The sequence below is a fragment of the Euwallacea fornicatus genome, chromosome 32 (assembly GCF_040115645.1).
Source record: "Euwallacea fornicatus isolate EFF26 chromosome 32, ASM4011564v1, whole genome shotgun sequence".
NCBI classification, from domain to species: Eukaryota; Metazoa; Arthropoda; class Insecta; order Coleoptera; family Curculionidae; genus Euwallacea; species Euwallacea fornicatus.
The window spans coordinates 8846-80372 of NC_089572.1; the positions used below are offsets into that span (position 1 = coordinate 8846).

General features: G+C 39.2%; 5 protein-coding genes and 2 non-coding genes across 7 annotated transcripts; 1 reads left to right on the plus strand and 6 right to left on the minus strand.

Moving 5' to 3' along the window:
* Positions 1-22166: 22166 nt before the first annotated feature.
* Positions 22167-28182, minus strand: LOC136348157 (leukocyte elastase inhibitor-like). The gene is made up of 5 exons (XM_066298772.1): positions 26531-28182; positions 26348-26480; positions 25968-26299; positions 25776-25914; positions 22167-22294 (listed from the first exon to the last, which is right to left on the minus strand). The coding sequence occupies exons 3-5, from the start codon at positions 26220-26222 to the stop codon at positions 22167-22169; spliced, it is 522 nt and encodes a 173-aa protein (XP_066154869.1). The 5' UTR covers positions 26223-26299; positions 26348-26480; positions 26531-28182.
* On the minus strand, positions 26229-28817 carry LOC136348409 (serine protease inhibitor 3/4-like). The gene is made up of 5 exons (XM_066299202.1): positions 28776-28817; positions 26735-26895; positions 26531-26687; positions 26348-26480; positions 26229-26299 (listed from the first exon to the last, which is right to left on the minus strand). Exons 1-5 carry the CDS (start codon positions 28815-28817, stop codon positions 26229-26231), a joined length of 564 nt encoding a protein of 187 aa, XP_066155299.1.
* A 15766-nt stretch (positions 28818-44583) lies between these two features.
* On the plus strand, positions 44584-44937 carry LOC136348410 (DNA-binding protein HEXBP-like). The gene has a single exon (XM_066299203.1). It carries the CDS (start codon positions 44584-44586, stop codon positions 44935-44937), a length of 354 nt encoding a protein of 117 aa, XP_066155300.1.
* A 1002-nt stretch (positions 44938-45939) lies between these two features.
* LOC136348427 (5S ribosomal RNA) lies at positions 45940-46057 on the minus strand. The gene has a single exon (XR_010733660.1). It is a non-coding gene; the product is annotated as a 5S ribosomal RNA (ribosomal RNA).
* A 5737-nt stretch (positions 46058-51794) lies between these two features.
* LOC136348428 (5S ribosomal RNA) lies at positions 51795-51912 on the minus strand. The gene has a single exon (XR_010733661.1). It is a non-coding gene; the product is annotated as a 5S ribosomal RNA (ribosomal RNA).
* Positions 51913-58708: 6796 nt separating this feature from the next.
* Positions 58709-59176, minus strand: LOC136348411 (uncharacterized). Its single transcript, XM_066299205.1, has one exon. It carries the CDS (start codon positions 59174-59176, stop codon positions 58709-58711), a length of 468 nt encoding a protein of 155 aa, XP_066155302.1.
* Positions 59177-62779: 3603 nt separating this feature from the next.
* On the minus strand, positions 62780-66041 carry LOC136348343 (uncharacterized). Its single transcript, XM_066299079.1, has 5 exons — positions 65650-66041; positions 65244-65542; positions 63644-63875; positions 63325-63469; positions 62780-63273 (listed from the first exon to the last, which is right to left on the minus strand). The coding sequence occupies exons 1-5, from the start codon at positions 65738-65740 to the stop codon at positions 63111-63113; spliced, it is 930 nt and encodes a 309-aa protein (XP_066155176.1). The 5' UTR covers positions 65741-66041; the 3' UTR covers positions 62780-63110.
* Between the last annotated feature and the right edge of the window lie 5486 nt (positions 66042-71527).

The window sequence follows — 71527 nt, forward strand, 5'->3', positions numbered from 1 at the left end:
CCTCATTTGCCGAAGTTATCGAGCTTCAAAGTTTGAAAAGTCACAAAAGTTGTGTGTTTGAGCACTTAAAGTACTATTTTTCTTGGAAATTCAACAAGATGCAATCATGATGTGTTGTGTCATCTTAAAGATCTCGTGGAGGTGATTAATTTGACACTTTGTTTAAGAAATTTGGTCCTCATTTGCCGAAGTTATCGAGCTCAAAGTTTGAAAAGTCTCAAAAGTTGTGTGTTTGAGCACTTAAAGTACTATTTTTCCTGGAAATCCAACAAGATGCAATCATGATGTGTTGTGTCATCTTAAAGATCTCGTGGAGCTGATTAATTTGACACTTTGTTTAAGAAATTTGGTCCTCATGTGCCGAAGTTATCGAGCTTCAAAGTTTGAAAAGTCACAAAAGTTGTGTGTTTGAGCACTTAAAGTACTATTTTTCTTCGAAATCCAACAAGATGCAATCATGATGTGTTGTGTCATCTTAAAGATCTCGTGGAGCTGATTAATTTGACACTTTGTTTAAGAAATTTGGTCCTCATGTGCCGAAGTTATCGAGCTTCAAAGTTTGAAAAGTCACGAAAGTTGTGTGTTTGTGCACTTAAAGTACTATTTTTCTTGGAAATTCAACAAGATGCAATCATGATGTGTTGTGTCATCTTAAAGATCTCGTGGAGCTGATTAATTTGACACTTTGTTTAAGAAATTTGGTCCTCATTTGCCGAAGTTATCGAGCTTCAAAGTTTGAAAAGTCACAAAAGTAGTGTGTTTGAGCACATAAAGTACTATTTTTCTTGGAAATTCAACAAGATGCAATCATGATGTGTTGTGTCATCTTAAAGATCTCGTGGAGCTGATTAATTTGACACTTTGTTTAAGAAATTTGGTCCTCATTTGCCGAAGTTATCGAGCTTCAAAGTTTGAAAAGTCACAAAAGTAGTGTGTTTGAGCACATAAAGTACTATTTTTCTTGGAAATTCAACAAGATGCAATTATGATGTGTTGTGTCATCTTAAAGATCTCGTCGAGCTGATTAATTTGACACTTCGTTTATGAAATTTGGTCCTCATTTGCCGAAGTTATCGAGCTTCAAAATTTGAAAAGTCACAAAAGTAGTGTGTTTGAGCACATAAAGTACTATTTTTCTTGGAACTTCAACAAGATGCAATCATGATGTGTTGTGTCATCTTAAAGATCTCGTCGAGCTGATTAATTTGACACTTCGTTTATGAAATTTGGTCCTCATTTGCCGAAGTTATCGAGCTTCAAAATTTGAAAAGTCACAAAAGTAGTGTGTTTGAGCACATAAAGTACTATTTTTCGTGGAAATTCAACAAGATGCAATCATGATATGTTGTGTCATCTTAAAGATCTCGTGGAGCTGATTAATTTGACACTTTGTTTAAGAAATTTGGTCCACAATTCCCGAAGTTATCGAGCTTCAAAGTTTGAAAAGTCACAAAACTTGCGTGTTTGAGCACATAAAGTACTATTTTTCTTGGAAATTCAACAAGATGCAATCATGATGTGTTCTGACATCTTAAAGATCCCGTGGAGCTGAGTAATTTGACACTTTGTTTAAGAAATTTGGTCCACAATTCCCGAAGTTATCGAGCTTCAAAGTTTGAAAAGTCACAAAACTTGCGTGTTTGAACACATAAAGTACTATTTTTCTTGGAAATTCAACAAGATGCAATCATGATGTGTTGTGTCATCTTAAAGATCTCGTCGAGCTGATTAATTTGACACTTCGTTTATGAAATTTGGTCCTCATTTGCCGAAGTTATCGAGCTTCAAAATTTGAAAAGTCACAAAAGTAGTGTGTTTGAGCACATAAAGTACTCTTTTTCTTGGAAATTCAACAAGATTGCAATCATGATGTGTTGTGTCATCTTAAAGATCTCGTGGAGCTGATTAATTTGACACTTCGTTTATGAAATTTGGTCCTCATTTGCCGAAGTTATCGAGCTTCAAAATTTGAAAAGTCACAAAAGTAGTGTGTTTGAGCACATAAAGTACTATTTTTCTTGGAAATACAACAAGATGCAATCATGATGTGTTGTGTCATCTTAAAGATGTCGTGGAGCTAATTAATTTGACACTTTGTTCAAGAAATTTGGTCCACAATTCCCGAAGTTATCGAGCTTCAAAATTTGAAAAGTCACAAAAGTAGTGTGTTTGAGCACTTAAAGTATTATTTTTCTTGGAAATCCAAAAAGATGCAATCACGATGTGTTCTGACATCTTAAAGATCCCGTGGAGCTGAGTAATTTGACACTTTGTTCAAGAAATTTGGTCCACAATTCCCGAAGTTATCGAGCTTCAAAATTTGAAAAGTCTCAAAAGTTGTGTGTTTGAGCACTTAAAGTACTATTTTTCCTGGAAATTCAAAGAGATACAATTATGATTTGTTCTGACATGCTAAAGATCTCGTGGAGGTGATTAATTTGACACTTTGTTTAAGAAATTTGGTCCTCATTTGCCGAAGTTATCGAGCTTCAAAGTTTGAAAAGTCACAAAAGTTGTGTGTTTGAGCACATAAAGTACTATTTTTCTTGGAAATTCAACAAGATGCAATCATGATGTGTTGTGTCATCTTAAAGATCTCGTGGAGGTGATTAATTTGACACTTTGTTTAAGAAATTTGGTCCTCATTTGCCGAAGTTATCGAGCTTCAAAGTTTGAAAAGTCTCAAAAGTTGTGTGTTTGAGCACTTAAAGTACTATTTTTCCTGGAAATTCAACAAGATACAATTATGATTTGTTCTGACATGCTAAAGATCTCGTGGAGGTGATTAATTTGACACTTTGTTTAAGAAATTTGGTCCTCATTTGCCGAAGTTATCGAGCTTCAAAGTTTGAAAAGTCACAAAAGTTGTGTGTTTGAGCACTTAAAGTACTATTTTTCCTGGAAATTCAACAAGATACAATTATGATTTGTTCTGACATGCTAAAGATCTCGTGGAGGTGATTAATTTGACACTTTGTTTAAGAAATTTGGTCCTCATTTGCCGAAGTTATCGAGCTTCAAAGTTTGAAAAGTCACAAAAGTTGTGTGTTTGAGCACTTAAAGTACTATTTTTCCTGGAAATTCAACAAGATACAATTATGATTTGTTCTGACATGCTAAAGATCTCGTGGAGGTGATTAATTTGACACTTTGTTTAAGAAATTTGGTCCTCATTTGCCGAAGTTATCGAGCTTCAAAGTTTGAAAAGTCACAAAAGTTGTGTGTTTGAGTACTTAAAGTACTATTTTTCTTGGAAATTCAACAAGATGCAATCATGATGTGTTGTGTCATCTTAAAGATCTCGTCGAGCTGATTAATTTGACACTTCGTTTATGAAATTTGGTCCTCATTTGCCGAAGTTATCGAGCTTCAAAATTTGAAAAGTCACAAAAGTAGTGTGTTTGAGCACATAAAGTACTATTTTTCTTGGAACTTCAACAAGATGCAATCATGATGTGTTGTGTCATCTTAAAGATCTCGTCGAGCTGATTAATTTGACACTTCGTTTATGAAATTTGGTCCTCATTTGCCGAAGTTATCGAGCTTCAAAATTTGAAAAGTCACAAAAGTAGTGTGTTTGAGCACATAAAGTACTATTTTTCGTGGAAATTCAACAAGATGCAATCATGATGTGTTGTGTCATCTTAAAGATCTCGTGGAGCTGATTAATTTGACACTTTGTTTAAGAAATTTGGTCCACAATTCCCGAAGTTATCGAGCTTCAAAGTTTGAAAAGTCACAAAACTTGCGTGTTTGAGCACATAAAGTACCATTTTTCTTGGAAATTCAACAAGATGCAATCATGATGTGTTCTGACATCTTAAAGATCCCGTGGAGCTGAGTAATTTGACACTTTGTTTAAGAAATTTGGTCCACAATTCCCGAAGTTATCGAGCTTCAAAGTTTGAAAAGTCACAAAACTTGCGTGTTTGAACACATAAAGTACTATTTTTCTTGGAAATTCAACAAGATGCAATCATGATGTGTTGTGTCATCTTAAAGATCTCGTCGAGCTGATTAATTTGACACTTCGTTTATGAAATTTGGTCCTCATTTGCCGAAGTTATCGAGCTTCAAAATTTGAAAAGTCACAAAAGTAGTGTGTTTGAGCACATAAAGTACTATTTTTCGTGGAAATTCAACAAGATGCAATCATGATGTGTTGTGTCATCTTAAAGATCTCGTGGAGCTGATTAATTTGACACTTTGTTTAAGAAATTTGGTCCACAATTCCCGAAGTTATCGAGCTTCAAAGTTTGAAAAGTCACAAAACTTGCGTGTTTGAGCACATAAAGTACCATTTTTCTTGGAAATTCAACAAGATGCAATCATGATGTGTTCTGACATCTTAAAGATCCCGTGGAGCTGAGTAATTTGACACTTTGTTTAAGAAATTTGGTCCACAATTCCCGAAGTTATCGAGCTTCAAAGTTTGAAAAGTCACAAAACTTGCGTGTTTGAACACATAAAGTACTATTTTTCTTGGAAATTCAACAAGATGCAATCATGATGTGTTGTGTCATCTTAAAGATCTCGTGGAGCTGATTAATTTGACACTTTATTTAAGAAATTTGGTCCACAATTCCCGAAGTTATCGAGCTTAAAAATTTGAAAAGTCACAAAAGTTGTGTGTTTGAGCACTTAAAGTATTATTTTTCTTGGAAATCCAACAGGATGCAATCACGATGTGTTCTGACATCTTAAAGATCCCGTGGAGCTGAGTAATTTGACACTTTGTTTAAGAAATTTGGTCCACAATTCCCGAAGTTATCGAGCTTCAAAGTTTGAAAAGTCACAAAACTTGCGTGTTTGAGCACTTAAAGTACTATTTTTCTTGGAAATTCAACAAGATGCAATCATGATGTGTTGTGTCATCTTAAAGATCTCGTGGAGCTGATTAATTTGACACTTTGTTCAAGAAATTTGTCTCCACAATTCCCGAAGTTATCGAGCTTCAAAGTTTGAAAAGTCACAAAACTTGCGTGTTTGAGCACATAAAGTACTATTTTTCTTGGAAATTCAACAAGATGCAATCATGTTGTGTTGTGTCATCTTAAAGATCTCGTCGAGCTGATTAATTTGACACTTCGTTTATGAAATTTGGTCCTCATTTGCCGAAGTTATCGAGCTTCAAAATTTGAAAAGTCACAAAAGTAGTGTGTTTGAGCACATAAAGTACTATTTTTCTTGGAACTTCAACAAGATGCAATCATGATGTGTTGTGTCATCTTAAAGATCTCGTCGAGCTGATTAATTTGACACTTCGTTTATGAAATTTGGTCCTCATTTGCCGAAGTTATCGAGCTTCAAAATTTGAAAAGTCACAAAAGTAGTGTGTTTGAGCACATAAAGTACTATTTTTCGTGGAAATTCAACAAGATGCAATCATGATGTGTTGTGTCATCTTAAAGATCTCGTGGAGCTGATTAATTTGACACTTTGTTTAAGAAATTTGGTCCACAATTCCCGAAGTTATCGAGCTTCAAAGTTTGAAAAGTCACAAAACTTGCGTGTTTGAGCACATAAAGTACTATTTTTCTTGGAAATTCAACAAGATGCAATCATGATGTGTTCTGACATCTTAAAGATCCCGTGGAGCTGAGTAATTTGACACTTTGTTTAAGAAATTTGGTCCACAATTCCCGAAGTTATCGAGCTTCAAAGTTTGAAAAGTCACAAAAGTAGTGTGTTTGAGCACATAAAGTACTCTTTTTCTTGGAAATTCAACAAGATTGCAATCATGATGTGTTGTGTCATCTTAAAGATCTCGTGGAGCTGATTAATTTGACACTTCGTTTATGAAATTTGGTCCTCATTTGCCGAAGTTATCGAGCTTCAAAATTTGAAAAGTCACAAAAGTAGTGTGTTTGAGCACATAAAGTACTATTTTTCTTGGAAATACAACAAGATGCAATCATGATGTGTTGTGTCATCTTAAAGATGTCGTGGAGCTAATTAATTTGACACTTTGTTCAAGAAATTTGGTCCACAATTCCCGAAGTTATCGAGCTTCAAAATTTGAAAAGTCACAAAAGTAGTGTGTTTGAGCACTTAAAGTATTATTTTTCTTGGAAATCCAAAAAGATGCAATCACGATGTGTTCTGACATCTTAAAGATCCCGTGGAGCTGAGTAATTTGACACTTTGTTCAAGAAATTTGGTCCACAATTCCCGAAGTTATCGAGCTTCAAAATTTGAAAAGTCTCAAAAGTTGTGTGTTTGAGCACTTAAAGTACTATTTTTCCTGGAAATTCAAAGAGATACAATTATGATTTGTTCTGACATGCTAAAGATCTCGTGGAGGTGATTAATTTGACACTTTGTTTAAGAAATTTGGTCCTCATTTGCCGAAGTTATCGAGCTTCAAAGTTTGAAAAGTCTCAAAAGTTGTGTGTTTGAGCACTTAAAGTACTATTTTTCCTGGAAATTCAACAAGATACAATTATGATTTGTTCTGACATGCTAAAGATCTCGTGGAGGTGATTAATTTGACACTTTGTTTAAGAAATTTGGTCCTCATTTGCCGAAGTTATCGAGCTTCAAAGTTTGAAAAGTCACAAAAGTTGTGTGTTTGAGCATTTAAAGTACTATTTTTCCTGGAAATTCAACAAGATACAATTATGATTTGTTCTGACATGCTAAAGATCTCGTGGAGGTGATTAATTTGACACTTTGTTTAAGAAATTTGGTCCTCATTTGCCGAAGTTATCGAGCTTCAAAGTTTGAAAAGTCACAAAAGTTGTGTGTTTGAGTACTTAAAGTACTATTTTTCTTGGAAATTCAACAAGATGCAATCATGATGTGTTGTGTCATCTTAAAGATCTCGTGGAGCTGATTAATTTGACACTTTGTTTAAGAAATTTGGTCCTCATTTGCCGAAGTTATCGAGCTTCAAAGTTTGAAAAGTCACAAAAGTTGTGTGTTTGAGTACTTAAAGTACTATTTTTCTTGGAAATTCAACAAGATGCAATCATGATGTGTTGTGTCATCTTAAAGATCTCGTGGAGCTGATTAATTTGACACTTTATTTAAGAAATTTGGTCCACAATTCCCGAAGTTATCGAGCTTAAAAATTTGAAAAGTCACAAAAGTTGTGTGTTTGAGCACTTAAAGTATTATTTTTCTTGGAAATCCAACAAGATGCAATCACGATGTGTTCTGACATCTTAAAGATCCCGTGGAGCTGAGTAATTTGACACTTTGTTTAAGAAATTTGGTCCACAATTCCCGAAGTTATCGAGCTTCAAAGTTTGAAAAGTCACAAAACTTGCGTGTTTGAGCACTTAAAGTACTATTTTTCTTGGAAATTCAACAAGATGCAATCATGATGTGTTGTGTCATCTTAAAGATCTCGTGGAGCTGATTAATTTGACACTTTGTTCAAGAAATTTGTCTCCACAATTCCCGAAGTTATCGAGCTTCAAAGTTTGAAAAGTCACAAAACTTGCGTGTTTGAGCACATAAAGTACTATTTTTCTTGGAAATTCAACAAGATGCAATCATGTTGTGTTGTGTCATCTTAAAGATCTCGTCGAGCTGATTAATTTGACACTTCGTTTATGAAATTTGGTCCTCATTTGCCGAAGTTATCGAGCTTCAAAATTTGAAAAGTCACAAAAGTAGTGTGTTTGAGCACATAAAGTACTATTTTTCTTGGAAATACAACAAGATGCAATCATGATGTGTTGTGTCATCTTAAAGATGTCGTGGAGGTGATTAATTTGACACTTTGTTTAAGAAATTTGGTCCTCATTTGCCGAAGTTATCGAGCTCAAAGTTTGAAAAGTCACAAAAGTTGTGTGTTTGAGCACTTAAAGTACTATTTTTCTTCGAAATCCAACAAGATGCAATCACGATGTGTTGTGACATCTTAAAGATCTCGTGGAGCTGATTAATTTGACACTTTGTTCAAGAAATTTGGTCCACAATTCCCGAAGTTATCGAGCTTCAAAGTTTGAAAAGTCACAAAAATTCTGTGTTTGAGCACTTAAAGTACTATTTTTCTTGGAAATTCAACAAGATGCAATTATGATTTGTTCTGACATGCTAAAGATCTCGTCGAGCTGATTAATTTGACACTTTGTTTAAGAAATTTGGTCCTCATTTGCCGAAGTTATCGAGCTTCAAAGTTTGAAAAGTCACAAAAGTTGTGTGTTTGAGCACTTAAAGTACTATTTTTCTTGGAAATTCAACAAGATACAATTATGATTTGTTCTGACATGCTAAAGATCTCGTGGAGCTGATTAATTTGACACTTTGTTTAAGAAATTTGGTCCTCATTTGCCGAAGTTATCGAGCTTCAAAGTTTGAAAAGTCACAAAAGTTGTGTGTTTGAGCACTTAAAGTACTATTTTTCTTGGAAATTCAACAAGATACAATTATGATTTGTTCTGACATGCTAAAGATCTCGTGGAGCTGATTAATTTGACACTTTGTTTAAGAAATTTGGTCCTCATTTGCCGAAGTTATCGAGCTTCAAAGTTTGAAAAGTCACAAAAGTTGTGTGTTTGAGCACTTAAAGTACTATTTTTCTTGGAAATTCAACAAGATACAATTATGATTTGTTCTGACATGCTAAAGATCTCGTGGAGCTGATTAATTTGACACTTTGTTTAAGAAATTTGGTCCTCATTTGCCGAAGTTATCGAGCTTCAAAGTTTGAAAAGTCACAAAAGTTGTGTGTTTGAGCACTTAAAGTACTATTTTTCTTGGAAATTCAACAAGATGCAATTATGATTTGTTCTGACATGCTAAAGATCTCGTCGAGCTGATTAATTTGACACTTTGTTTAAGAAATTTGGTCCTCATTTGCCGAAGTTATCGAGCTTCAAAGTTTGAAAAGTCACAAAAGTTGTGTGTTTGAGCACTTAAAGTATTATTTTTCTTGGAAATCCAACAAGATGCAATCACGATGTGTTCTGACATCTTAAAGATCCCGTGGAGCTGAGTAATTTGACACTTTGTTTAAGAAATTTGGTTCTCATTTGTCGAAGTTATCGAGCTTCAAAGTTTGAAAAGTCACAAAAGTTGTGTTTGAGCACTTAAAGTATTATTTTTCTTGGAAATCCAACAAGATGCAATCACGATGTGTTGTGTCATCTTAAAGATCTCGTGGAGCTGATTAATTTGACACTTTGTTTAAGAAATTTGGTCCTCATGTGCCGAAGTTATCGAGCTTCAAAGTTTGAAAAGTCACAAAAGTTGTGTGTTTGAGCACTTAAAGTACTATTTTTCTTGGAAATTCAACAAGATACAATCATGATGTGTTGTGTCATCTTAAAGATCTCGTGGAGCTGATTAATTTGACACTTTGTTTAAGAAATTTGGTCCTCATGTGCCGAAGTTATCGAGCTTCAAAGTTTGAAAAGTCACAAAAGTTGTGTGTTTGAGCACTTAAAGTACTATTTTTCTTGGAAATTCAACAAGATGCAATCATGATGTGTTGTGTCATCTTAAAGATCTCGTGGAGGTGATTAATTTGACACTTTGTTTAAGAAATTTGGTCCTCATGTGCCGAAGTTATCGAGCTTCAAAGTTTGAAAAGTCACAAAAGTTGTGTGTTTGAGCACTTAAAGTACTATTTTTCCTGGAAATTCAACAAGATACAATTATGATTTGTTCTGACATGCTAAAGATCTCGTGGAGGTGATTAATTTGACACTTTGTTTAAGAAATTTGGTCCTCATTTGCCGAAGTTATCGAGCTTCAAAGTTTGAAAAGTCACAAAAGTTGTGTGTTTGAGTACTTAAAGTACTATTTTTCTTGGAAATTCAACAAGATGCAATCATGATGTGTTGTGTCATCTTAAAGATCTCGTGGAGCTGATTAATTTGACACTTTGTTTAAGAAATTTGGTCCTCATTTGCCGAAGTTATCGAGCTTCAAAGTTTGAAAAGTCACAAAAGTTGTGTGTTTGAGTACTTAAAGTACTATTTTTCTTGGAAATTCAACAAGATGCAATCATGATGTGTTGTGTCATCTTAAAGATCTCGTGGAGCTGATTAATTTGACACTTTATTTAAGAAATTTGGTCCACAATTCCCGAAGTTATCGAGCTTAAAAATTTGAAAAGTCACAAAAGTTGTGTGTTTGAGCACTTAAAGTATTATTTTTCTTGGAAATCCAACAAGATGCAATCACGATGTGTTCTGACATCTTAAAGATCCCGTGGAGCTGAGTAATTTGACACTTTGTTTAAGAAATTTGGTCCACAATTCCCGAAGTTATCGAGCTTCAAAGTTTGAAAAGTCACAAAACTTGCGTGTTTGAGCACTTAAAGTACTATTTTTCTTGGAAATTCAACAAGATGCAATCATGATGTGTTGTGTCATCTTAAAGATCTCGTGGAGCTGATTAATTTGACACTTTGTTCAAGAAATTTGTCTCCACAATTCCCGAAGTTATCGAGCTTCAAAGTTTGAAAAGTCACAAAACTTGCGTGTTTGAGCACATAAAGTACTATTTTTCTTGGAAATTCAACAAGATGCAATCATGTTGTGTTGTGTCATCTTAAAGATCTCGTCGAGCTGATTAATTTGACACTTCGTTTATGAAATTTGGTCCTCATTTGCCGAAGTTATCGAGCTTCAAAATTTGAAAAGTCACAAAAGTAGTGTGTTTGAGCACATAAAGTACTATTTTTCTTGGAAATACAACAAGATGCAATCATGATGTGTTGTGTCATCTTAAAGATGTCGTGGAGCTAATTAATTTGACACTTTGTTCAAGAAATTTGGTCCACAATTCCCGAAGTTATCGAGCTTCAAAATTTGAAAAGTCACAAAAGTAGTGTGTTTGAGCACTTAAAGTATTATTTTTCTTGGAAATCCAAAAAGATGCAATCACGATGTGTTCTGACATCTTAAAGATCCCGTGGAGCTGAGTAATTTGACACTTTGTTCAAGAAATTTGGTCCACAATTCCCGAAGTTATCGAGCTTCAAAATTTGAAAAGTCTCAAAAGTTGTGTGTTTGAGCACTTAAAGTACTATTTTTCCTGGAAATTCAAAGAGATACAATTATGATTTGTTCTGACATGCTAAAGATCTCGTGGAGGTGATTAATTTGACACTTTGTTTAAGAAATTTGGTCCTCATTTGCCGAAGTTATCGAGCTTCAAAGTTTGAAAAGTCACAAAAGTTGTGTGTTTGAGCACTTAAAGTATTATTTTTCTTGGAAATCCAACAAGATGCAATCACGATGTGTTCTGACATCTTAAAGATCCCGTGGAGCTGAGTAATTTGACACTTTGTTTAAGAAATTTGGTTCTCATTTGTCGAAGTTATCGAGCTTCAAAGTTTGAAAAGTCACAAAAGTTGTGTTTGAGCACTTAAAGTATTATTTTTCTTGGAAATCCAACAAGATGCAATCACGATGTGTTGTGTCATCTTAAAGATCTCGTGGAGCTGATTAATTTGACACTTTGTTTAAGAAATTTGGTCCTCATGTGCCGAAGTTATCGAGCTTCAAAGTTTGAAAAGTCACAAAAGTTGTGTGTTTGAGCACTTAAAGTACTATTTTTCTTGGAAATTCAACAAGATACAATCATGATGTGTTGTGTCATCTTAAAGATCTCGTGGAGCTGATTAATTTGACACTTTGTTTAAGAAATTTGGTCCTCATGTGCCGAAGTTATCGAGCTTCAAAGTTTGAAAAGTCACAAAAGTTGTGTGTTTGAGCACTTAAAGTACTATTTTTCTTGGAAATTCAACAAGATGCAATCATGATGTGTTGTGTCATCTTAAAGATCTCGTGGAGGTGATTAATTTGACACTTTGTTTAAGAAATTTGGTCCTCATGTGCCGAAGTTATCGAGCTTCAAAGTTTGAAAAGTCACAAAAGTTGTGTGTTTGAGCACTTAAAGTACTATTTTTCCTGGAAATTCAACAAGATACAATTATGATTTGTTCTGACATGCTAAAGATCTCGTGGAGGTGATTAATTTGACACTTTGTTTAAGAAATTTGGTCCTCATTTGCCGAAGTTATCGAGCTTCAAAGTTTGAAAAGTCACAAAAGTTGTGTGTTTGAGTACTTAAAGTACTATTTTTCTTGGAAATTCAACAAGATGCAATCATGATGTGTTGTGTCATCTTAAAGATCTCGTGGAGCTGATTAATTTGACACTTTGTTTAAGAAATTTGGTCCTCATTTGCCGAAGTTATCGAGCTTCAAAGTTTGAAAAGTCACAAAAGTTGTGTGTTTGAGTACTTAAAGTACTATTTTTCTTGGAAATTCAACAAGATGCAATCATGATGTGTTGTGTCATCTTAAAGATCTCGTGGAGCTGATTAATTTGACACTTTATTTAAGAAATTTGGTCCACAATTCCCGAAGTTATCGAGCTTAAAAATTTGAAAAGTCACAAAAGTTGTGTGTTTGAGCACTTAAAGTATTATTTTTCTTGGAAATCCAACAAGATGCAATCACGATGTGTTCTGACATCTTAAAGATCCCGTGGAGCTGAGTAATTTGACACTTTGTTTAAGAAATTTGGTCCACAATTCCCGAAGTTATCGAGCTTCAAAGTTTGAAAAGTCACAAAACTTGCGTGTTTGAGCACTTAAAGTACTATTTTTCTTGGAAATTCAACAAGATGCAATCATGATGTGTTGTGTCATCTTAAAGATCTCGTGGAGCTGATTAATTTGACACTTTGTTCAAGAAATTTGGTCCACAATTCCCGAAGTTATCGAGCTTCAAAATTTGAAAAGTCTCAAAAGTTGTGTGTTTGAGCACTTAAAGTACTATTTTTCCTGGAAATTCAAAGAGATACAATTATGATTTGTTCTGACATGCTAAAGATCTCGTGGAGCTGATTAATTTGACACTTTGTTTAAGAAATTTGGTCCTCATTTGCCGAAGTTATCGAGCTTCAAATTTTGAAAAATCACAAAAGTTGTGTGTTTGAGAACTTAAAGTACTATTTTTCTGGGAAATTCAACAAGATGCAATCATGATGTGTTGTGTCATCTTAAAGATCTCGTCGAGCTGATTAATTTGACACTTTGTTTAAGAAATTTGGTCCTCATTTGCCGAAGTTATCGAGCTTTAAAGTTTGAAAAGTCTCAAAAGTTGTGTGTTTGAGCACTTAAAGTACTATTTTTCTTGGAAATTCAACAAGATGCAATCATGATGTGTTGTGTCATCTTAAAGATCTCGTGGAGGTGATTAATTTGACACTTTGTTTAAGAAATTTGGTCCTCATTTGCCGAAGTTATCGAGCTTTAAAGTTTGAAAAGTCTCAAAAGTTGTGTGTTTGAGCACTTAAAGTACTATTTTTCCTGGAAATTCAACAAGATACAATTATGATTTGTTCTGACATGCTAAAGATCTCGTGGAGGTGATTAATTTGACACTTTGTTTAAGAAATTTGGTCCTCATTTGCCAAAGTTATCGAGCTCAAAGTTTGAAAAGTCACAAAAGTTGTGTGTTTGAGCACTTAAAGTACTATTTTTCTTCGAAATCCAACAAGATGCAATCACGATGTGTTGTGACATCTTAAAGATCTCGTGGAGCTGATTAATTTGACACTTTGTTCAAGAAATTTGGTCCACAATTCCCGAAGTTATCGAGCTTCAAAGTTTGAAAAGTCACAAAAATTCTGTGTTTGAGCACTTAAAGTACTATTTTTCTTGGAAATTCAACAAGATGCAATTATGATTTGTTCTGACATGCTAAAGATCTCGTCGAGCTGATTAATTTGACACTTTGTTTAAGAAATTTGGTCCTCATTTGTCGAAGTTATCGAGCTTCAAAGTTTGAAAAGTCACAAAAGTTGTGTGTTTGAGCACTTAAAGTATTATTTTTCTTGGAAATCCAACAAGATGCAATCACGATGTGTTCTGACATCTTAAAGATCTCGTGGAGCTGATTAATTTGACACTTTGTTTAAGAAATTTGGTCCACAATTCCCGAAGTTATCGAGCTTCAAAGTTTGAAAAGTCACAAAACTTGCGTGTTTGAGCACTTAAAGTACTATTTTTCTTGGAAATTCAACAAGATGCAATCATGATGTGTTGTGTCATCTTAAAGATCTCGTGGAGGTGATTAATTTGACACTTTGTTTAAGAAATTTGGTCCTCATTTGCCGAAGTTATCGAGCTCAAAGTTTGAAAAGTCACAAAAGTTGTGTGTTTGAGCACATAAAGTACTATTTTTCTTGGAAATTCAACAAGATGCTATCATGATGTGTTGTGTCATCTTAAAGATCTCGTGGAGGTGATTAATTTGACACTTTGTTTAAGAAATTTGGTCCTCATTTGCCGAAGTTATCGAGCTCAAAGTTTGAAAAGTCACAAAAGTTGTGTGTTTGAGCACTTAAAGTACTATTTTTCTTCGAAATCCAACAAGATGCAATCATGATGTGTTGTGTCATCTTAAAGATCTCGTGGAGCTGATTAATTTGACATTTTGTTTAAGAAATTTGGTCCTCATTTGCCGAAGTTATCGAGCTTCAAATTTTGAAAAGTCACAAAAGTTGTGTGTTTGAGCACTTAAAGTACTATTTTTCTTCGAAATCCAACAAGATGCAATCACGATGTGTTGTGACATCTTAAAGATCTCGTGGAGCTGATTAATTTGACACTTTGTTCAAGAAATTTGGTCCACAATTCCCAATGTTATCGAGCTTCAAAGTTTGAAAAGTCACAAAAGTTGTGTGTTTGAGCACTTAAAGAACTATTTTTCTTGGAAATTCAACAAGATGCAATGATGATGTGTTCTGACATCTTAAAGATCTCGTGGAGGTTATTAATTTGACACTTTGTTTAAGAAATTTGGTCCTCATTTGCCGAAGTTATCGAGCTCAAAGTTTGAAAAGTCACAAAAGTTGTGTGTTTGAGCACTTAAAGTATTACTTTTCTTGGAAATACAACAAGATGCAATCATGATGTGTTGTGACATCTTAAAGATCTCGTGGAGCTAATTAATTTGACACTTTGTTCAAGAAATTTGGTCCACAATTCCCGAAGTTATCGAGCTTCAAAATTTGAAAAGTCACAAAAGTAGTGTGTTTGAGCACTTAAAGTATTATTTTTCTTGGAAATCCAAAAAGATGCAATCACGATGTGTTCTGACATCTTAAAGATCCCGTGGAGCTGAGTAATTTGACACTTTGTTCAAGAAATTTGGTCCACAATTCCCGAAGTTATCGAGCTTCAAAATTTGAAAAGTCTCAAAAGTTGTGTGTTTGAGCACTTAAAGTACTATTTTTCCTGGAAATTCAAAGAGATACAATTATGATTTGTTCTGACATGCTAAAGATCTCGTGGAGGTGATTAATTTGACACTTTGTTTAAGAAATTTGGTCCTCATTTGCCGAAGTTATCGAGCTTCAAAGTTTGAAAAGTCACAAAAGTTGTGTGTTTGAGCACTTAAAGTATTATTTTTCTTGGAAATCCAACAAGATGCAATCACGATGTGTTCTGACATCTTAAAGATCCCGTGGAGCTGAGTAATTTGACACTTTGTTTAAGAAATTTGGTTCTCATTTGTCGAAGTTATCGAGCTTCAAAGTTTGAAAAGTCACAAAAGTTGTGTTTGAGCACTTAAAGTATTATTTTTCTTGGAAATCCAACAAGATGCAATCACGATGTGTTGTGTCATCTTAAAGATCTCGTGGAGCTGATTAATTTGACACTTTGTTTAAGAAATTTGGTCCTCATGTGCCGAAGTTATCGAGCTTCAAAGTTTGAAAAGTCACAAAAGTTGTGTGTTTGAGCACTTAAAGTACTATTTTTCTTGGAAATTCAACAAGATACAATCATGATGTGTTGTGTCATCTTAAAGATCTCGTGGAGCTGATTAATTTGACACTTTGTTTAAGAAATTTGGTCCTCATGTGCCGAAGTTATCGAGCTTCAAAGTTTGAAAAGTCACAAAAGTTGTGTGTTTGAGCACTTAAAGTACTATTTTTCTTGGAAATTCAACAAGATGCAATCATGATGTGTTGTGTCATCTTAAAGATCTCGTGGAGGTGATTAATTTGACACTTTGTTTAAGAAATTTGGTCCTCATGTGCCGAAGTTATCGAGCTTCAAAGTTTGAAAAGTCACAAAAGTTGTGTGTTTGAGCACTTAAAGTACTATTTTTCCTGGAAATTCAACAAGATACAATTATGATTTGTTCTGACATGCTAAAGATCTCGTGGAGGTGATTAATTTGACACTTTGTTTAAGAAATTTGGTCCTCATTTGCCGAAGTTATCGAGCTTCAAAGTTTGAAAAGTCACAAAAGTTGTGTGTTTGAGTACTTAAAGTACTATTTTTCTTGGAAATTCAACAAGATGCAATCATGATGTGTTGTGTCATCTTAAAGATCTCGTGGAGCTGATTAATTTGACACTTTGTTTAAGAAATTTGGTCCTCATTTGCCGAAGTTATCGAGCTTCAAAGTTTGAAAAGTCACAAAAGTTGTGTGTTTGAGTACTTAAAGTACTATTTTTCTTGGAAATTCAACAAGATGCAATCATGATGTGTTGTGTCATCTTAAAGATCTCGTGGAGCTGATTAATTTGACACTTTATTTAAGAAATTTGGTCCACAATTCCCGAAGTTATCGAGCTTAAAAATTTGAAAAGTCACAAAAGTTGTGTGTTTGAGCACTTAAAGTATTATTTTTCTTGGAAATCCAACAAGATGCAATCACGATGTGTTCTGACATCTTAAAGATCCCGTGGAGCTGAGTAATTTGACACTTTGTTTAAGAAATTTGGTCCACAATTCCCGAAGTTATCGAGCTTCAAAGTTTGAAAAGTCACAAAACTTGCGTGTTTGAGCACTTAAAGTACTATTTTTCTTGGAAATTCAACAAGATGCAATCATGATGTGTTGTGTCATCTTAAAGATCTCGTGGAGCTGATTAATTTGACACTTTGTTCAAGAAATTTGGTCCACAATTCCCGAAGTTATCGAGCTTCAAAATTTGAAAAGTCTCAAAAGTTGTGTGTTTGAGCACTTAAAGTACTATTTTTCCTGGAAATTCAAAGAGATACAATTATGATTTGTTCTGACATGCTAAAGATCTCGTGGAGCTGATTAATTTGACACTTTGTTTAAGAAATTTGGTCCTCATTTGCCGAAGTTATCGAGCTTCAAATTTTGAAAAATCACAAAAGTTGTGTGTTTGAGAACTTAAAGTACTATTTTTCTGGGAAATTCAACAAGATGCAATCATGATGTGTTGTGTCATCTTAAAGATCTCGTCGAGCTGATTAATTTGACACTTTGTTTAAGAAATTTGGTCCTCATTTGCCGAAGTTATCGAGCTTTAAAGTTTGAAAAGTCTCAAAAGTTGTGTGTTTGAGCACTTAAAGTACTATTTTTCTTGGAAATTCAACAAGATGCAATCATGATGTGTTGTGTCATCTTAAAGATCTCGTGGAGGTGATTAATTTGACACTTTGTTTAAGAAATTTGGTCCTCATTTGCCGAAGTTATCGAGCTTTAAAGTTTGAAAAGTCTCAAAAGTTGTGTGTTTGAGCACTTAAAGTACTATTTTTCCTGGAAATTCAACAAGATACAATTATGATTTGTTCTGACATGCTAAAGATCTCGTGGAGGTGATTAATTTGACACTTTGTTTAAGAAATTTGGTCCTCATTTGCCAAAGTTATCGAGCTCAAAGTTTGAAAAGTCACAAAAGTTGTGTGTTTGAGCACTTAAAGTACTATTTTTCTTCGAAATCCAACAAGATGCAATCACGATGTGTTGTGACATCTTAAAGATCTCGTGGAGCTGATTAATTTGACACTTTGTTCAAGAAATTTGGTCCACAATTCCCGAAGTTATCGAGCTTCAAAGTTTGAAAAGTCACAAAAATTCTGTGTTTGAGCACTTAAAGTACTATTTTTCTTGGAAATTCAACAAGATGCAATTATGATTTGTTCTGACATGCTAAAGATCTCGTCGAGCTGATTAATTTGACACTTTGTTTAAGAAATTTGGTCCTCATTTGTCGAAGTTATCGAGCTTCAAAGTTTGAAAAGTCACAAAAGTTGTGTGTTTGAGCACTTAAAGTATTATTTTTCTTGGAAATCCAACAAGATGCAATCACGATGTGTTCTGACATCTTAAAGATCTCGTGGAGCTGATTAATTTGACACTTTGTTTAAGAAATTTGGTCCACAATTCCCGAAGTTATCGAGCTTCAAAGTTTGAAAAGTCACAAAACTTGCGTGTTTGAGCACTTAAAGTACTATTTTTCTTGGAAATTCAACAAGATGCAATCATGATGTGTTGTGTCATCTTAAAGATCTCGTGGAGGTGATTAATTTGACACTTTGTTTAAGAAATTTGGTCCTCATTTGCCGAAGTTATCGAGCTCAAAGTTTGAAAAGTCACAAAAGTTGTGTGTTTGAGCACATAAAGTACTATTTTTCTTGGAAATTCAACAAGATGCTATCATGATGTGTTGTGTCATCTTAAAGATCTCGTGGAGGTGATTAATTTGACACTTTGTTTAAGAAATTTGGTCCTCATTTGCCGAAGTTATCGAGCTCAAAGTTTGAAAAGTCACAAAAGTTGTGTGTTTGAGCACTTAAAGTACTATTTTTCTTCGAAATCCAACAAGATGCAATCATGATGTGTTGTGTCATCTTAAAGATCTCGTGGAGCTGATTAATTTGACATTTTGTTTAAGAAATTTGGTCCTCATTTGCCGAAGTTATCGAGCTTCAAATTTTGAAAAGTCACAAAAGTTGTGTGTTTGAGCACTTAAAGTACTATTTTTCTTCGAAATCCAACAAGATGCAATCACGATGTGTTGTGACATCTTAAAGATCTCGTGGAGCTGATTAATTTGACACTTTGTTCAAGAAATTTGGTCCACAATTCCCAATGTTATCGAGCTTCAAAGTTTGAAAAGTCACAAAAGTTGTGTGTTTGAGCACTTAAAGTACTATTTTTCTTCGAAATCCAACAAGATGCAATCACGATGTGTTGTGACATCTTAAAGATCTCGTGGAGCTGATTAATTTGACACTTTGTTCAAGAAATTTGGTCCACAATTCCCAATGTTATCGAGCTTCAAAGTTTGAAAAGTCACAAAAGTTGTGTGTTTGAGCACTTAAAGAACTATTTTTCTTGGAAATTCAACAAGATGCAATGATGATGTGTTCTGACATCTTAAAGATCTCGTGGAGGTTATTAATTTGACACTTTGTTTAAGAAATTTGGTCCTCATTTGCCGAAGTTATCGAGCTCAAAGTTTGAAAAGTCACAAAAGTTGTGTGTTTGAGCACTTAAAGTATTACTTTTCTTGGAAATACAACAAGATGCAATCATGATGTGTTGTGACATCTTAAAGATCTCGTGGAGCTGATTAATTTGACACTTTGTTGAAGAAATTTGGTCCACAATTCCCAATGTTATCGAGCTTCAAAGTTTGAAAAGTCACAAAAGTTGTGTGTTTGAGCACTTAAAGTACTATTTTTCTTGGAAATTCAACAAGATACAATTATGATTTGTTCTGACATGCTAAAGATCTCGTGGAGGTGATTAATTTGACACTTTGTTTAAGAAATTTGGTCCTCATTTGCCGAAGTTATCGAGCTCAAAGTTTGAAAAGTCACAAAAGTTGTGTGTTTGAGCACTTAAAGTACTATTTTTCTTGGAAATTCAACAAGATGCAATCATGATGTGTTGCGACATCTTAAAGATCTCGTCGAACTGATCAATTTGACACTTTGTTTAACAAATTTGGTCCTCATTTGCCGAAGTTATCGAGCTTCAAAGTTTGAAAAGTAACAAAAGTTGTGTATTTGAGCTCATAATGTACTATTTTTCTTGGAAATTCAACATGATGCAATCATGATGTGATGTGACATCTTAAAGATCTCGTCGAGCTGATTAATTTGACACTTTGATTAACACATTTGGTTGTCATTTGCCGAAGTTATCGTGCTTCAAAAAATGAAAAGTCACAAAAATTGTATGTTTTAGCTCATAAAGTACCATTTTTCTTGGAAACTCAGGATGATAGAATCATGATGTTGTGGCGTATACAAATAATTCAGGTGTTAATTTTGAGTACCTGAATTATTTCATTTTTAGTGTTAATGTTGACTGGTGGATTGATTATTATAATTAGTTTTTTGTTTCTATAATTTTTGAATCAGACCACCATTTATTATTTTAAAAATGGTTTTTTAGAATAGTGATCGGGAAATTGAGGATACATATATATTAGATAGTTTACAAAAAGGAAGTTAGTTAGTTCTCAGTTCTTGTTGTATATTGACTATCATTATCAAATACAATAAAAGAATAATGTGTTACGTCATGTTAAAAATCTCGTCGAGATTGTTTATTTGAGTATTTGTTTAAGAAATTTCGTCCCCATTTGCTGAAGTTCTCGAGCTTCAAAATGTGAAAAGTCACGAAAGATGTGTGTTTGAGCTCATAAAGTACTATTTTTCTGGGAAACGGAAGAAGATATAATCATGACTTGTTGAGTCATCTTAAAGATCTCGTTGAGCTGATTATTTTGATGTCTTAGACAAAGTGTCAAATTGATCAGCTCGACGAGATCTTTAAGATGTCATAACACATCTTGATTGCATCTTGTTGAATTTTCAAGAAAAATAGTACTATATGTGCTCAAACACTCAAATTTTGCGACTTTTCTAACTTTGAAGCTCGATAACTTCTACTAATGAGGACCAAATTTGTCAATCGAAGACTCACAGTCATCAGATCGACAAGATTTCTAAGATGACGCAACAAGTCATGACTCTATATCGTTCAGTTTCCCAGAAAAATAGTACTTTATGAGCTTAAACTCGCAAGTTTTGTGACTTTTCAAACTTTGAAGCTCGATAACTTCGGCAAATGAGGACCAAATGCCTTCGAAAATGACTCAAAGATGACTTTTCATTACGAGGACAATACTTTACAATAGTCCTCATTATTGTTATTTGATATTCATCAAGTAATCTACAGTGAGTGTTAGTGAATATTCAAAGTGATTTAGTGGGTGTGTAGGCCGAAATGGTTCTCTCTCAGTGAATAGGCGAAATTGAAGGAACCATCATCCTCCTCTCCTCCGCTTTCCAGAGAAGAACTGACATTGAGAGATGTGTTTGCCATTGTCGGAGGGAACTATCCACATTCGCTGGTGTCTACTATTCTTCTGTGTATTGACCTTTTTTTGCTGGTAGACTCTCTCTGACGTATATGTGTTTTCGTCCGAGGTCGGGTCTGTGATGATGCAGAGAGGGTTGGTCGCCTTAACTGCGGTCACCCCCGTTTGTTTTCCTTACCAGGACCTGAACTGCCGCACTTTGGTGATCGGACAATACGCTACAGACCAACATGACACGCGGCTGTTATTATTAGGGAAATGCTACCAGTCATAATATAGCGAGCAATACATTAGCATCAAAGGATATTTTAATTAAATAATATATGTCGGATGGGGAGAGCATGTATACTGTTCGGCATCCATGTCCAAGAAATAAAACGCATTTGGGTGATGTAATAAGTGTTTTAAAAAAACAATAGTATGTTAAATGCTAATTAGCACAAAGCAATTTATATAATCTTGAATACAAGAAAAGAACAAAGGGGACCAAGAACTGGTGATCCGGAGCCAGTGTTCCTTAATTCGTTTTTCTCGCAAGACTGTTCTATTTCTCCTTCTTCATCTTTTCCCTTCTGGCCCCGTTCCATCCGACTTGGCGTAATTTCCCACACCAGGTCTGTTCTTTGTCCAAAAAAAAATACACAAATCAGTCAGCCGCCCATAATTTAAGGACAGACAGACTCCCTTAAAAACTCATCACCCAAAATTTAACTATTCCAAGGATCCTTTTTCATTATCACTAATTGTAAATAATTTCGAAGGCGCTGACATATAGTTAGTTTACATCATCATCTCCAAAAAAACAATATTACTTCATTCATCCGTATAAAATAAGTATATGGATGATTGGCAACAAAATATGTGGTCTCTTCTAGAAGGAATCCTTACCGAAATACCTCAGTTATTACATACAAAAAATTCATTAACACTACAATAAACGTTGGAGCCGGGTTAGTTCAAGCTAGATCTGGTAACATGTAATTTCCTATCAGCGTTAAGCACAAATTTTGGTACAAAATGAATGGAAAAAAAACACATATTCATTAAATACATTTATTTAAGAAACTGGCAATATGTTAGGGCACAGTTAAAATTGCGAAATTCTTCCAGAAAACAGCAAAATATCTTGAAATTTGATGTAATAAATGAAGGGATGATCCACTAAGAATCCTGTAGCAGGTGCAATCCTGATCCGTTTCCTTAATGGTTGCCCGACTGAAATAAACAAATCATGCATTATCAAAGATAAAATGAGGGTTTGATGTAATAAAAAAAAAACAATCAGTTCTTCTATGTTCCTTTAAGTCATGTTATTTTATGCAATATACTCATATACGTGCACAAATAGAATAAAAGTTAAAAACCAAACGAATCTCTACACATAATATAAATCGCGCTTTAAATGGATCAATTTGTCCAGCTAATAAAACGACATTCCACGTCTTAATGGCATAGATGAACGGATGATTGGCGATGAAGCTAAGTTTAGCTGGATATGACAGAGATTGTGCTACCTCATAGATTAAAACAAAAATTAACATAATTTTAACCTTCCTTAAACCTCTAAGATCTACTCGAACTTCTACTAAAACCCGTAAATGCAGTGGCAACACCAAACACCCAATGCAAACTACTTATTTCGCGATGATTTTAACTTTGATCGCAGATAAGTTAAAATAACCTTTACTTTGCATGTTCCTGCGGTTAAATTCCTAGAATTCGTCCTGCTAAAAGGACAATTCCATGGACACTCACGTAAAACTTAAACGGACAATCGGCTATGAAACGCTTTGGAATTTCCGCGTCTGATATTCTATATTCTGTAAATATTGAAAGAAACGCAAAGTGTGAGTGAACGTGGATCGGTACCAGTACCCCCTATCCGGTGCTACAAAACCATCCGGAAGAAACGTAGGAATAGAGACGCATGCGTAGGTAAACCACACACCTACCCTATAAACGATTCGCCCTATAAGTAGCATGACGTCGTTAGATCTAACATAACAGAGAAATCCGTTGTCTGTAACGAAACGTCCTGTAGGTGATGAGGACAAAGAAAATGGAACTATGTGAGTTGAACAAACAATTTGTAAGTAAAATGCGTATTTAATTAGAACTCCCAGGTACATTCAGATGTCCAGAGAACCACCACCGTAAAATTTTACTAACATATGGTCTTTATCGTATGCATTATACAGGGTGTCCCCCGAGAAGCATCATTAGACATTTTAGAAAAACTACGAACAGCAAAGTAACAACAATTTAGTGGTTTGATTAAGATTAAGAGCCTTGTGACGACCTCACTAAAAAAAACATTTTCAATGACGTCATTCTTCCGGTTGTATTGGAAGTCGATACTCGTTTATTTTAAATATTTATTTAAATTTGAATTCGACGTTCAATTTTAATACAACTTACTTGAAGGTACCAATGTAATCACATTGTGGTATAAAAACAAAAATCCTTTAGTAGGATATGCAGATGCAGATTGGGCCAATAAAGAGGTTAAGGGAAAGTCATATGGATATGTACGTGCAGGCTTTGTATTTAAATTTTGAGGTTAGTTTAGGTTAGGACCCATGCTTGCAACTTGAGCAACTTGCAATATTAAAAAATTCACAGTGCATGGAACCAGTCAACACCGATAGCTGAAAATTATTTGTTCTAGAAGCTAATATGAATGGTTTGTTAAGACGTAGGCCCATTGAGATAATAAGTAGATTAATTTGTATTTTAAGACCTTAAGTTACACCCCTGTCCCGCAAATTATTTCCCAGTATTCTTTGATAAACAAACCACCTCAAGAAGTGAAAGGGCCGTTTAGTGCGGGGGGAGATACGTTCGTTCCCTTTTGCCACACTAAAAATTGGGATATATCTACGATAAGTTAAGAAAGCATATCGTATATCCTAATAGAAGTGCGTCGTAAAAGTACCCGACTAATTGTCACATTTCTTGAAAATAGGTACCAGATGTGTGAAAGTTGGCTCGGGAAGGCAGCACACCTCTGCCTGGAGGTTCTGGCATTTTGGTACTTAAGATCTGGGAAGGAAGATTGTGGGGCTTTTTTTGACAAGTGATCCTATCTGAACGACTTAGGCATTTATTTTTCCGGGAAATATATTCAAAAAAGATCAATATATACTTTGAATGTACACGCAGGGACTTAACTGAACCACTAAATTGATATAGTGGCTCGTTGTCAGTTAGTCCTAACTCGTCTGGTGTAAAATTAGTTAGCAGTAAGTTCAATAAATCATTGTTATTGTTAAACGGGGTGTTAATTAATTGGAACCAGAAAAAAGTGTCCCTGATACTGTAAGTTCAGGGTGGTCCTTCAAACGTAACGATCCAGTCTACGTTCATCGTGAGTTTTACGTCAAGGATCAATAAACATGGTTTTCAGCAGTGAGTGTTAGTTGGTGTTGGTACTGATATTGTCGGTAAGTTGGTACGTGACAAATAAAGTTTCGATATTCTACTTTTAAAATGCTGTAAGAAACCATATCTTTGCTTGTTGTGACGGTATCCCTCCCCTATATTGCAGTTTTAGTGTTTTAATAAGGCTTTGAAGTCTGCATTGAAACAAGCATAAATGTGGTTTTCGTCCTAATTTTTGCGGCTTCACCAGATAGACTTATCGATTGCGCCACCTGTGTGTGCTTGGCTTAGTTACTACGGCTAACATCCATATTTTTACCTCCTACCGTCCTCATTAAACTGTATTGATCGTATTGCCACTTGTGCAGCATAAAATCTTAAGTGTAATTTCTCAGATGATCTTCAATATTTGAGACCAGATATTAAGATATTTAAGCAAAGAAATAATATTTGTCGGGTTTGAGCAATGTATTAAAGTTAGATTTCACTCAGTTCTTAATAGAGATGAAGGAAATATGATTTCATCTATCTGTGTATAATGCATAAAAATCTATATTTATTCAGAAATCCGAAGAAAGCTGAACTTTCTGGAATGGTTTTGCTTCTGTCTGCTGGAAAAATCTGAGTGTATTGTATAATAAGCATTGTTTCGTTGAGGATACCTAGTGTATTGTTAGTTCATTGTTAACAAGGACTCTTCAATGGATGCAGTGCAAGAAATGATGATTGACCTCTCCAACCAACAGCCGACATAACACTGGGTTACATTCATAGATATCGCTGTGTATGTTAGGTTGCCTACAGCTTTGTTTACATTCTCGGTTAGTTTCTTATACAATTGACTATGTTTGTGCCAGTAATGCTTCATCTTAAAGATTAAGGCTTTCAACAACACCTAACCAGATACAAATATTAATTGTGAATGTTTTAATTAATTTTCCCAGTAAACAAAATTACATTACCGTTTACGATAATGTAATGTAATATTGTAGTTTTGAAAATTATTTATAACAAAAATCAAAAGCGGATGGTCAGCTCGAAATATGGGCCTCGTTCCGATTATGGCTGATTTTCTTAATACAACAATTAAAACTAAAAAGAGAATAATTCTTTTCTATTCCCAACGATACGGTGTGAACTCTGCTACTTACCGGAAATAAACGTGTCTAGTGCAGTATCTGTTGCTACACTAATCGAATAAATACTGATCATAAAGTACTTAACATTTCGCGATATTTGAGGCTCTAAATCTATAGTGCAAAAGTTAATAATTGAAAGCAGCAAAAACATGAAAAACCCCAAAAAAATCACTTACCGGCAGTTGCAGCTGTAGCTTCAGTTCCTAACTTGGTTACATTGATAAAAGCCTTCTGGGTCACTGCAGACACCTTCAAAGGTCCAGTAGAAATCCCGCTAAGATCCGCACTATGGCTGAACACCTTTTTCAATCCCAACTAAAGAAAAACTATTTTCAAAAGCTAATTTCAATGATGAGACTTATTTTTACTCTTTCTAAGATGGGCTTCAAGTTAAACTCGCTCTCAACAACAAAAGAAGGCAGAGTTACAGACACATATTCATACCCCAAGTTTTGGGGTTTAAGAAGGGGATATATGTCTTTTTCTAGACCAGCAAGCCCCTCGATCTCATCGGGGAGAACGATGGTCATTGTAATATTGTTTTTAGAATATGGCAACTCTAAGAATTTGGCCTTAAGCGTTGGAGATTCGTAGTACCTAAATTCGTGTTCGTTATGCATCATATCAACTTATTTAGTGTCTGTTTTGGTTATATAGAAAGTCTCCTTGTTGGTATACGAAAACTTGTTCTCCCAAGTGCCTAAATACTTTTGGTAATTCAAATGGACAGAAAACGATTATTTCTTACCCTTGAAATATAAAGCGTTAACCAGGTACAATCTGGTAAAACGATTGATATCATTAGGATCGACTATGTTCCTGATTTTGTTGTTGGTGCGCTTTTCCACCCATCGGTTAATTTTTTTAGCTGCTTTAATCCTCTTAAAACTCAAATTAACAATGTTAATTATTGGAAAATTCAATAAAATACCTTAGCGAAGTCAATATTTTTGATATCGGCGTTATAATTTTTGATGGCTCGCTTTTTGAAACTGTCCAGAATTTGAAAATCATTATTCACGAATAATTTATTGGCTGCGGATAACTGGAAGTACTTGGATTTTTGATTTAACAAAATAAATAAATTTCTGCAAAAAAAGTGTTTAGCAAGGGCACAACGTTAAAAAAAACATACTTAAGGGCTTCTTCAGTCGTTTCTTGGGTGGGTAAATTAAGAGCGGGAGCGAACTCTAAGAGAGTGTCATTCTTGGCACCAGCCGCGGTCAAAGCCAAGATTGCTTCCAACGAAAAAGGACTGAATATGAAATTTTGGTTGGGTTTTTCCTTGAGAATTTCCTGCAATGGAAAGAATTTCCTGATTTATTTAATAAGACTAAACTTTTTCATTTGTTGCACTTTTTTTTTCTTACCTCATAACATTAATGGGAACTGCAGCTTTAGTTTTTAAAATGTCAACCGCTATTTTCGAATTGTTTTATGAAACCTACTCTTATTGGCGTATTCATATACAGGGTGATTCATTTAAAACTCATCAACATTCAAAAACATAAAAATTGTAATCTTTTTGATTTGATGTTCCATTTGACCACCGTCCCATTTAAGATTCTTGAAGGGTGTTAAGACTTGAGGTGCCAAGACTTGATATATTGGTAGTTGATGTAAACCCCAAAGCTACGCCTTTGCACATTTTGTATTTGCTTGCTTCCCAGATGTCACGACCCGTCATAGTTAAACAAATGGTTTATTAGTCAAAATTCCTCGGCTTTGTGTTCTTCCAAAGAAACTATATTGCGAGGTAATCAAGTTATAAATGTGCATCGGACGTAGTTCTTGGGTGTCGGAATTCCCCATCGTTACCTCTTGGCGGTGAGCGAAATTGGGGGACCGTCACGTTTCGTTCGGAACGACGGCAATATTCCGGTCACGGGATAATCTGCTCATTGGCCGTCGTTCTGGGCCTAACGGACCTTCTTCAAGGGAAAGTCATCCCGAGTAATAGTACGCCTATGTCGGTTGGTCATCATCTCTCAGTACTTAAGGGCTGGGAGAGGATGGGATTGATGACATTCATTCTTCTCGTTATCATACTCACGACTCTGACCAGTGCTGCTGACGGTTCAGCATCTCGAATACCCCAACAAATTATAACTCGTACTAATACTCGGCCTCGCAATCAATCAATCCCGTGTTTACTTCAATTAAGTTTAGTAATATATATTTACGAATAAGTTAATAAATAGTGCAATAATTTGACGGGTTGTCTTAATTCCAAGACTTTTGGGAGATCCTAACGTGTTTACCTTGCTAAGCAGGTATCTAGTCCATCCTGGACTCTCGTAACTAGAAGTGCAACGTCGGTACCTTGAACCGACAAGTACTACAAGTAGCGCTCGCGTGTAAAGCGCTCTCGTATAATAATTCGCGGGTGGTATCCGACCTTCAAAGAAGAAACCCCTGCATATCGTTCAACAAAGGGGTTACGACCCCCGAAAAAAATTCCACACAAGATATTTCAGGTGAACTGTTTTAAGTGGGCCACCCTGTATATCTGATTTTAATGGGGATAGATACGAAATCTTTCCGAGAAAAAATTTATTTTCTTTATGGTAGCCAAAGAAATTAAAATTGATAAAAACAAAAAAATAATATAAAGGTCTTCTGTATTTTTTGAAAGCGAAGAAAATGGCATTCCAGAAAGTGCAAGTTTTAATTAAAAAAGAGGCAGTGCCAACCTTTTGCGAAATGAAATAGAGAGGACAGCCCGGTTACCTGATTTAAATCTCTGTAACTTTTTCCTTCGGCGCCATTTAAAATGTCACGTTAATAACGATCGGTCAAATAACGTAGTTAACTTGGGGGCTCTTATCATCGGCGTAATGCAATCAATCAGGTGTAACGTACTTATTAAAATATATCATCTTTCTAATTAACCCTATTTGTATTGCTCACGAAGAATTGCTTAGTACTCTGTACTAACTTAACCTTAACCCAATAACCAAGCAATCAGCTGAGTCCGGAGTTCAACCAAAGGACATTATGTAGTAGTTAATGGTATAATCAACCTTCTATTTGATAAGATGCATATAAACACCGACTTAGGGTAGTAAAAAAAATTTGGTTAAAAACTAGTTTTAATAACAATCGATTACAATAGTTACATAGTAGAAGCAACATGTTTTTTTAATAATAATATCTGTTATCTTGCATCGAGTTACATTACACAGGCAAGACACCTGTGTTGAAGTGGGATCATTCATTATGAAGAATACCACTGTGTTGGAATAACAGCGGAACACACTTTGAGAAAATAGTTTAAACATTTAGTAACAATTAATTCTTGCAAGCTGTAAATTGTTATTTTGCTCTTGTGACCGAGTTGATATTGCATGAATAAAATAAGGGAAAAAAAGTTCTCAAAATGTTTCTTCTCTAACCCTAATAAAATTTGATACGTTTGTGTGAGTAAATAATTATAGATTCCATTAAAAAAAATTAATAAAAAGTGAAATTTAAAATACTCAAGTTGAACTTCATTGGAAGATTGTGGGCAGAAAAAAGTTTAAGATAATCAAAAAGTGACGACAAATTAGCCTTCTAACTTGGACTTGAAACAATTTTTGGTAAAAATATTATTTCTAAAGTTATTCTCATTATTCCAGAAATATGACGGAGTCTTTACGGGCAGAGAGGTAATACGAAGGGGAGTGTTCTGCCCTTTCTCTCGGGTGGTCGCTGCTCGTGAATGACCTGTCGGTGATCCCGGCTCCAAAGGAAGTGGAAGTATGAGTTTATTTGAACTACTTTTCAATCTTTGAGAGCCAGTTTTTGGGAACCCGAAGGGACTACAAAGGGGACAAGCCAATATACGTAATAAGTTGCAAACCGACAAACTGGAAATAGAAGAGAAAAGAAACACTCTCTCCGCTGCCCTACTTCCTCCCAGGAAGAATTGTAGCAGTATGAAGTTGATACAAATATATGAGAAATGAATAATCCGATGTTCTGAATGCTTGCGGTAAGCATGATCAAGTTGTGATGATGTTGTGGCGGCATCCTATGTGTTGCCGCCTTGGAAATCCCAGTCATAAAGACAGCTGGGAATCCGTTAAAAAGGTAGAACGAAATGGTCCGATAGTCACGTACGGTGGGGTATAAGAAGGCAGCCTCGAAGGCGGCTCTCTCTCTTTTCCGCCTCGACCACCCCAGCTACCAAAAACGCGATCTATCGGCCCGCAGCGCCCCGTTGTTAAATAAATAAATATTATTCGTTGACCCATATACCCGACGAGTATCATTTCGCAATCAGTCGTACCTCCGATCACTACCACAGTGGTGACCCCGACGTGATCAAATTCTAAAAAGGTAGGGTTAAAGGTATTCAACCTGCGAATTTTCGTTTTCGTGCGTGATGGGCAACAAAGTATAAAGCATGGACCAAATGGAGAGACCCGCGGAAACGGCATATCCTCGTGGGTCCCCCGCGGACGAAGCCGAAGCATTAGGAGAGGTCCATTCCGTCGCTCTGAAAATGCCCAGATTCCGGCCAAACCGAATCCTCCTGTGGTTTTCGCTGGTAGAAACACAATTCTCGTTATTCCGCATATCGAAAGAATCGACGAAAGTAGGACACGTGGTCGCGGCACTAGGGGAAGCAGAGTTGGATTTGATGGAGGACTTGATAACAGACTCATCCCAAAACAAGAGCTACTCGTTGCTCAAGTCAGAGCTCATCAAGAGGCTCTCCATGTCCGACACGACTCGGGTGCAGAAGCTGGTCGAAAACGAAGAGATGAGAGACCGAACGCCGTCGCAATTCCTGAGGGATCTCCGAAAAATTGCAAATTGCTCAGATGCAAACTTCGGCGACTTTATCGTCACGCTGTGGAAAACGCGCCTCCCAGTGGCGATACAACAAATATTGGCGGTATGCAAGGAGGACACGGCCGTGGAAAAGATTGCCGAAATCGCGGACCGAATTCACGAATCCCGGCCAGCAACAGGACAAATACAAGCAGTCAGGGCATCCTCAACTCAAAAATTCGCCGCGGACCCAGGAATTGGGGAACTGAGCCGCAGATTGGCGAAATTAGAGGCTAAAGTCGAGGCCCTCGAGAGCAGGGCCCCTGGAGCGAGACATTCCCGATCGCGACCAAGAAACCCGAGGTACGAGACCAGCAACAAGTCGCAAGTTCGCGATGGGGGCAATGACGGACCCCTGTGCTGGTACCATCAGACATACGGGGAAAAATCCACTAGGTGCAGAAAACCATGTTCTTGGTCGTCCGGAAACGAGTAAGACCGTCAGTGAAAGCGGCGCTCAGTGACGGCCTAAATTCCCGCCGCATCTTCGTGTTTGACAAAAATTCTAAAAGAAAATTTTTAGTGGACACGGGCGCAGACATTTGTGTCTACCCTCGCGATCGGTTACGTGGCCCCTTAAAGAGGTGTACGTACCAACTTTACGCCGCGAACGGGACGCCCATCGCAACGTACGGGAGTGTGGCTGTAACCTTAAATCTGGCTCTTCGTCGCGAGTTCAAGTGGAATTTTATCGTAGCTGACGTAAGTGCAGCTATTATCGGCATAGACTTCTTAAGTTTTTACGGCCTACTCGTCGACCCCCGAAACAAACGGCTACTCGACACTAACACCAGCTTAGCGGTAGCTGGAACTCAAGCTGGCCCAGGTTTGCCCTCGGTGAAGACAATCATCGGTAACTCAGCATACCACGAGTTGCTGGCCGAGTTCCGCGAAGTGACGCGTCCGACCACATTCGGAAAATCGGTGGTAAAACACAACGTCTCTCATCACATAAAAACCACGCCTGGACCGCCGGTGCACGCGAAACCACGACGACTCGCTCCGGATCGGTTAAAACAGGTCAAAACCGAATTCAAACTCATGCTGGAACGAGGGACAATCCGTCCGTCAAAGAGTCCATGGGCCTCGCCCCTACAGGTGGTTCCAAAGAAGGATGGCTCATTACGCCCCTGTGGAGACTACCGCGCCCTCAACGCGAGGACCGTACCAGACAGATACACGCCGCCGCACATAGAAGATTTCGCACAAACCCTATACGTGAAGAAAATCTTTTCAAAAGTCGACCTCGTGCGCGCGTACCATCAAATTCCGGTGGCCCCCGAAGACATCGAAAAGACGGCTATAATTACCCCCTTCGGGTTATTCGAGGCCAACGTCACAATGTTCGGTCTACGAAACGCGGGCCAAACCTGTCAAAGATTCGTAGACGAAATCACGAGAAACCTCGATTTCGTTTACGCATATATAGACGACTTTCTAATAGCGTCGGAGAATGAGGAGCAACATCTACAGCATTTACGCATGCTATTCGAAAGGCTCCGGGAATACGGGGTAGTGATCAATTCCGCCAAGTGCGTTTTCGGGGTTAACGAGATCACGTTCCTTGGGTATACAGTAAACAAACATGGCATCAGGCCACTGTCGGAACGGGTAAACGCTATTAACGAATTTCCGAAACCCGCAAACGTGAAACAGCTTCGAAGATACCTAGGTATGATTAATTTTTACCGGCGATTCATCGCGGATGCCGCGGGTATCTTACAGCCCCTTAACGACCTTCTAAAAGGCACCAAAAAGGGAAACACGCCTATAGTTTGGACGGAAAACGCCGAGAACGCTTTTACCAACTCAAAAAACGCTCTCGCAAACGCGACTTTACTCGCGCACCCCGTCCCCGGCGCGCCAATTAGCTTAGTGGCGGACGCATCTGACTACGCCATCGGAGCAGCCCTGCAGCAGCGGGTGAACAATGCGTGGCAACCTTTAGGTTTCTACACGAAATCCCTGTCCTCCGCCCAACGCAAATACAGTGCTTACGACAGGGAATTACTAGCAGTGTACGCGGCAGTCAAACAGTTTAGGCACGCAGTCGAAGGAAGAAATTTCACAATCTTCACCGACCACAAGCCTTTGACTTTCGCATTCAATCAAAACCTGGACAAGTGCTCGCCCCGTCAATTTCGGCATCTGGACTACATCAGCCAATTTACGACCGATATTCGGCACATAAAAGGGTCCGAGAATAACGTCGCCGATGCACTATCACGCATTGAAACAATAACAACCGCAGTGGATCACAAAACGATTGAGACCGCGCAAGCGAACGATCGTGAATTGCAAGACATACTTATGTCAGCTGAAACGACGTTGAAATTTAAAAAAATCTATTTTCCTGAGCAAGACGCATATATATATATATTGCGATTCAACTAACGACAGGATCCGGCCATTTGTTCCTAAAGAATTGCGACGCAGAATTTTCTCATCCCTACATGGACTAGCCCATCCAGGCATGAGATCCTCCCAGAAGCTGGTCACAGATCGTTTCGTGTGGCCGTCAATCAACAAAGACTGTCGAACATGGACACGCAAGTGCATCCCATGTCAACGCTGCAAAGTGACACGTCATGTCTCAGCCCCCATCCAGAATTTCGAAGAAATAGCAGGCCGCTTCGAACATGTCCACATCGACATAATCACGATGCCACACTCCCACGGGTATCGATATTGTTTAACATGTGTGGACCGTTTTTCTCGATGGCCCGAAGCCATTCCCTTCAGGGATATGGAAGCCACAACGGTGGCACACGCACTCATCAATACCTGGATCTCACGTTTTGGCGTTCCATTGAGGATAACTTCGGATCAAGGCCGCCAATTCGAGTCCAGACTATTTCAAGAGTTGTGCCGTTGGGCAGGGATAAAACACTTGCGAACAACCGCTTATCATCCGCAAGCGAATGGAATGGTAGAACGGATGCATCGACAACTTAAATCCGCCATAAAATGTCATGAAAACGAGGATTGGGTACACACCCTTCCCATCGTTCTACTAGGCATCCGCACCGCCATTAAAGAAGACCTCAAGGCCAGCGCAGCCGAACTCATCTACGGCACAGGCATCCGTTTGCCCGCAGAGTTGTTCCTTCCAAGCAACAACGAACCTGACACGGAATATGTTTCTAAATTAAAACACCGGGTGGAGAACATCAAACCAGTACCGGTAAAACGACACGGCACAAGCAAGGTGTTCATCTTCAAGGAACTGGAGAACACGTCCCACGTATTTATATGCAACGACGGATGTCCCATGACGGCATTGCGCGAAACATACCACGGTCCCTACGAGGTGATCAAAAGAGGCGACAAAAAGTTCCTAATCAAAATCAGGGGTAAACCAGAGCATGTTTCAATAGATAGACTAAAACCCGCTTTCCTTTGCCGCGACGACATCAACCAGGCAGGGGGACTCGAGAAAAAAGGCGAAAACGCAGAAGAGGCACCTACACCAGAAGCACCAAATGCAAGCGATACCAGTTGTACAAGGACGAGGTCGGGAAGACGCGTACGTTTCCCCGAACGGTTACAAGTAGGTCCCAAATAAAAAAACCCGATCAGTTTTCTTGTACATACCACACCTAAGGAAAGAGATATTGTATATGTCGGAGAAGCACAAGGGTTGTTCATCTTTTCCATTATTCTTTAATATTAATAACTAGACACTAACTAACAAAAGACACTAAGCACTAGACTATAATTATTTATATGATACCGACGAATTCACAAACCACTCTTGTCCCTTTTGTGGGTTTCTCGTGACTACGTCTGCAATCGAAGAATTATCCCGATTGCGGTATCTTCACCCCTTTTTATATAAACAAATGCCCTAAAGACTAAACATAAACATAGACATAGACATAAACACTATTATTCACCGACATATATTATAGTTAGGTAGGAAATAGCATAGTAGGAATGCATGGCAAAGAAAAAGGTTATAGATAAAATACACCACTCGTTACCACTGGTAAGGGGGTATGTGGCGGCATCCTATGTGTTGCCGCCTTGGAAATCCCAGTCATAAAGACAGCTGGGAATCCGTTAAAAAGGTAGAACCAAATGGTCCGATAGTCACGTACGGTGGGGTATAAGAAGGCAGCCTCGAAGGCGGCTCTCTCTCTTTTCCGCCTCGACCACCCCGGAAACCAAAACGCGATCTCTCGGCCCGCAGCGCCCCGTTGTAAAATAAATAAATATTATTCGTTGACCCATATACCCGACGAGTATCATTTCGCAATCAGTCGTACCTCCGATCGCTACCATAATACGGCTTAATTATATCTTGTTGAATTTTCCAGATAAAGGTATATTTATGGACTGTAACACACATCTTTTGTGACCTCAATTTTTGAACTTTAATGACTTCAACAAATGAGACTACCTGGGAACACCACATGCAATTGTTCTTTTTAACGCTTCAAATTACTGCTTTTTTTATAGGCCCATGATACATACATATATAACCAAGCAACTGCCATACCACGTTGGTCTACCGGTTCCCGTCCCAACAACACTTGCCAGAGGTGCAGAGACCTCTTGAACAAGGTAAAGAAAGCCCTTGACGACAACAGGTCTCTAAAACTCCGCACAGTAGTGAATCATATCCGTGCGGAACACTCAAAAAAGAGGAAACCGAGTAGCATCCTTGAAAACAGGAACAAGAAAACCCAAGTGATAGCGAACGTCCCTAGTCACTCCTCTCGGAATCCAGACCCCTCCAGGGACATGGAGAACTCAAGAGCGCGGATCCCCGAGAGCACGAGTCATAGTGCTGATAGATCAAAGCGACACGGTTTCCCAAAATAACGCTAACCATGATGAATTCAAAACCCTAATGAAAATTATCAAATGGGAAAATGTAATCCGCAATCCCGCGGTAGTCCAAACGACTAACCGATATAAACCTCTGACGGATAAGGCAGCAGCAGAGCATGAACGTACGGAAGAATTTGAGGTACCGCGGTTCCATCGACCAGTCAGCAAATTCACAACAAGGCGTCTACCACTATCCAGACAAAAAAGGGCACCGACAAAGCCCCTCCATTAGTAGTTCCGGGTAAACTCACCCGCCACAAAGATTTGACCACTAATACCAAACTCATAGTTGTAGGATCCGCTAGTCAGAACGCTTAATTTTCTAAACAATCAATACGGTCTGATCAAGTCGAGATGCACGCAGGGAAAATTTGTGTATTAGATTAGATAGTATTAGTTAGAGTAGAATAAGAAGAACGGGGGGAATAAAAGGTGACGTACCCTGATGTTACACCCATGCGTACCGTACCTGCGGTCGGAGTGATTCTCGCATGTTGCTGGGTTCTCCCAGCAACATCCTAGAATTCGGGTCACGGAAAAAACCCAAAAGGCGAACATCTCTTTGTTTGAACCAAGGAATAAGGGCTCAAACAAAGAATGGTTCGTGATGCTGGCTCGCAACAGCCAGATGTGGTAACGGTCGCAAGCCTCTACTTCGGGTACGACACTGTTTCATTACCCCCAAGGGGGGGGGGCACTTAAGATTGGGACAAGGAGGCTCTCTCTGGTGGAGAACGATGCCGAGTAAACAGAAAAAACTAAGTAACGCGAGTGTTTTCTTTCATCTAATTAAGTTACCATTTAAACCTTTAATTGTTACCTATCCGAATTGTAAATAAACACCCTAGACAACGAAAAGAAGAGCCTACATAGTCAAAAAGAAATTCACACTTAAATACGCAAAGAACTCCGTAATAGTCTACGTGGAAGACATCACAGACTGGACAAACCTGAAACGGAATTTTGAGGCGGAAAATGTGGAATTCCACACATATGCCATGTCGGAGAAAAGAACCCATGCGTTCGTCCTTATGGGGTTGCAGGGAGACATCTTTCCGGAGGAAGTGAAAGGTGAGCTGATTGAGGAAAACGGCCTCTCAGTTAAGGAAGTCCACCTTATGAAAACCATGTATCGCCCCCTGTATCTGGTAGTAATGGATAGCACCTATACATTAAAAATGCTCCAGAATCAGGTTAAGATAGTTTCCAACGTCCGAATCAACTGGGAGAACAGGAGGAACCAACGCGACATTACCCAGTGTCGTAGATGCCAAACGTGGAGACATGTTGCCAGAAACTGCCACCGGAAACCTCGTTGTTCCAAGTGTTCCCAGGAACACGAAATTACACAATGTAATGAGGGAGCCTCCATTAAATGCGCCAACTGCGGAGACCCACACAGGTCCTTTGACAAGAGCTGTCCTGTCTATCAGTTTAGGGTCAAAGCCCTGTCGAAGGACAAACCCGTGTATAAGGAAGCCTCCTTACCCGTAAATCCAGCCTGGACGGGACGTCAGATATCCACTCAACGCCCGACCAGTATCTCCCAACCTACGAGAGCCGAGTTTTCCCGAAAGCGACCAACGTCCCCAGGACCATATAATGCTCGAACGGAAGACTACGATGTAAACTTCCCCGATATTCTTGGGCGTAAAGGCAAAGGCAAATCGGTACCAACAATATCAGAGGTAAAAAGCATAGGTATGCAGGATAAATTCACCGCCTTGAAAGATAAATTTGCGGAATTAAATACTTTAATAAACATGGACGAGACGATGTTGGCTTTAGACCACTATATCTCCATGCTAAAAAATTGTAAAACACCCGAACAAAAATTTATTGCCAGTCGGCAATTTTTCACCTGCGGCATTCAAAGTTTTAGGATATAAACTCTTTTACATTCAATATTATCGAGTGGAACTGCAATGGACTAAAGGCCAAATTGGGCGAAATCATCCTCTATTTAAGTATTAAAAAAATCGACGTCGCTGTAATCTTGGAAACGAGATTACGTGACGTGGATAGAATTCGCATTAAACACTTCTCCATAGAGCGAAGCGACAGACGGGGCGCAAGGGGGAGCGGTGTGGCAATTGCCATAAGCACCCGCATCAACTACAAGCGACTTCCCCAATTCCTCACCAACATTGAGCACGTGTGCATCCGGCTGGAAACTGGAGCAATACTGGTCGGAGCATACGCACCCCCCACCCGTAACTTCACACCTGCTGACATCAACGCCTTCTTCCCTCCTAACCGAGGGGTGTTGTTGCTGGGGGACTTTATTGCACGTCACCGCTTATGGAATAACAGTCGTTTGAATACTCGCGGCACGGTGCTGGCCGACTTTATTTCAGACAGTGTGGACTTGCACCTGTTGTGCCCCAGCACACCCACCCACTTCCCGCTTAATGGAATGTCACCCACCACCATTGATCTGAGAATCAGCAGAGGCCTGAACGGTCTCTCAGATCTCACCACCGACAACGCTCTCAACTCGGACCATCTTCCGGTGCACGTTTCCTGGAACGAGTTCAGGGCACCACCAGGTGGCACAAAGTACTCCTATAAAGATTTCGACTGGAAACTTTATAGGTTAAACATTTCCAGGGCTTGTGCTGTCTCAAACCAAATTGAGACCCCCGAAGACTTGAACCGAGAAATCCGGAATTTGACGTGTATGATACAGAGTAAATAGAGAGCGTTGGCGAAGAGAGTACCGGATAGGCCTCCGCCCGACAATCTACCCTCCCAGATCGTCGAACTGATAAAGTTTAAAAACAAGATCCGGAAAAGGTGGCAAACTTATAGGCGGGACGTGGACCGCCTACGCTTCAATGCCCTCACGGCCACAATTAAATTACAAATAACCATTCACAGGAACGAATGCTGGCCCAGGACGCTTCACGACGTAAATCCTCGAGATAATTCCCTTTGGAAGATTGCCCGTAATCTCCGAAGAGAATATCAGAAATTACCCGCCATCCAGCACAACGGGGAGGAATTCGTGTCGGACTCGGAGAAGGCCGGGGTGTTTACCCGTTTTCTGAGTGCAATTCATGCCGAAACCCCAAACACCGACCCGGAACAGGTTGTAATCGACGAGATCGCCCGTAAATTCTCCGAAAGACCCTACCCCATCCCCCCCCCCATATTTTCTACTCCATCTTATGCTCCCCCTCTGAAGTCCGCAAATGTCTGCGTCGGTTCCCGAACAATAAGGCCCCGGGACCGGACGGCATAACTTATCCCCTCCTTAAAAACTTACCCAGGAAAGCCATCGTCCAAATCACCCACATAACCAACGCCATCCTCAAACTACAGCACTTTCCGGCGGACTGGAAACAGGCTGTAGTAATTCTAATCCCCAAACCAGGAAAAGACCTCTCCCTACCCTCGTCATACCGCCCGATTTCCTTTTTGAACACCTTGGCAAAGTTAACTGAAAAGTTGATTTTGACAAGACTAAACAAGATCGTGGCAAGAAAGGACCTTCTCCCTTCCGAACAGTTCGGCTTTAGGGCCGGACACAACACAACCCTCCTTGCGGCGAAGGTGGTCAACAACATCTTCACGGCCTATAACCGCCAGTTGAACACCGCGATGCTCTTTCTTGACATGGAAAGAGCATTTGACACGGTCTGGCACGAGGGCCTCATATACAAACTCGTCGTAGTCCTCAATCTCCCCCTCCACTTTGTCTCCCTTATTTCCTCATATCTAAGAGGGCGTTCCTTTAAGATAAATGTCGAACGGTCCCTGTCCCAGTCCTACCTGTTAACGTCGGTGGTTCCGCAGGGCACGGTAATGTCCCCATTGCTGTACTCCCTGTATATCTCCGATTTTCCCAAACTCCCCACCACCAAACTGGCCCTTTATGTGGACGACACTGTCGTTTACAACCACTGTTTCTATGCTCAGTGCGCGAAACAGAGACTGGCATATCACCTCGGTCTCATATTACCTTTCTTCCGGAAATGGAAGCTAAAGGTCAATCCGGCCAAAACCGAATTGGTGGTTTTTACGAAGAAGGTCACCAATCATCGCATCCTGAACCCTCTGCTGGTGGATGGGATTCCTGTACGACAACGGAGGACCGCGAGGTACCTGGGGATCGTGCTCGACGATCTGCTTACTTTCGGAGACCATGTCACGTATGCCATACAGAAAACCTTTGCGGGTCAACAAAAGCTGTATCCATTGATCAGCTCGAAGTCGGTCATGAGTCCTGCCAACAAACTACTAATTTACAAGGTACTCATAATACCGACAATGCTTTATGGCGCCCCAGTGTGATACTCAATTTCTGACTCGCAAAGGAGGAGACTCCAAACACTCCAAAATCGTATATTGAGAGGAGCTCTTTCTGCCAATAGATACACGCGCATACGTGACCTCCACGAGATGGGCGAGATTGAGTACGTCTCCGAGTACATCGACAGGACCTCCAACAACTTTTACCTGCACCAAATTTCTGGCTCCACCCTAACCAACGACCTAACCCGCCTACGGTTCGATCCGGAAAACATCCTCAAACACGGTCCGGCGTACAAGCGGCTTCCAATATTCCTGGAACCGTGGACACCTCCTTGACCAGCATTTGTAACTCCCCATCACATCCCATCCAACCCATAAATACCCTTGAAAAGGCCGCGTAGTGGCTGCGGGGCGGGGTGTCTTATCCGTTCCTCCCCCTGACAATGCGGACGCTGCGTTGGACGCTCTATGGTACAAGTATGGCTCAGACTTTGCAAGTCTGATTCGGAGATCTTGTATCCTAAAATTATTGAATGTTACATAGTACCTGAGGCCGCCTTTTTAAACTAGTTTTTTCCATCAATTTTTTCCAGTATGAAGTCTAATTCCAACAACATAAGATCGTGCATCTAAGAACTTATATAAACATGTGTTTTACTAATGTACCTGTTAGTTTCGCAAACGTTCACATTAGGGCCCAAGAGCCCGGGTGGTGAACTGTCCTGCACTCGCCTTTAACGCACCCTCTGATAGCGACTGGACATAACAACGTCCACTGTGCTTCACGCGCGGCCTATGTCGCACACTAATACATGTCCGACATGTTGAGTGCGAACTCTTTAATTTTTGTGTATATACATGTATATTTATGTATATACTTAGGTATTAAGGTGTAATATGTAATTATTAATATGTAAATAAAGTTGTTTTGAGTTGAGTTGAGTTGGTTCCCGTCCGATTACCGAAGTCAAGCGAATGTCATTCGTGGATAATACCTGGATGGGTGACCGCCTGGGAACACCACGTGCAGTTGCTTTTTTTTAATGTTTCAATTTAGTGCTGTTTTTTATCCATTCATGATACGTTTATAAGTAAGCAACTGCCATACCACGTTGGTCTACCGGTTCCCGTCCACCTAACAGGGCGTTCCTTCAGAGTAAGGATCGGACAGTCCCTCTCACAGTCCCATCTACTACAGTCAGGAGTTCCGCAGGGTGCAGTAATGTCCCCACTGCTGTACTCCCTGTACATCTCCGATATTCCGAAACTCCCAACCACAAAACTGGCCCTTTATGCGGACGACACTGCCATCTACAACCACAGTTTTTTCGCCCAAGGCACGAAACAGAGACTGGCACACCACCTCAGCCTTCTTCTACCTTTCTTCCAAAAATGGAAGCTAAAAGTCAACCCTGCAAAGACCGAATTGGTGGTTTTCACCAAGAAAATCACCAATCACCGAATCATAAACCCCTTGCTGGTTGACGGAGTCCCTATCCATCAACGGAGGACTGCGAAGTACCACGGGGTCGTGCTCGACGAACGGCTCACCTTCGGGGATCACGTCACGTATGCAATCCAAAAAACCTTTGCGGGTCAGCAAAAGCTATACCCACTAATCAGCCCCAAATCGGTCATGAGTCCTGCCAATAAACTCTTAATTTACAAAATGCTTATAAGACCGATTATGCTGTATGCTGCCCCCGTATGGTGCTCAATATCCGACACGCAAAGGAGAAAATTACAGAAATTTCAGAATCGCATACTGAGGGGTGCATTGTCTGCCAATAGCTACGCGCGCATACGTGATCTCCACGAGGTTGCCGGGATCGAATATGTCTCTGAGTACATCGACAGGACCTCCAACACCTTCTATGAACGCCAAATCTTCGGTTCCGTCCTGACCAGGGATATAACCCGCTTGCGGTTCGATCCCGAACAACCCGTTAAGCACGGACCGGCGTACAAGCGTCTCCCAATTTTCACCGAACCCTGGAGACCCCCTTGATCAGCATCCCTAACACCACCTCACATACCAGCCTTTCCCACCCCCCTCAAACACCATTTAAACCACCGCGTAGTGGTCGCGGGGACGGACCGGCGTACCCCTCCGCCCCCCTGACAACGCGGACACTGCGCTGAATGCTTTAAGGCCCAAGTTTGGTCTGAACCATGCAAACGCACTCCAAAGATCTTAGATCCAAAATTTTGAATGCTACATGATACCTGAAGCCGCCTTTGAAACTGGTTTTTTCCTCACTTTTCCAGTATAAAGTCCAATCCAGCAGCATAACGTCCCACATTAAACAGCTATTTTGGAAACTCGTATTACTCATGTAGGTTTTAGTTTCGCAAATGGTCACATAAGAGCCAAGAGCCCAGGTGGTGAACTGTCCTGCATACGTCCTTTAACGCACCCTCTGATAACGACTGGACATAACAACGTCCACCGTGCTTCACGTGCGGTCTATGTCGCACTCTTGTGCATGTCCGACATGTTGAGTGCGAACTCTCTAATTTTTGTGTATATATAATATATTTATGTATATACTTAGCTATTAAGGTGTAATATGTAACTATTAATATGTAAATAAAGTTGTTTTGAGTTTTTTTGGTTCCCGTCCGATCACCGAAGTCAAGCGACGTCGGGCGTGGTTAGTACCTGGATGGGTGACCGCCTGGGAACACCACGTGCAGTTGCTTTTTTTATATTTCAAGTTAGTGCTTTTTTTTATCGACCCATGATATATTTATAAGTAAGCAACTGCCATACCACGTTGGTCTACCGGTTCCAGTTCGGATAAATTCACCGCATTAAAAGATAAATTTACGGAGCTGAATACGCTGATAAATATGGACGAAATATTGTTGACTTTAAACCACTACATATTGATGATATATACTTTAAATTTACACTTTTATATAGTGGGAAGCGACAGACATAATACAAGGGGAGGCGGTGTGGCCATCGTCATAAGCAACAGCATCAATTATAAGCGGCTTCCTTAATTCCTCACGTGTATTGAGCACGCGTGCATCCTGATGGACAATGGCGCATTCCTGATCTGTGCATACGCTCCACCCACACGTAATTTTACTCATGCCGACCGGAATGCTTTCTGCCCTCCCAACCGTAGGGTATTGGTGCTGGGAGGCTTTAATGCACGTCACCGTTTGTGGAATAATTGGCGTCTTAACGCAAGAAGCACAGTGTTTGCCGACTTTGTTTCGGACAGCGTGGATGTAACCTTCTGTGTCCCGGCACACCCACCCACTTTCCGCCTAACGGTATGTCACCTATGACAATAGATCTGGAAATAAGCAAAGACCATGCATCCGGGTATTAACTATCCCCCCCGCGGTGTCTCCACCTTGTCGTCGTGGGGGGGCTTCACGTCTCCGGCTCTTCTGGCTTCTTCAACAGGATTCCTGCTGGAAAGATCAGAGGAGGGGGAGACCTACTAAGAGAGACACAAAAAAGGTATGCAATGAGTGAACTAGGAAAATGTGTACCCTAGGCGGGTGATAATCCCGCCGTTGGCTTCGACTGGGTGAGAGCCTCGGTGGCCGGCGCTGGTCCCACGGATTCTAGGGGCCGAGGTTACTCAAAGCTCTTTAGGGGGGTGTACATGGAGAGGCAGGTTTCAGAGCCCTCCATAAGGGGTCTTTGATGTACAATGGGAGGGGACAGACGAACGGACATGAGACATGACAAAACAAGACAGGACAAGACATGACAGAGAAGTGGGATCAAAGAAAAGAAAAGTTTTAGACACATCTACAGGGAAAAATTACGAAGGACTATACAAAAAAAGGAAAAGCGCGGAAGCCTTTATATTGATTGAAGCAATTGAGAGTACTACGGGGTTGATAAAAGAAGTAGAGGGAAAAATAGAAAAGAATACACAAAGGGACATTAAAGAAATAACAAAAAAACTGAAGAAACGGGATGCTTTAAATAGAGATATAGTAAAGAAATGGTTAGTGAAAAATAGGTACGAGATGACTGAAAAAATGACTTTTGACGCAGACGTACAAACAGACGGACACATTGGAACTAGAGAACAGGGAACACAGACAGGAATGGAGAGGATCATAATGGAAGTTATGGGGATTAATAATTATACGGAGTTTAAAGAAATACAATAGAAGGAATGGCATGAATCAGCATTTACAAAAACAGAAATTGAAACTGGAGTGGACTTTTTGGAGACAAAGAAAGAAAGGGTGAAAGTGGTAATAAGTGACAATGAAAGGGGAATACAAAATAAGATCAAGCAGAGGTATCCGGAATTAAACGAAGGTGCGGAGGGATATGAGGTAATCGAGCAACGGTGAGGTTTAAATATGGGACTGGGCAGAAGCAGAAAATTTGTAAAATAGTAAGAATGAACGGTGCGAGAAGGGATGATGATCTATGGAAGAATTTGGTTCGGCTCGGGAGGGAAACGGAGGGTGACAATTATGTGGCCATACACGGAGTGAAATGGGCAAATATCGAGAGGGTTAGAAAAATGGTACAAACGGTGTTTTGGATGGAGAGAACGAAGATTAAAATATACATGGATAAAATGAAACAGAAAAGTGAAGTAAACAACAAAAGGGAGACTTATGCATTGATAGTAGATAGAATACTGGGGGAAAAACTCGAGTAAACAGTGGGCAAAATTAAGGGGTCAATTGATAAAAAAGAGGGGGTGAAAGATATAAACAATGTACGAACAACGAAAAAAGGAAAAATCTTGGTGACTATGGGGAAAGAAGAAAAAAGTGTGAAAGAGATTAAAGAGGCAATACAAAAAGGGGTGGTGACTAGAGTGACAGTGACGGGACCAAATGAAAAGAGGGTACTGATTAATATTAGGGGAATGGAGATTACAACGACGAGTGAAGAAGTGAAGAGGGCTATTATGGGTAGGGTGAAAGGTCTCGGCGAGGAACATTTTACGCTGGAAAACATGAGAGGGAATATGGGAGACATGCAGGCGGTAACGCTGACCAATCGGTGAAAGATGGGCGGAGAAACTGATGGTGGAGCAGTATATCAGGGTGGGATTTGTCCGATGCAAGATGGAGAGAAGGGTGGATGTGGTGCGGTGCTACAGATGTTGGAGGTTAGAGCATCTGGCTAAAGACTGTACGGGTCGTCACAGAAAGGGATGTTGTTTTGTGTGTGGAGAGGAGGGACATAGGAGCGATGAGTGTAAGGGAGAGGAATGGTGCGCAATTTGCGACACAAAGACACAGAACGGGAACAGGAAGGTGCGGAGCCTTTCGGAAGGCCCTACGCAGAGCCAAGATAGTAGAGGTGAAGGGAGGTGCGGCTGCGCTATCTCCGGTACAAATCGGAGAAGCCTAGCCTATAAATACCCCCCCCCCCCTGAAGTAATGCCTAACGGCGGTTCCGGGGGGTATTCAGGGTGAAGAGAGGAGGATTTTAGTGGATAGGCGTCCCACTCTGGGGCAAATCCCACATAACCCGGTCGCTATAACATCAGACCGGGTACCTTTGGAAAGTTTCCCTCCTCTATAAAAAAAAAAGGTATTAACTATGCCCGACGTCATTTGACTTTGGTGAGTAGACACGGACGTCATGAGTCGTGCGTGAAACACGGTGGACGATGTTATGTCCAGTTTCCATCAGAGGGTGCGCTAACAAAAGTGTACAGGACTGTTTACCACCTGGGCTCTTAGCTCTTATGTGAACGTTTGCGGAACCGACACGTACCTGAGTAAGACGAGTCTTTATATATGCATTTAGATGCATGGCAGTTGATGTGGTTGCTTATGACGATTGTCACACCGCCTTCCCTCGGATTATGTCTGTCGCTTCGCTCTATAAAAAAACTGTTTTATTCGTATTTTGTTGATGTCACGTATGTGATTTTGTTTCCAAGATCACAGCCTTATACACCTCATGCAAGTTTTGTTAACCCTTAACAGAGTGCAACGTTTTGTGATGCGACTTTGCTTGGCTGCGCCAGTCAAACCAGCAAACACTTCAATGGTTGGATCACTGCTCGTTATGGATAATATTGATTCGTAGGAACCATTTATGTCAGTGACCTCTGTGTTCTCTAAACAATTTTCATTGTCCGATAGTTCACTATCCATTCGATAGATTCAATTGAGGGGGAAGGGGTCCCCTTCTCGGGGTACCTCTATAAAGCGATGGTGTAAACGCACTCACACAGACGCCTATCTAAACACACGAAATACAGAGAAGAGAAAAACTATACGAAATTCTCGTATTGTATTTGGGAATTCACTACTAACACGTGGAATTTCAAAAATTTTCGACTATACCCAACGAATGCTGGGCAAATACTGGACGGGAACCGGTAGACCAACGTGGTATGGCAGTTGCTTAGTTATGTATGTATCATGGGTCGATAAAAAAAGCAATATCTTGAAACGTTTAAAAAAAAGCAACTGCACGTGGTGTTCCCAGGCGGTCACCCATCCAGGTACTAACCACGCCCGACGTCGCTTGACTTCGGTGATCGGACGGGAACCGGTAGACCAACGTGGTATGGCAGTTGCTTACTTATAAACGTATCATGAGTGGATAAAAAACAGCACTAAATTGAAACATAAAAAAAGCAACTACACGTGCGTTCCCAAGCGGTCACCCATCCAAGTACTAACACCACGCCCGACATCGTTTGACTTAGGTGTACGGACGGGAACCTCAACTCAACTCAAAACAACTTTATTTACACATTATCGGTTACTACATTACACCTTAAAAGCCAGGTGCATACAGGATATATACGAAAAGTACGAGTGACTGCACCCTACATGTCAGACATGCATGGTGGTCCGTCATAGTTCGTGTTTAAAGCACGGTGGACGATGTTATGTCCAATTTCAATCAGAGGGTGCATTAACGGGAGCAGGCTGGACAGTTCACCACCTGGGCTCTTGGCTCTTATGTGAACATTTGCGAAACTAATACGTACGTGTTTGTAAAACGATGTTTTAAGATATGTGGTTTGATTCATAACTTAATGTTGCTGGACTAGACATTATACTGGAAAAATCGGTGAAAAAACCAGTTCAAAGGGCGGCTTCAGGTACTTCGTAGCATTCAAAAATGTTGGATCCTAAATCTCTGAAACAGACTTGTAAAGTTTTTGCCAAACTTGTGACATACACCGACCAGCGTAGTGCCCGCGTTGTCAGGGGGCGGGGGGATCTATCCACTCCGTCCCGCAGCCACTACGCAGCAATCTGGGAATTCATGGGATGTGATGAGATAGGATGGTATGGATTAGTACCATTGCTGGTCAAGGAGGTCTCCACGGCTCGAAGAAGATTGGAAGGCGCTTGTAGGCTGGTCCGTGTTTGATGCGGTTTTCTGGATCGAACCGCAAACGGGTGAGATCTCTGGTCAGGGCAGAGGCAGAAACTTGGTATTTGTAAAATATGTTGGATATTCAGTCGATGTACTCGGAAACATACTCGACCCCGACCATTTTTTGGAGGTCACGTATGCGAGTATATCTGCCTGCTGACAGAACTCTTCTTAATATTCGGTTTTGGAATACCTGCAACCTCTTCGTTTGCGAGTCAGATATTAGGCACCATACGGGTGCAGCATAAAGCATTGTTGGTCTGATGCGTGCCTTATACATGTCGGCGCCACCATAAATTTAGTGAATACCCCAAAGTAGACAGACTCTAAGATTGGTACGACCATATGTAATCGATCGGGGTTCTGGTTTTTCTCGCTATTCTGTCGAAACTAAAGCATTCATTTTTTTTATGATATGACTTCCAGGAATCCCAGGAATAAGGGACACACTTGTTTTTAACACGCAAGGGGGCAAAACGGGGCCAGGAGACGAAATGAATATTGGGTGAGGTAGGCCAGTAATTATCGAGAGTTGGGTTGGAAAGGTCTGGTCCCGGATTGTCATGTCTCTCATCCTTCGTTTCGATTATCATACGGTTTACCTTTTGTGAAAGAGATTATTGCTATAAGACATTTATCAGAATATAAGGTAGCCGATAGTTATTCGTTTACATATAAATTAGTGTAATCTCAGTGACATTTGTTATTAATGAAAAGGCGGTATTGAGTGACTATTCCTAGTGTTTAACTTGGGACTCATGGCTTCTGGAAGCAATTCGGCTTCTCCTTTTCTGACCTACATTAGTAGCTTATTGGTCGGGCTCATGACCGATTTCAGACTGATGAGCGGGTACAACTTCTGTTGGCTTGCAAAGGTTTTCTGAATGACATACGTGACGTGATCCCTGAAAGATAGCCGTTCGTCGAGCATGATTCCGAGGTACTTCGCAGTCCTCTGTTGCTGGATCGGCACCTCGCCCATCATCAGAGGATTTATGATCCGGTGATTGGTGATTTTCTTCGTGAAAACTACCAGTTTGGTCTTGGCTGGGTTCACTTTCAGCTTCCATTTCCGGAAGTATGGTAGAAGGAGAGTAAGGTGATGTGCCGGTCGTTGTTTCGCTCCTTGGGCGTAGAAGCTGTGGTTATAGATGACGGTGTCGTCCGCATAAAGGGCCAGTTTGGTGTTGGGAAATTTGGGAACGTCCGAAATATACAAGGAGTACAGCAGTGGGGACATAACTGTGCCCTGCGGCACTCCCGATATTAGCGGGTGGAAATGTGAGAGGGATTGTTCGATTTTAATTTTAAATAAACGTTGTGTTAGGTAGGAAAAAATGAGGGAAATGAAATGGAGAGGGAGGTTGAACATTACGGCGAGTTTGTACATTAGGCCTCAGTGCCAGACGATGTCGAATGCCCTTTCCATGTCTAGAAAGAGCATCGCCGTATTCATTTGGCGGTTATATACGGTAAAGATGTCGTTGACAACCTTCGCCGCAAGTAAGGTGGTGTTGTGGCCTGGCCTAAAGCCAAATTGTTTGGGGGGGAGGATGTCTCTATCGGTCACGATCCTGTTCAGCCTTGTCAAAATCAGTTTTCCAGTCAACTTCGCCACGGTGTTCAAGAGAGATATGGGACGATATGACGAGGGTAGGGAGAGGTCCTTGCCGGGTTTAGGAATGAGGATTATTACAGTCTTCTTCCAGTCTCTTGGGAAGTGTTGCAGTCTGAGGATGGAATTTACTATGTGGGTGATTTGGACGATGGCCTTTTTGGGTAAATTTTTGAAGAGGGAATAAGTTATGCCATCTGGTCCGGGTGCCTTGTTGTTCGGGAATCGGCGTAAACATTTACGGATTTCGGAGAGGGTGCATAGGATGGATTGGTAGAGGTGCGGGGGAATGGGGTAAGTTCTATCCGTGAATTTGCGGACGACCTCGTCAATCGCAACCTGTTCCCTGTCGACGTTCGGGGTTCCTGCATGGATCGTGCTCAGGAAACTGGCAAACACTTCGGCCTTCTCTGTATCTGAAACGAATTCTTCGCCGTTGTGCCGGATGAAGGGCAGTTATTCATAATTTCTGCGGAGGTTTCGAGCCATCCTCCATAATAAGTTGTCTCGTATATTTAAGCCATGCAGAGTCCTCGACCAGCACTCGTTTCTGTGGGTACTTATTTTTTGCTTGATGGTAACAGTAAGGGCGTTGAAACGTAGACGGTCCACTTCCCGTCTAAAAGTCTGCCACCTTTTTCGGACATTATTTTTTAATTTAATTAGATCGGTGATCTGGGAGGGCAAGTTATCTGAAGGAGGCCTGTCCGATACTTTTTTAGCCAACGCCCCTTGTTGACTCTGAATCATCTCCGTCAGGTTCCTAATTTCTCGGTCCAGAGCTTCAGGGGTCTCCATTTGATTGGAGATGATACAATTTTTGGAGATATTAATGCTACAAAGATTCCAATCGAAATCCGCATAGGAATATTTTGTACCGCCGGAACGCGCCCTGAGCTCGTTCCAAGAAACGTGCACCGGGAGATGATCCGAGTCGAGGGCGTTGTTGGTGGTAAGATCTGACAGGTCGTTCAGGCCTCTGCTGATTCCCAGATCTATTAAGGTCGGCGACATTCCGTTAGGCGGGAAATGGGTGGGTATGCCGGGATACAACAGATGCCAGTCCGCAGAATCGGAAATGAAATCCGCGAGTAGGGTGCCCCGACTATTCAGCCGATGGTTGTTCCACAATCGGTGAGGTGCATTGAAGTCTCCCAACACCAACACCCTTCGGTTCGAAGGGAAGAAGGTATTGAGGTCGGCAGTTGTGAAGTTACGGGTGGGAGGAGCGCATACCCCGGACAGGAGCACGTCATTTTCCAGCTGGATGCATACGTGCTCAATGTTTGTGAGGGATTGAGGAAGTCGCTTGTAGTTTATGCAGTTGCGTATAGCAATTGCAACACCCCCGCCCCTTGCGTTTTGTCTGTCGCTTCGCTCTATAGAAAATTTTTTTAAACGGATTTGGTCGACGTCCCGCAGTCTTGTCTCCAAGATCACGGTAACGTCGACTTTTTTCATGTTTAGGTAGTGAGTTAGTTCGCCTAATTTGGCTTTCAATCCGTTGTAATTCCATTCAACGATATTGAAAACCATTAGACTTAGATTCCAAAACTTTAAATGTCGATAGTGAAAAATTGCCGACTGGCAATGAATTTTTGCTCAGCCGTTTTACAATTTTTTAACATAGAAATATAATGATCTAAGGCCAACAACATTTCGTCCATGTTTATCAGGGTATTTAGTTCCGCAAATTTATCTTTTAATACGATAAATTTATCCTGCGTGCTTACATTTTGCACCTCTGGTAGATCCGATGTTTGTTTATTTTTGCAACCGAGCGTGTTGGGAAAGTTTACATCGTAGTCCTCGCAAAGGGGACTGGATGGTCTTGGGATGATTGGCCGCTTTCGTGGATGCTCTGTTCTCCCAGTTGATTCGGACGTTGGAAACTATCTTAACCTGATTCTGGAGCATTTTTAATGTATAGGTGCTATCCATTACTACCAGATACACGGGGCGGTACATGGTTTTCAAAAGGTGGACTTCCTTAACTGAGAGGCCGTTTTCCTCAATCAGCTCACCTTTCACTTCCTCCGGAGAGATGTCTCCCTGCAACCCCATAAGGACGAACGCATGGGTTCTTTTCTCCGACATGGCATATGTGTGGAATTCCACATTTTCCGCCTCGAAATTCCGTTTCAGGTTTGTCTAGTCTGTGATGTCTTCCACGTAGACTATTACGGAGTTCTTGGCGTATTTAAGTGTGAATTTTTTTTTGACTATGAGTTTGATATTGGCGGCAAATCTTTGTAGCGGGTGAGTTTACCCGGAACTACTAATGGAGGGGCTTTGTCGGTGCCCTTTTTTGTCTGGATAGTGGTAGACACCTTGTTGTGAATTTGCTGACTGGTCGATGGAACCGCGGTATCCTCAAATTCTTCCGTACGTTCATGCTCTGCTGCTGCCTTATCCGTCAGAGGTTTATATCGGTTAGTCGTTTGGACTACCGCAAGATTGCGGATTACATTTTCCCATTTGATAGTTTTCATTAGGGTTTTGAATTCATCATGGTTAGCGTTATTTTGGGAAACCGTGTCGCTTTGATCTATCAGCACTATGATTCGTACTCTCGGGGATCCGCGCTCATGAGTTCTCCATGTCCCTGGAGGGGTCTGGATTCCGAGAGGAGTGACTAGGGACGTTCGCTATCACTTGGGTTTTCTTGTTCCTGTTTTCAAGGATGCTACTCGGTTTCCTCTTTTTTGAGTGTTCCGCACGGATATGATTCACTACTGTGCGGAGTTTTAGAGACCTGTTGTCGTCAAGGGCTTTCTTTACCTTGTTCAAGAGGTCTCTGCACCTCTGGCAAGTGTTGTTGGCTTTCAACAGAGAGCAGAGTTTTCTATGGCGTTTGATTTTAGCCTCGTTCGTCTGTACAGAGAATACATCCGTCGTTGGATCGCTCGTCGCTATTGCTAGGATCGATTCATACGATCCATCCGAGTGGTGTTCCTCAGTGTTCAAAACACTATTTTCAGTATCTGAGATTTCACTGTCCATGCACTCTATTAGATGGGGGGGTAGGGGTCCCCTTGACGGGGTTCCCTAATAGCGCACTGGTGTAAACGCACTCCAAGGTGAATTTTATACAAAGAGATAAGAAAACGAAACTAAATTGGCGTATCGTATTCTTGAACTTTGGTGCTTGTTTTGGAATTTGGGAAAAACAAAATTTTCGACTATACCCAACGAATGCTGGACAAATACTGGAAGGGAACCGGTAGATCAACGTAGTACGGCAGTTGCTTGCGTGTAAATGTATCATGGGTCGAAAAAAAAAGCAATATTTTGAAACGTTTAAAAAAAAAGCAACTGCACGTGGTGTTCCCAGGCGGTCACCCATCCAGGTACTAACCACGCCCGACGTCGCTTGACTTCGGTGATCGGACGGGAACCGGTAGACCAACGTGGTATGGCAGTTGCTTGCTTATAAATGTATCATGGATCGATAAAAAACAGCATTAAATTGAAACATTAAAAAAAGCAACTGCATGTAGTGTTCCCAGGCAGTCACCCATCCAGGTACTAACCACGCCCAATGTAAAGGTTTGCAGAAATAGATCGGGAAACAATGAGAAATGGGCATATTCCCAGTTATTCTGTCGACAAATGAACTCATTTCGAAAAACCTTCTAAATAATTCGAAAAATCAGGGAGACAAAGAAATTATGTTGGTGCTTATACAGAAGGCGGTGCTCCTAGCAACTGCCTGTTTGCAAAATGCATTTTTCTTATAAATCGTTGCTCGTAGCGACTTCAATAAAGTATACCTTTTTTAAGCAGAAAAGATGAGAGAATCGATTTTTCTATTCCAAAATGGCATACAGGGTAGCACAAAAAAGTTGCAACGGTTTCAGGGGGTCGAAATCATTGCTGGTGGCGCCCTCTAGAAAATACAGCTAAATCGACTATAAATTTGAATTTTTTATCCCAATAAACCCCTGTATACGAAATTTCATGAAATTATTTCGAAGCAGTCGAAAACTATTAAAGAAAACGCAATTTATTTTTTCAACTTTAACACCCTGTATCTCGAAAGTGATGCAAGTTAGGACATATGTTTATATGAACATTTTTGCTTAAAATATGACAAGGAATCACTCCTTAAAATTAAAGTCATCACTTATGTTACGCCCTGTATACGTGAAATATTGTAAATAGAAAATATTCAATTTGCCGCATAGTATCTCAGAAACCTATCGGTTTTTAATATATTTATATACATATTTGCACGGATTTTAAATTTGAAAAAGTTCTCACCCTTATTATCTCGAAATTGGATATATTTTTTTAAATCACCGAAACAGGTCGATTTTTTTATCGAGGGAGAACAATTTTTATGTTTAATTCACTGCGCCTCTTTGAACCCTCTATATCGCAAAGTCACCCTGTCAAATATTTTAAATGGTAAAATAAAGATTCTAAGGACGTTCGTTGCAGAATCCAGAAATTTACTCTATACGGTCGCAAGTCATATTGGATTGTCACTTGAAATTGTACGAAAAGCATTGAAATTAAATAAACATCCCTACAAAGTGCAAATTCGACAGGAACTTTATGACGACGATTTTAATAAAACAATCGAGTTTTGTAAAACCATGATCAACTTAATTAATAATAACCAAATTGTCTTCAGCGATAATACCCTATTTCACCCTTAACCACCCTTAACACCCTTTTTCTTAATAGTCGGGACAATAAAGAGAACTGCCGATATTAGAGCGACGAAAATCCTCACGTGTTTAGAATGGTGACTACACAGTGGCCAGAAAAGTTTTATGTTTGAGCTGATATTCTCGGAAATGCCGTTATAGGACTTTTGTTTATTAAGGAAAACGTAACTAGGGAACTATACTTAAACTAACTTGATAACTTAATTGATCCTTTAGTGGCAATCCATTTGGAAGATCAAATTGATGGAAACATCCGGCAAGAAGACAGAATACATTTCCAGCAAGATAGAGCTCCACCGCGTTAATTTCGTCCAGTGCAAGAATGCTTTTCTTACAAATTTCTTAACAAATGGATTGATAGAAGGAAACTGATAAAATGACCTGCAAGATCTTTAGACTTAACGCCATTAGATTAGTTTTTATGAGGTCATATAAAATTGATCGTTTCTAAAAACTCGGCTTGATAATATTGTTGATTTGAAAAGAAGAATCAAAAAGACAAGCAGAGCTATTACAGAAGCGGTATTTGAAAATGTCAAAGAAGAGTTTCCAAATAGTCTTTATTATTATTTAGAAAATCATGCAGAACATTTCGAACATAGAATAAACTAAAAGTGTTAAAACTGGATATTCCAATTTTGAACGTTTTTCTTAAAACCAGTAATAAGAAAATTGTTTACTTTTTTACAATTTAAAACGGTTATGCAGAAGTTTATTACAACAATTTTTCAATCATAAAAAATCTTTTTAATAAAACAAGTCTTGGTTTCAAGGTTATCCAAACATTAATAGGAAAAATGGATTTATAATGATCAAAGACGCCCAACATGATAACGCAATAGTCAAATGTAATAAATAAGTTACCAAAATGTAGACAATAAAACGCCCTATAAATGATTTTTCAGTTAATTTTCTTTACCATTTAAGATATTTAAAAGGATGGTTCTGGGGGTAGAGCATTGAAAGAGGATAACACATATGTAAACAAGAGCGGGATAAAGCCAGTATCATATGGCTCTATTAAAATTTAACAACTTGGGAAGTTGCACAATGATTGTGGTATAATAAACAGGAACCATAAAGATCATGTGGTGATACTGTAATGAACAATTTTCCTTCACCAAACTGTACAGAATTTGTGATTTTTAATCATAATAAGTTTTTGATGCAAACAACTATTTTAATATTTGCAATAAATATATGTCGGAGATTGATTAGTTCTTAAGTTATAAAGTGTAACATTAAAAGCTAATAATGAGACAAAGAGCAGGCTGACAGGGCCATCTTAAGACAAAGCACTGTCTAAAGAGGTCGCTATCACCAAGGGCGCAATCCAGAGGCTATGCGTACGAGCGTTTCTTGGGAAACAAGGGCTAACAGGTACCTTATCCCTCAAATTTGAAGGACTTGCGAGGTCTGGAAAAAGTCGAGACCAAAAAGGAACAAAGAAAATTTGGAAGGGACGAGAAGCACTCGTGTAGCGAATTCGTTGGTTTTGACCTTTCAATTTTGGCTGTTAAAAGAAAACAAATACTTTATATCATCATAGAAAATCTCCCTAATGATAATCTGACAAGTACATAAATGAATCTGTATATGCCAAACTATACAAGATACGGTCAAGCCTTCTGAGGCATCTTAAAGATCTCGTTGGGCTGATTCATGTGAGTCATGTGTAAAGGCATTTGGCCCTCATTTGCCAAAATTACCACGATTCAAAGTTTTAACTATCTCTCAAAATAGGTATTTGAGCAAATAAGTGATTCTGATATGCTAAACTATACAAGATACGATCAAGCCTTAGGAGGCATCTTAAAGAACTCGTTGAACTCATTCATGTGAGTCATTTTTGAGGGTATTTGGTCCAAAAAAACTTTGGTTAAAAATTTGAAAGTTCGAACAAGATTGGTATTTGAGGGGACAAATGACGCTGTATCAGACAAAACTTTTCAAGATACAGTCAACCCGTATGAGGCATCTTAAAGAGCTCCTTCACATGATTTAAATGAGTCGCTTCTGAAGGCATTTAGTCCCCATTTACTAAAATTATTACCGTTCATAGTATAAAAATTTGAACAAGATGAGTATTTGAAGACACAAATTTCTGAGATACAGCGTCATATGTATTCTCAAATACCAATCTTGTCCGACTTTTCAAACTTTGAATCGTGGGAACTTCGGCAAATTAGATCCAAATGGCATGAGAAATTACTGATATGAATCAGGTGAACGAGCTCTTTAAGATGGCTCATAAGGCTTTCCGGTATCTTATAAAGATTCCCAGATATTAAGCCATTTGTGTGTTCAAATTCGCATTTTGTGCGATATTTACGAACAAAGTTACGAAGTAACGTCATATGCAGATTTGCTCAAATCGACTCAAATTGGCAAAATAAGCTTAATGTGGACAAGAACGGCAAATCCGTACCTTAGCTGCTCTAAAATCATGATTTACTCCAAATCATGTAAATTGTGCGATCTAGAGCTAGTTCCACCATTTCCATCAATCCCGCGCTTAAATAAACCCAATTATGTGATAACGTAGTGTTATGTAAGTTATGTTTTTTTATCACGAACTTATATTTTTAAAAACTTTATATAAAGAAGAGAAAATGAGATGAAGAACTCGAACGAACTGTTTATATCAATTCCACTAACTTTATTGAACTAAAGACTAACTACCCAATATTCAGGAATCCTATTTATATGAAAAAATGTCTTGCGTCAGCTTTTCCTTCCCTTTGGAGTATAGTCCGTGACCATAAGAAACTTGTGACGTTAGTTGTATAAAGCCAAATCATGGTTTTTGGTCAATTTACGACAAAACAGTATGTTATCACGGAATTAGGGTTATGTAAACTTAGGATTGATGGAAATGATAGAATTAGCCCTATATCGCACAATTTTTTTTTGTACTCGAGGGATTGGAAATCTTCAAAAAACACCCAATCTAAGAGGGCCGGAAGTGTGGAATTCGAGTTTACGCCCGCCTACCCACTAAAACCACCCCCTCTCTTCTTATGGCCCCAGTATCGCCGAATGGGCATTCCTTCGAGACGCCTAGTCGCAATATCTGCACTCTACACTTCCACTCTCCTCCTTATACATCCCTCTCAATCTTCTTGCACATAATCCTATTTAACATACACTCGAACAACTTCCATTTCCTCTCGCTCTCCACCAGTTCGCTGCCAATCGTCTCCCCGTCTAGATTGAGTCCCGCCCTCTTAGCTTTGGTACGTTCAGCCTCCCACCTCGGAGATCCCCAGAGTGTGTGCTTTGGGATATCCGCGACTCAAGGCATCTCGCAAAATCAGCATCCGTCGCTCTCTTCAACTCCTATTCTGTGCAGGTATTTCCCAAACACTCGATGTCCAGTAAATACTTGCGTTAGCATGTACACCATCTTCATCCATTCACATTCGACACACTGTTTTATGCTTGAGACTAAGGTCTTCATCTACCCATCATACACTGCCCATTCACTCTCCCACTCATTCATCACCCACTTTCTGGCCTCATTCCTGAAACCCTTACCTCTCTCCCAGACTATTCTCTTCTCTTCCACACGCAATTTGGACGGCGGGATTTTGGCAACTGGACACCACCGCCGCACACGGAACCGTTCGGTACGCGGGGGCCCCCCTGATAGCGAGCATCCTATTCGCCTGCTCCAGGACAGCCCTATACATCTTGGTCTCTAGCACTCGTGCCATATTGGTGTTCCGTACAGCAGCGTCGACGATGCCGCTATGATCATCACTCGCCTTGTATCGAAACTTAAACCATTCACCCTGGTGAGGATGCCTTTCAGCTTACGGATTATTCCCCCCACCTTCTCAGACGTCCTACGAGCATGTTCGGCGAACCTCTCGTCCTTACCGAACTATACTTCCAGATATTTCACGCTTGCACTCGTCTCATATCTAAATCCGTCCACAACACACACAGTGATCTTGCGTCTCCCGACCAATTGCACTATCTCTGTATTCTCTGGTGTCATGCTCAGACCTTCGGCACGGAACGTGTCGATGACCAGCTCTATAGCCTCCCTGGTCCTTATCTCGAGTGTTTTCCTGCACCCCGCCGTAACCACCAACGCCAGATTGTCCGCGTAAGCTACCGGAGTGACGCTGCTTGGGTACTTCAGCGTCAATAACTCGTCGTAGCATAGGTTTCACAAAACTGAGCCCATAACAAACCCCTGAGGAACCCCACACGTTAATTCCCGGACCTCCCCATTAAGCAATTACACCGTCTTTTCCTCAAGGTACGATTGAACCACTTCCATCAAGTACCTACTATCCTGGGAGCTCCTCAACTTTTCCACTATAAGGTTCCAGGACGCTGAGTTAAACGCATTAACATCTACAGTCACCATGACGCAGAAGGTCGCATTTGTGTAACTGGTCTCCCTGATTCTGTCCACGATCTGCATCACAGTCCGCATGGCGTCGACAGTACACCTGCCTTAACGAAGCCAAACCACCTCTCACTCACAATGTCATGCTCGCTGGCCTGGACCATCAGCCTGGCCTTGATCACTTTGACTGGGACCTTTCCGAGTGCGTCAATGAGGCAGATGGGTCGGTACGAAGCTTCTACTGTCGAGTCCCTCTTCGGTTTCTCCAAATCTTCCAAATCTTCGAGAATTCCCCTGTCACTAAAATATCCGTTACGCAGTCTGCCATTTCTTGGGGATTAATCCCCAGGTAGGCCACAACAACTTCGTCGGATATTCTATCCAGTCCTGGTGCGTTTCGGCTCCCGAGTTCCCCTGCCGCTCACCGGATTTCCTCCGTCGACACTCGTTCCACATTCTCGGCACCTGTAGCTTCTTTATTCCACCTTATCCTCTCCTTCGTCGGAAATAGTTCCTCCGCCTGCCTCAACATGTCCGCCTCTGCCAGGTGGCCTTGTTTCATGCGTCACAGTTTCCCCATCATAATCCTGTAACCAAGGTCCCAGACGTCCATCTTCAGGTCATCGCACAACTTCTTTCATGCCTCCCTCTTGATGCCCCTTATGGACTCCTTGAAGATCTTCTTCGCTCTTCCATACTCCTCTTCAGACGTCCTGCTATTCTCATTCGTCTCTCTATTTCCCTTGATCCTTGTCATCTTTCGCCTAGCCTACAGGCATTCCTTCCTATGCGTATTTACCGTAGCATTCCACTAATATACCGCTCTCCTGTTCTTTGCCTTTCCATTCTTCTTAAGCAAGCACGTGTCGCAAACTTTCCTAATGTCCTTCAATATTTGGTCCAGTTCAGTGCCACCTGAAACTCTTTCACTTACGCATCTACTGAACTTACTCATTCCTCTCTCTGTTACGATCCACCCCTTAGTCCCTATATCATCCCTTCTTCCCAGGGTTTCGCGTCCATTCCCTATGATGCTATAGGTGATGTGCCTATGTTCACTCTCGCTCTCAGTGCCCCACTCGACCTGCCACTTATCTACTATATGCGCCACAACAGCACCGGCCATAGTCACATCTATGACTGATCTCTCGTTCTTGTTTCCGAACGTCTACTTCCTCCCGTTGTTAAGTGGGGGTGAACAACCTTGCCCTCATAAACCTCTCCAACACTCTTCCATAGACGTTCGCGACATCAGAATCAAACATCACACACTTAGCATTCAGGTCCACAGCTATGAGAACCCTCCTGCCGTCCCTGCCAGCGACGAAGCTGTCCAAACTATTAATCATCGTCTCAAACTCACCCGTGCTCTTATTCGGCAAAAAGTATACCGAGACCAGCGTAAATCCCCCAATCTCCATCGCCACAAAGCCCCGGTCTCTGTGGATCGATTTCGTCCTCATCCTTCGTTTCAACCAGATGAACACGTCATCCTCCTTATCCCGGATTGCATCTTTCAAAGCCTTGTTCGGTTCTTGTCCCAGAACCACATCGATACCCTGTTCGCTGATTGTCTGGAACAGCAAATTGGTTGCAACCCTCTTCCTGTCCAGATTGATGTGTAGAAATTTAAGTTCCCTGTTTACCGCCATTGTACCATTTCTTACTGGGTCCCTGTTTCTGTTCCTTTGACTCTTACAGCTTTACCTGCTCCCTTGCAATTGAGTCGTCCCTCGCTGTCCCCTCCGCTTTACAAAGGGGGTAGTAGAGAAAATCTTTACAGTTGTTCACCCTGTGCCCTTCGTTCCCGCATCAGACGCACATCCGGGTCCTGCCCGGTTCTTGCCTGAACGCTGTGCCGCGGCTCACAGCATCAGTAGCAGCGTCCGTAGTCTTTCCTCTTCTCCTTTAGTCGGCACATATTGATGCCGACCCTCAGGGTGGTCGTACCCCTGAATTGGGCCGCCTCGACTGCTCCAACGATGACAGTAGCTGTTTGATAGCTACAAGAGCTTTCCCGGAGTCCTTTCATCCGGATCCTCTTCGGGTCCAACCTCGTCACAGCATCCACCGCGTCATTGGAATGGTAACTCTCCCTCGGAATCCTGTCGATTGCTCCAACCTGCTCTCTGGCCCCGTCCAGCAGTATTCTGGTTCTCTCTTATTCCTCTTCTATAGGCGATTCTTCTATCTTTCTTCTTTTCCTCATTTGTGTGCCGCTCGACGGTTCCTCTATGAAAAGTGTCAAGCAGGAAATTTCCTTTTCCTGCCTGCTCGCCACCGTATTGCTCCTTTGCTTCCTCACCAGGATCTCTGGTGCCTCCAAGATTTCGTTCTCGACTTCTCTCCCTTACACTTGGGCGGGGTTCTTTGTCCCCTTCCTTTTCTAGCATGTGGCACCGTTGCCTTTCCAGAGGATTCCCTTTTTGAATTTGACTTAGATCGCACAATTTACATGGTTTGGACCAAATCTGATGATTTGAGTACAGCTAAATGGCAGACGTGCCGTTTTGCCCACATTAAGGTTATTTTGCCAATCTGCGTCGATTTGAGTAAATTTGCATGTGATGTTACTTGTACAAAGTCAAATCATGGTTTTCGGTCACTATACGACATATTACTACGTTGTCACGGAATTGGAGTTATTTAATTAGTAAACACACGTCACCTCACTATTAAAAATGGGAGAAAATTAGAGATTATTTTTATAATCAATATTACCGTTTAGATTTTTTCCATTAGGAGCAAAATATATTGGGCATCATCGTATAATATGTCACATCATCAAATGTACATGGAAAAAGTATACATATCTATATGCCATGGAAATTGACATTCTTATACATAGAATTAGAAAAGACATAATAATTAGTCAGATAAACGTTTCTGCGATTTTTGGTTATTGCGAAAAATAACTTTTGCAACTAAAACGAAGTAATAAAGTTTAAATCATCAATTTGCTTAGCTGAATCGCATTTCTGCATACTTTCGATTTATCGCCTCCATTTGGGTCCTGGATTTCTCAATACTTCAATGGTTTAATTAGACTGCTATTCGCGATATTACGAGAAACCTCGTTTAATTATTGAAATATGTAACGAAGTCTAATTAATAGTATTTTTTTAACGTAGTTGCTCTTTGGGTTCTTAAGGTTCGACGCCGAAAACTTAGTCCATATTTCGGGAACTGAAAGAAATTTCAGTTCTCTGGGATCCACCCAGTGCAGGTTAATTAAATTCATGGATACGACAAATATAATTTGTACTTTAAATGGCATTATTCTTCGGGTTCCCAAAAAATTTTAAAAAGCACAAAATTTTAAAAGTCGTTAAAAATTGTTTGCCCGTTTGGAAATTTTCAACAGAATTTAAAATATTTTGAGGTGATATTTATTGCTCTAATCGAGAGTTTTAAACCTATGTTGATTCTGGATAATTCCATTAAGGCCCTTTAGCCAGAAAAATACAATTTAAAGAATCCTCATTTCGAGACATTTTTAATATCGAAAAAGTCTAAATCTTGGAATCTGAAAGAAAAAAAGAGCAACCCGCCCAGTTCAAGCTTTCATTTCCTCCATCAAGGCGATTAAATTCGCGGTTTTAATGTAATTCTTCGTCGGTTCTCAAAATATGGGCGCTTAAAATTCAAAAACTCTCTATCCGACCATCCAAAAGTATCCATGATTCTGTAAAATCCAATGTAGATACATACAGGGTGTCCTCGAATTACGTGGCCAAAATAATACCGCAGATTGTTTGAGTGAAAATAAGTCGATTTAACTAAACTTCCCTCAGTCCAAAAGTTGATAATTATGAAGTTACAGGGTGTTAAAGTTGAAAAAAAAATCACATTTTCTTTAATATCTTTCGATTTCTTTGAGTTAATTTCACGAAATTTCATATTTGAGGGTGTTTTAGGATACGAAATTCAAATTTATTAACGATTTAGTTGTTTCTCCTAGGGGGCGCCACAAGCGAACATTAGGACACATTTAAATCTCTGTAACTTTTTCGTGCCACGGTGTATATTATTTTGGTATTTAAAAACCTTTTTCCCTACCTTTTATACTTAGAAAAGGTATACTTTATTGACGTCGCTAGAAGCAACGGTTTTGGAGAAAAATGCATCTAAGCCTGATGATGCATGCAAATTACCTTAAAATTATTTTCCGTTAAAAAAAATTAAGTTTTTCAAAAATAATTATTAGTAAAGGTATAACAATAAGTTTTCAAAATCAGATATTATTTTGACTATTACAACGGCAAAGTCCATAAACTAACAGCATATCCACCATTTCAGAATAAGTGAATTTATTGGCCATACTTATGGATATTTACAGGAACAAGAAGCGAAACTGACAAGAAAAACTGAGGGCTAAATAAAAAAACTGACATTTGAGAAACAAATTCAAGTGTTAAAATGTCAATTAAAAACATAGCCAACTGAGTTATTTACTTAAAAGCGCCAACGCAAATATGCAGCGCATTAGAATTATGCGTTTTTCTCCAAAACCGTTGCTTCTAGCAAAGTCAATAAAGTATACCTTTTCTAAGTATAAAAGGTAGGGAAAAAGGTTTTTAAATACCAAAATAATATACACCGTGGCACGAAAAAGTTACAGAGATTTAAATGTGTCCTAATGGTCGCTTGTGGCGCCCCCTAGAAGAAACAACTAAATCGTTAATAAATTTGAATTTCGTATCCTAAAACACCCTCAAATATGAAATTTCGTGAAATTAACTCAAAGAAATCGAAAGATATTAAAGAAAATGTGATTTTTTTTTTCAACTTTAACACCCTGTAGCTCCATAATTATCAACTTTTGGACTGAGGTAAGTTTAGTTAAATCGACTTATTTTCACTCAAACAATCTGCGGTATTATTTTGGCCACGTAATTCGAGGACACCCTGTATGTTTACAGCGGCGTATCCCTGTAACTTTCAATGGTTTACGTCAAACTTACAGCTATACTTCGTTAACATTGAATTAGTTACAGAGTTCAGGCAAAAAAAACCTAGAAGGGTAATTAGACTATACTATACAGGGTGTTCCAAAATGATCATCAAATCTTTTAACTGAGTATTCTACCAGCCATTCTAAGGGGGAACTTCATATAACATTTTTTTTATTTAGATTCATCCTGTCGAGACATTCAAGTCTCAAAATACAAGAAAACGATCGTTTTTTCCTTTTTTTAAAAACAGTTATATTTATAATTTAATTTGAGTACATATTGTCAGCTAATCAAACCTTAATTTATGATGGTGCTTATTCTGTGATTCAAATTTGACTGTGATAAAATTTTTCAGTTATGGACAGTTCATGGCCTCTAAGGAGGTTATTATTTGGGTCAAATTCAGCTTTAAACTCTGTTGTTATCTGATTGGTGGGCTCAATCTCTTTACAATACTAGAAATACACGGAAATCTTCATTCCAGAAAATATCAGAATCTCTTTCGACATGCGAATATATATGCAGTTTATTATTACATTTATATTTCTAATATTAATGATTAGCTCTACATTCTTAAACTGAGATTAACTGGTTTTATATCAATCTGAATAAAATTTGCGACAAATAGGTTTTAAAGCGATTGGCAAAATGTTCCCAAACTCTCAGCAATATAATCGGGCTTTTCTTTCCTCAACTCATCCCATGGTTCAATATGTGTTTTCTGGCAGTTTCCAGTCAACACTACGCAAGTTTGAAAGCCGGCTTGCACGCCAAATGCTATATCGGTCTGTAGACTACATAAAAAATTATCACAGGCTAAATTTCATGTAGCGGCCTTCACTTACTTGTCTCCAATCATTAGAATCTTGCCAGGGTCAGTTATGTTGAATTTTGACAAGATCATGCATTTGAGAGCATTTCCAGGTTTAGCCATCGGCACGGCCTTCTTCTTGGTCCAGTTTTCCATTGCCTCTATGTAAAATTTTGATGCTAAAAATAATGGTATTAGCCCAAACTGTTGAATCATAGCTTCTGTTTGGTTCAACTAAACTCAACGCTCGTCAATTTTAATGTCCAGAGTGCGGTTTAGCACAAGTGAATTTAAGCCATGATCAAACATCTTGGCCTGAAAAGACCACTATATTTTGAAATTAATACGCTTACAAATGAAAAAAAAGTTTTCGTCAAATGGAACTTTATCATCGCTGGTTCCACTTAGGATTTCAACGTTTTTTAGATGATTCAACAATATTTGGGCTACTTGCAAAGCTCCTAGAGAACAGTTGAAATCCAGGTCCAGATAGACTATTCCAACGTCTTTGCACGTTTCTAAGCTTTTTAATGATAAATTTTTCATGGCAAAAGCTCTGTCTGCAAGATTTTCAGTACATATGTCCTAAAATATTAGTATTATTTCAAAGGTGTTTTCCCGTGAATACTAAAGAAGGGGTAAATAAAATGTCATGGAGACAACTGAGGATACTTTGATTACAAAGTTTTGTTCTTTTTTTATACAGGGTGTGTCGGGAGGATCGTGCCAAACTTCAGGAGCGTGTTGTACATGAAAAATAAATGTAAAAAAACTCAAATGTTGTTATCCGATTTTCGTTTGTTTACAAGTTATAGCGTAAATAAAATAAAAACATAAAATTAAAAAATTTTATAAATTTCATAAAAAATTCCATAAATTAACGTTTGGATATCATAGTAAATGTTCAAAAATATTGCCATTAGCTTTTAAACATTTTTGGCTTCGTCTATGAAGAGCATTCGTTGCGCTCCTGATTGTTTCATGTCGTTCTTTAATAGCAGCTGCAGCATTTCTAATGCATTGAATTAGTACATCTTGAGTGTCCACTTTTACTCTGTACACTTCAGTTTTAAACCAACCCCACAAACAATAGTCTAGTGGTGTGAGGTCTGGAGACCTTGGAGGCCAACTAATAGGGCCACCACGACCAATTCAACGTTTCTTATGAAATTTATAAATTTTTTAAATTTTATGTTTTAATTTTATTTACGCTATAACTTGTAAACAAACGAAAATCGGATAACAACATTTGAGTTTTTTTACATTTATTTTTCATGTACAACACGCTCCTGAAGTTTGGCACGATCCTCCCGACTCACCCTGTATATTTATTGAATTGAAGGAAATTCAATTTTTTCCTTAAAGTGTGCAAGTTTTGTAGGCGTAAATTTTCACGAGTGCAGTATTACGCAGTATAAATACATACATATGTCTGATGACTGGACGGCCATAAACTAAGAATAGTTTTTCAATGAATTTCGTGTCAAAAATGTCTAAATAACGTACGTCTGGAAACGCTTTGTTTGCAAGATACAAAGCGTTCAATTACTTATTGTTTTAAAATACATATATTCATCAATATATCAAAAACGGTTTTAATTGTGGAGCATGAAATTTAGGACACGCTATAGCAGGATTAATGCCCATATTTTGGAGAAATCATAACATTTCCATTTACACCAGTTGTGCCCGTATGGTTATAGGGACACATATTTTTAATTTTAAAAAATGGTACGCCACTGATTGTGCAGCATGCATATTTTTGTTTCAACACTTCATCAATTGTTAATAAGAACACATTTTAAAAAAATAAGTAATTGAGCACTCTGTATCTTGGAAACTAAGTTTTTCGAAACATAAATTATTTAAACATTTTCGACTCGAAATTCATTAAGAAATTCACCTATGGCCTATAGACATTGAGTCAGAAGACACCAGGTGTAACTAATTTACCTTGTATTCGATAACAGTGTAGCCGGCCTCCCTAAGAAGCTGTTTCGGATATTCAGGAGAAACAGCATAAATCTGTTTATTGAAATTGATGTTTTTGAGATATTGAATAAGAGTCGTGCCCGGTGTTACTACATCTTCAGCTGTAGCACTTACGCCCAATGCCGTTAAACTTTCTGCAAACTCTTGCGTCGATAGCATGGAATTATTGGTGACGAATGCAATTTTTTTGCCCAGCTTCCTTAGCTTGCTGACTGCTCCAACTGAGCCTGGGACAACAGTCCCTCCCCGTACCAGAACACCTTAGAAAAGCATATTAGTACCAGACAATTGCAAGAAGTATTTATTTACGTGCATTCGTTCTCTCTTGCTAATACATTTCCTATAGAAAGAATTGAGACTTACTAACCATCAATGTCTAACAATACTGTATCCACAGACTCGAATAACTGTCGAATTTCTTCATCTGATTGTTTACTGCTCCACACTAATTTGGACATGGCAAAATTTAGCTGTATTACGAGTGTTACAACTAACTGCAGGAATCGGATTATTGGTGTAACAGCAGTGAAAGGTGCAGCAGCAATAATATATTTTTACTGGGAGATTACAAACGGTTTCGTCAAATGAAAGCGCTTTCCATGTTTCACTCCATTATAGGTGGCCTTTTAGTTAACGCACGAACGTCAATGAACTATTGCGGTCGCGTCAATGAATTTTTCTGTCTGGTTTGCATTTGTGGCCAGAATCCGATAATTCTGCATACGTCAAGTACGTGAAAGTCTGTAAAAATATTATTTTGTTTACCTCTTAATTCTTAGGAAAATATGCCGAGTATGATCGGCTGTATTATGTGTATGAGCATATAGTGTGTTTATCATTATCTACTTATGTTGTATAATATAAAATAAATTGTTCAAGGTAATAATTTAAAACTTGTTGCACAACGGTCCTAATTAAGTATGTCAGAAAATCGTTTTTAATGGTAAGGAAGGAGAGTGGAATAAAGCACAAGTCTTAGCGGTGCTTCTTTACTTCCCTAAGATCGGGGGTCGAATGCCCCCCCATACAATGTATCCGAGTCACCCTGGGTGCGCCTGTTCTTTTTCACCAGAACCGGCACCCAGACCTCCACATTCTTCCCACGCTCGCATCCCTGAATCACTCCCTTCACACTTCCATATGTTTTTGGCGAGATTATAAACAGACCCTCTTCATCTTTTATCACCGATAATCTATTTCAACTATTACAAGCTTAGTCCATTTTTAAAATGTGATAAGACACTAACAGGTGTTCGTAACATTGTCATTATATCTAAGGCCAGGTTATAGCACTATCTTTATGAGACAACATGTATGTCAGAAAGAATATTTCCTTCTTAAAGAAAAATTAAAAAAAAAACACGAATTTAAGCCAGACTTTTTTATTCAACCATGATTGGGAATGGAATACCTCTTGCGAGGTATCAGAGTCATTTTTCATGTCTCTGTTTTTCTTCAAAAACCCCTATACCATCCACATTCTTCCCACGCTTACATCCCTTAGTCATTCCTTTTCACACCCCATATGATAAAACAGACCCTCTTTATCTTTTAAGGCAACGATCTACTTTAACTAGTACAAGTTTAGTCCATCTCCAAGGGGACACTCATAGGTGTCCGTGACATACCACATGTGCCCAAAGATAAGACGTAACACCACCCTTGTAAGATAGCAGATTTATTGCTCTTGCCTTAAATGAATTAACAACCAACCCCGTATCACTTTCTTTATGAAAGCTCACATGCATTTTCACACTCACATTAGGCGAATTAATAAACACCCTCGTATCACTTTCTTCATAAAAGCTCACAAGTACATATAAGTATTAGATGCCGATTAAGTTAAAAAAAAAACATTTTTTTCAAGCTATTTAACAATAAATAGTATACAGGGTGATTCGTTGGTAAAGAGTTCTGTTCTTTTCTATAATTTCCAAAGCTCGTTTGTGTTTACTGACTGTGTATTGTGTACAAGGGCCACAAAGAAAAGTTTATATTTAAGATTTTATTCTATTCCCCAATAGTCATGTAGAATTTGTCAAACTATAAGAAAAAACACTGTATATAGAGTGTCCATTTAACAACCCCTCGGACTCCTGTGAGTTTATTCGTGATTTCATAAAAAAATCAATTATGGGGATGTGTATGAGGCTAATGAAGGTACATTATAAAATTAGCGGCAACCTTACAGGGTGTCCCAAATAAAGTATAATTTTTTTAAATGGGACCACACACATTTTATTTACACGATAGAATCCTCTCTTGGAACTATGTTAGTTCCTAGATTTTTTTTGCCTTAGATGCACTGGCTCGGAGCTATGATGATGTAATGTACCCACTCATATCGAATAGAAACAACCAGACATAATTACAGAACAATTAGGACGTCACTATGTTAGTACAACAAATTCAGAATTAACTAGGTCAAAGGTCTAAATCCATTTCACTGTAATTAAATAGGTTAAAGGTCTAAATCTACCCTTAACGATATCTAGAGATACAAAGTAGTATATAAGACACAAACGCAGAGTTCGAGTTAGAGTCCGAGAAAAGCAGTTAAGAAAGAAGCGACTAAGAAACGAAAATCAACTTTGTTCGTGCCTAACAGAAATCTACAACCTGTGTTCGTAATCTTGTACCTTCGAGTTTGTTAAATAAAGGTGTTTTACTGAATTCACGTTTAGTTTCCACCCTGTCACACTACAATGATATAAAAGATTTTTTTTGTTTTTGCAGAGCATAAAAAAAATGAATATCACAGTTAGCTTGAGCTAGATTTTGATAATTATAGGATGAATTCTCACTTAAGATCCTCTTAACAGAAATTAATAGTAATTTAGTCAAAAATTCATACAGTGTGTCCACAATAACAACTATAATTTTCACTTTTTCAACCTCAATTTCCTTGATTTTTTCAAATGGGATAGTATATTTTTTATAGCATAGGATGAAAGAACATTCAATTTCCTTCATTTTGGTTTTGGCATATTTATCTTAAGGATTAATGGAATTATTAATTATTCCTGGAAAACTCACGCTCGTAGCTAAGTGCCTGAGTGTTTAGCATGCGCTACCATGGTTTGGACGTCTTTATTTTGTTTCTTCGAAATCTGGTTGTTTCTTTTAAAACTGGCAATCAAAATGAAGTATACTCAACAAGGACTTATTAGTATGATTTATGTAATTGGTTTGTGTGATGAAAATTGCTTATTATTATCTCGGGTTTACGCGCAACAATTTCCTAATAGAAGACATCCTGATGTAAGGAGCTTAGAAAGTCTAAAGGAGCATTTTGAACGGACAGGAAATGTTAATTATTTTTAAAAAAGTCGAAAGAAGAGGGTCTTAGAAGAAGAAAACGAACTAGACATCACTCTATCAATAATAGAAAACCGAAACATTAGCGTAAGAGAAATTAGCCAGGAACTGCAAAATCATCAGTTGCAAAATGTTTGAAGGCCAATAAGTACCACCCATATCATTTGCAATTACATCAAGAATCGTCTCTTGCTGACTTTATTAGTAGAATTCATTTTTGCCAATGAATGCAACAATAAAATAACAAGGAAGACTTTTTAAAATTCCTGCTTTTTACTGTCGAGTGCACCTTTCAACAAATTGGATTTGTTAATAGGCACAACTTTCACTATTATGGAACAAAAAATCCCCATGCTATTCAAATAAACAATTTTTAACAAACTTGGTGTTTAAATTTTTGGGCGGGAATAATCGAGAATTATGTTGTTGTACCATTTTTTTTTTTAAACGAGTGACCGGAGATGTGTTCCTAAATTTTTTAACTCAAGATCTTCCACCATTACTAGATCACATCCCGAACTACAGCAGAGATGAAATGTGGTTTCAACTAGATGAAGCTCCACCTCATTTTAGTTTATGTGTACAAAAACATCTCTTAATGCATTTTTCTGAAAAATGGATTGGTAGGCAAGACTTCGAACAACAACACAGGCTTAGACTTTAGATAATGATATTATTAAATTCTGTTAGGTCAAGTTGCATGCCCACCAAGGAGTCCCGACTTAACCTCTTTGGACTACTTCCTTTGGGGCAAAGTGAAATCGGATGTTTACGGAACACCACCAACAACGTGTGACGATATAAAAGTGAGGATTCAAGAGTCATTTCAAAACATTACTGCGGAAATGCTTTCTAATACTAGAAGATCTTGAAGAAGAGTTGCAGCGTGTTTGGAAAATGTCGGGAAACATTTTGAACCACTGTTGCCCTAATTATCCCTAAAATATTTTACTATGTATGGATTTGATGTACATGATCTGGCACGTGCGTACATTTTTAGGCTGTCTAAGGCCTTTTTTATACAGTGGATCACAAAAATATTCGGACGCTATTTACCTGCTTGCAAGGTGTTGTGACACCAGCCGATATTTTATACGTGATCGACGACACCACGACGTTGATTTGTCAGGATTAAGACGACTTTGTTAACTCACCTTCAACTCTTTATTTTTAATACTAAGATTCTATACTTTTGCTCTGAACTATTTTAAAGGAATTTGAAGAGCGTCTAATACTATGCACTCTGTCTGATGAAAAAATTATAATGATCTTTTTGGGGCTGAAATTTACTTATATGTGTGTAGAATAACTTATCTAAATTATATTACTAAGGGCAAACACCCGGGGACTTGACACTTTGGTCGCAGTTAATTGTTCGTATAGTCGAAAGGGCAGTCTGGTGAAAGTCCAGTTGCTCTAAATTATTCCTATGATAACCCTATATTATTGGGAAAGGTTCGTGTCGTCTGGGATAATAAGTTATATGACAGATACTGGATTTGAGGATAAGAAGGTATATAACAAAGGCAACAGTTTTTTTACTATTGTCTAACACATTTTTATACCATGAATCACTTTCGTACACATCCATATAGTATGCTATTGAAGTGCAATTTATTATAATATCATCTGAAAAATGGGTCGTATCGCAAATAAGAAGAATATTAGTTTCGAAATTAGACAGTTGGTGATTTTCAATTATGAAAAAGGTTTTTCATGCCAAAAAATAGGTGCTAGGGTAAATCTAAATAAAAGCTCGGTAAGAGACATAATATCGAAGTACACTCCTGGTCAAATTTAAGTGTACAGCTGATTTCTTTACAAAAAGAAATAGAAAAATGAGACGGTTACTGCTGTATAATTTCTATATTAAGGACGGAAACAAAAATGTGATTCGTTAATTATTTTATTTCTTTATTAACAAAACAGTCATACATTTTAATTACTTAAAAAGTGATAGTTGGCCAAATTAAAGTGTACAGCAACAAAATATGCATTTGTTTCAAATTTAAAAATATCCAATTTCATGAATTTTTAAAACAAATCAGTAATTAATTGAGTCTCCTTTAGATTCAATAACTTTCAACAATCTACGGTTCATAGAACAACACAAAGTTTTAAAAAGGTTGGGTTTGTTTATTTTAACTTTCTGCGCTGCTTTTAAAATTTCTTCCCATAGTTCCGAGTCAGAGTTGTATGCTCCCTTTTTGTACACTTCCCCAGAGAGTGCTTGCCAATAATTTTCTATTGGGTTCAAGTCTGGAGAGCGCGCCGGCCAATCGAAAACCTTCAATCCCATTTGTGATAACACTTCTTTTGTGACTGGAAGAGTGAACGGGTGCGTTGTCCTGTAAAAAGTAAAAATCTCCATCTGGAATCAATGATGCCATCCACGGATAAACTTTCTCCCGTAAAAGAGTTAAATAACCTTGGCTATTGATTCTTCCAGAGATTCTTTTCAGCAGAAAATGTCCTGAAGCAGTTATTGCTCCCCAAATCATCACCCCTCCACCTCTCATTTGGCGTTTTGGGCGATAAAACGATGTTGTTGATCTATCTTCCATGTAACTATACTCATTATCAGGACCATCCTTTGAGAATTTTTTTCCATCGGTGAATACTGTCTTTGTCCAGATAAAGTCCCCTAAAGATAACCACTCTTGAGCTTTTGCCACTTGAAACTCACGGTGGGCTTTGGTGAGAGGAATTTGTTTGTGAACTTTTTTCCATTTAACACCCATTTGAGGAAGAGTTCTCCTTATGGTTCTTGCAGATGCAACCAATTGCAAGTTTTCTTTTAATTTCCGAGAAGTCACCAACTCACCTTCTCCTGCTAACCGGCGAATTTCTCTTTTAATACGCGCTTGGCTTTGCATATTTAACTTTGATTTGGGTCCTCTCTTCTTTTTCACTCGATTGTAGTCCGT

Excerpts from the sequence above, each read along its gene's own strand:
- LOC136348411 (XM_066299205.1), bottom strand. The coding sequence starts at position 59,176 with ATGGCGGTAAACAGGGAACTTAAATTTCTACACATCAATCTGGACAGG.
- LOC136348343 (XM_066299079.1), bottom strand. The coding sequence starts at position 65,740 with ATGTCCAAATTAGTGTGGAGCAGTAAACAATCAGATGAAGAAATTCGA. Across the intron at positions 65,543-65,649 it reads AGTATTGTTAGACATTGATG|GTGTTCTGGTACGGGGAGGG; the intron begins GTTAGTAAGTCT and ends TGCTTTTCTAAG. Across the intron at positions 63,274-63,324 it reads ATTCTAATGATTGGAGACAA|TCTACAGACCGATATAGCAT; the intron begins GTAAGTGAAGGC and ends TTTTTTATGTAG.
- LOC136348157 (XM_066298772.1), bottom strand. The coding sequence starts at position 26,222 with ATGATGCATAACGAACACGAATTTAGGTACTACGAATCTCCAACGCTT. Across the intron at positions 25,915-25,967 it reads TGAAGCCCATCTTAGAAAGA|TTGGGATTGAAAAAGGTGTT; the intron begins GTAAAAATAAGT and ends GTTTTTCTTTAG. Across the intron at positions 22,295-25,775 it reads AGCTACAGCTGCAACTGCCG|TCGGGCAACCATTAAGGAAA; the intron begins GTAAGTGATTTT and ends TGTTTATTTCAG.
- LOC136348409 (XM_066299202.1), bottom strand. The coding sequence starts at position 28,817 with ATGAATGATCCCACTTCAACACAGGTGTCTTGCCTGTGTAAT. Across the intron at positions 26,481-26,530 it reads AAAATATTGACTTCGCTAAG|AGGATTAAAGCAGCTAAAAA; the intron begins GTATTTTATTGA and ends TTGAGTTTTAAG. Across the intron at positions 26,300-26,347 it reads TAACGCTTTATATTTCAAGG|GCACTTGGGAGAACAAGTTT; the intron begins GTAAGAAATAAT and ends AAAAGTATTTAG.
- LOC136348410 (XM_066299203.1), top strand. The coding sequence starts at position 44,584 with ATGGAGAGAAGGGTGGATGTGGTGCGGTGCTACAGATGTTGGAGGTTA.